Here is a 72089-nt window from a genome sequence, read left to right as displayed (position 1 = left end):
GGCATTTAAAAGAAGATATATATCATCTGATGATGAATCTATTGCATTGCCAGCAAGAGTGTATAACGCTGCACTAACACCATTGAAGCCTACAGTAAGGGATAAAGCTAGGGATCTGCTAGCTGGGAAGTTTTGAATACAGAGGACAAAACATACAGTGTTGAACCAGCAGATGCTACATCCAGCCAGCAAACAAAGGAGAAACACCTGCCATGTTTTTCAGAATAACATGTATGTATTTATGGTCAAGGCCGCAAAAGAAATTAAAATTTAGGAAAATATAAACATTTTTGCATAATATTGCTTTTAAAATTTTATCCTATATCTATCCAGAACATGTTATTTATAGATAGACAGTAATTGGTGTAGCCTAAACATATACATAATGTTCACATTTTAGTATTAACAGATTTGCATAAATTTTTATCTCATCATTCAGGGCACGCTTGGTTTAGAAGTTTTTGTTAGCAATTGGCGGTTGAAGAGTGAAAAATATATAGCTACAAATTCCAGCCTTCAATGTTTTAATTATAATTTTGAATCATTAACTGTTGCATTTTAAAACACTGCTCTAATCACCATGCTTGGCAAACCCCCCAGACCAACTGTTGGGAGCGTGAATGCCAAAAGCTCATCTAAGCAGTCACTTAAATCGAAAGTGGAGATGCTTTCAATTGTACTTGTTAGTGAAATCGTTTCTATTTGTGCTTATTATGGTACAGATTCATATTAAATTTATAGTGCTGCTTTCTAGGGTATATCCATTATCCTCTGTGAAATTGGCAAGAAAAGGTTTCAAATTTATCAACAGAAGTCATTTTAAACAAGTAGAATAAAATATTAATTTTGATAAAACAAAATCATCATTTTCTGGGAATGCAGCTTTATTAACTAAATTAATTTTGATTTTTAGAGAAAGAAGATGACTTCAACTTGAAAGAAAAAGAGCAGAAAGAATCAAGAAACACATAGAAGCTAACTCATCTCTCACATGAAGCTACTAAATGTTGATTTATTAGGCAAGCTACCCTTAGACAACTGGAAAAACAAAGGGCCTAAAATATATAAATGCAGCAAAATTGTCTGCATTTATTGCTAATCCATGGAAAAAAGTTGAAAATCATCATTGCAGAAAGATCTTGAATTGATGGCCTTCAGTTCATGATCTAGGAATCCCAACTAGCATTCACATCATGACCCACCATAATAATAAAATCTCATCGATGTATTGATGGTCTTGTATAGAATTTTTAGATTACATATGTCCTCAAAATCAGGGTTATTGATATTTTGGCTTAAACAAAGATCAAAGTCAATAAAATTTAGAATTGAAAAAGAAAAATAAATGGTGTTAAGGTAGTATGCCAACTTTTTAACCCCTGAACTCTCATAGTATAATACAAATAAACCAGGGAACTAGTAGCCAAATCGCTATTCTGTACGCTTGAAATTATTGATGTATCACGGAATGAAGTAAGAGAATCAGAGAAAAGATGACAGAAACAAATTAGAAGGATTTGAAAGAGGAAGGTGCTTTGCACATCACAAGTTTGGAAATATGTGAATGTGGTCACCATATTTGTAATGGGCTATCAGCAGTATGTGGTAGAAAAATTATGGCACGTTAGGACACCAAGTGAGTGCAGGGAAGTTTCTCTTCCCAGGTTGGAAGAAACTTTTTGATGATAATATGTATAAATTATAATTTGTCCATATTTGCCACTTGGGAGTTCATTGATTTGTCCATTCTAACTTTCTAAGGAACAGACTTTAACCAAGTACGAGATGTTGGTGGGAGAGAATCACTCAACAATCAACAGCAGCTATTGAAAAAAAAAAGGTTAATAAATTAAATTAAAGTAAAAATTAAAAATCAAAATAAAGACAAAATAACAACTAAGTCTTAATCTCAAACCAGTTGAGATTGACCATAAAAATTCTTTTTCACCATTCAACTTTATTTGAAATTAATTCCGCATCAATATTCAAAAATAAAAATAAAGAAAGAAAGAAATTTGTGTATTTATAATTTTGCAGCCATTGGTTTTTATATCAAAGGATAAAGCATGCATTTTCACTTGGTTTTCATAATAGTTTTTTTGTTCGCAAATCATATCATCAGTTGTATAAATAATTTAATTATATAAAATATTTATTTATACATTTATACAGAAAAAAAAATATATCAACTATACTAACTAATAATTCAATAATATAAAATAAAAAAATTATTTGATAAAAAAGAAGTTACTTATAATAAATAAGTCATCTATCAATGAGTTTAATTAAGTGATATTAAAAAACTTCTAAATTTGTGAAGTCTTAAGTTAAAAAATGGAAATCAAATGAATAAGTAAATAAACCATCTTACTAAAATCAAAGAATTTTTCTTTTTAAGTAATAACCATTCAATTAAATATTTACAACTAAAATCATGCACGCTTTATACATACTTTAATTAATTTTATATATATTTTAATATAAATATTTAATTTAATAATTATTAAACTCATTATCATGTGAATTCAAATTTATATTAAATATATATTATTTTTATTTAGATTGAGATATTTTCAAGTTAAATTTTGTCTTTGAGATTAAATTCTCTTTCCATCGCATCAATTTAATATATTTAAAATAAATAATAATTTTACTCAAATTAAAGGAAAGCCCATTGGATGCACCGACAACAAGCATGGAGGGAGGGGAAAAAAATAAATAAAAAAGACAAAGAAATTAAGAGGATAATGAAACATGGAAGTCACGAATTTTGTCTTACCATATGAGTCTCATTTTCTGTCATTTTCTTTCCTCCCAAACAAAGCTTTAAAACACAATTTTTTTTAACAAAAAAAAAAAAAAAAAAAAAAAACACATTTTGTTACCAAATTTGAGTAAATCTGGAAACTCGTTCAGGATAAGAAGGCCAAAAATGGCAGCTGCTTTGCAGATATAAATTGAAGGCTAATTGGATAAAAAATACTAAACATTTTCATCAATTTACAATTTTATCCTAACTTTTCAATTTTAGTTTTAGTATACTAACATTTGACATCAGGTGCAATTGTATTCAATTTTTAAAATTAAATTTATAATTGAACATAAAAGGCAAATATTTGTAATAATTTACAATTATATCCAAACGTTCCAATTTTAGATCATAAATTTAAACATATGAGATTATAGTCAAAGCCTAAAATTGATTCATAAAAATTTAAATTTTATCTACCAAACTTATAATTATGATAACCAAATGCTTTAAACTATAAATTTTATTACCCAAATCTATGGGAATCCATTTATATATATTTTAAATGAGTTTATTTTATTCTTTTGATTGATGTGGTCATAATTTTTGAAGTAATCAATCAGTTTAATTATCAAAATGTAAAATCTTTTTATAGTATTTTGTTACTATAAGTGAAAGTTTAGGGCTTTTTATTATCATAATTATAAATTTGGTGAATAAAATTTAAATTTCTCTAATTCAATTTTAGATTTTGACTGTAATTGTACTTATCTTAGAGGTTGGGATTAATTTTATTCAAAATTGAAAGATTTAGCTATAATTATAAATTATTGTAAATATTTGACTTTTACATCTAATTAAAATTTGATTTTAAAAATTGAATATAATTACACCCATATCAAATATTAGGACAAAAAATTAAAATTAAAATATTAAAATAAAATTATAAATTGACGAAAATGTTTAGTGCTTTTTATTCAATTACCCTGTATTAAAAATTTATGGTGTGGCTGTATAGAGCGTACTGCTCACTCGACTGGTAGCAAGTGGTTATAGAATTTTCAGAATCATTAGATTGGACCCACAAAGAGTCCCAAGTCATAAAAAATTATTTTTGATGACCAAAGATTTAACGAGAACCTTCAACTCAAAACGAGACTCTCAACCACCAATTTTGTATTTCAATAAAAAAAAAATTAAAAAATTGAAGAGATTCATACTCAAGTCTCACTCTTTAATTCCTTTATAAGGAAATAATTAATTTTTTATTTAATTTAAAACTTGTTTAATTCAATAATTATAATTAATTATTTACAATTAATATTAACATTAAATGTTAATGACTAATTATTAAAAAGCCTAATCTGTAATCACTAAACTCAGATGATATCTTTCCCCAAAGATATGCTTTTGATGGAAGGAAGTAAAAGAAAGAGCATACCAGGATATAAGGCAAAGCGATGACGTTTGTAATGACAAGCCACTGAAAACCATAGCCAATGAATCCCATAAAAGCAGCCATGAAAAGAACTATCCATAATGGAAAATGCATCAAAGCCAATCCTGAAGACCATCCAAACACCTTCCCAAGATCAGAAGCAACTGCCAAGTAATTCAATTGCACCTGAGATATCCCCAGCACCGATTTCAACTCTGATGAGTACGCAGAGAAATCGAAATTCGTCCCTGTAAATGCTTGAATCCATATAGTCGCCACCAGAATCATCCATTTCCTCGACTGCCCAGCCATTTTTTAGTATTGACAGATTTCAGAAACTGCTGATGCAGTTGCTGCTTCCTTCGTCAGAGTCGGAGGCTCTGCTTCTGCGTTTTCGAATTTGCTTCGTTCTCTGTCTCTACGTGTCTTCATTTATATCGCCAATTTTTGCTTTATATATATATATATATATATTAATTTTATGATTTTTTTTGCTGTCATTTTCTTATTATTTTAGCTTCTGGCTTTTCAATGGGCTCTGTTCTCTGTTTTTTCTCATTTTCTTTTTTTAATAAATTTTCATATTTATATCCAAATGAATTATAGAAAAATACTATTAAAAAAAAAAGAAGAATCACATATTTAATTTTTTGATATAAATTTTTAAATTTTTCAAAAAGTTCTTAAATTTCAGAATAAGATTTTGCAACTAAGCAAATCCAATAGTTTATTAATGTTATCAATTAATTAAAGGAATTTATTCTCTGGATCTCCAAGGACACCATACATGTGATTCTCAAATTATTAGATTCCTTAATTTATGAGACAATTACTCCCCTTTTATTTCTTTATTTGGTTAATTTTGCTTTTAACTTTATTGTCAATTATATTTACAAACGTGACTTACACGTGCTTTGATTTATTATTATATATTTAAAATATTCGGAGATTAATAGCTATAATTTTATAAATTTAAGAATTAAATAATTTTATTTTTATAAACTTAAGATGTATGACAAAATGCAATAAAAAATAAGGTAACAAATAATTTTTTAAGTAAATATTAGAGGTCAACTATGCATTCACTTAATTTAATCTTATTATTGAAATTACAATTAAAAATATTTATTAAAGATATTAATGAGATGATATATTAAAAATGATTTTGAAGTTAAATTTAATATATTTTAATAATAAAATCTTAAAATAATTAAAAAAAATTTTAAACTATTTTTTCAATAATATTTAAAATTGTACTTTTCAAAAATATTTTATTGAGCTCTAATCTTAACCTAAATAGGATTTTTATATTATTTTAATGATTAATTACAAATCTTTGAGATTTTTCTCAAAATAAACTTTTTTTGTCATTATTATATTTTAAAATGTTAATCTTTAATTATATGCCATTGATAATAAAAAAAAAAAAGTAGTTGTAAAATTTTGAAAGATTAAAGTGTTTTATATATATGTTCCAAATTAAAAGATTAAAATTATTTATTAACGAGTGTTTAATATTAGTGATTTAGTATTTTTATCCTTTAAGTGACATTGAGTCTTTGATTCTCGTTGATGAAGAAAATACCTGTAGAATATTAAAAAATATTAAAATTATCCAATTACTTTTTATACTTTTATAAAAAGAATAAAAGTTTATAATTTTATAATTATAATAAAGTGTAAGTGTTCATAATTATAATCACTAATTTTGAAAAGAGCATATATAATAGAAAATTTCAGGATATTTTTGTAATTATAAATATCTTAGAAAATAGAATAAAAAATATACAATAATAATATTGAAAAGATAAAATATTAATTCTTACAAAGAATTTGATTTTGAATTATTGATTATGGATTTTATTTTTTTTATTACCTCATTTGTATATATATATATATATATATATATTTGGTTATATTTTCTTTTTTACTTTATATGGTTTTTACAATCATATTTTAAATTAATTTACTATTATTGTTGAATAATAATTAAAAAAAAAGCTAAATGATTAAAAAAATCTAAAACCTTTATAAGTATTTCCAATTTTAGCAAATTCTTTTAATTTATCAATTTATTCCCAAACTTTCATATTAGTTTTAATTTTCATAATTAACTTAATTAGATGATTTAATTGATAAAAATAATTTAAATATTTTTTAATATTATTAATATTAGTCAATCATTTTAATTTTTTTATCATTTTAGTAATTATTCTCAAATAAATTAAATAAAAGTATTATTTAATGAAATACTTATTTTATTGGATGTTACAATTAGATTTGTTTTTGTTATATTATTTATTAATATTTTATGTTTAAATAATTGAATTTTTTTCATTTGTTATAATTTGTTAAAATTAAAAAAAATATTAAAATTATTGAACAAATTAATAAAATTAAATAGATTAGCTAAAACAGGCAATTTATAAATGAAAAAATTTGAATAATTTGGCAATTGATGGGTTTAATTGCTTCTAATTAATCTATTGTTAAAATTGAAAACAATAAGAAAAGTTTGTGATTAAATTGATAAAATTAAAATATTTAGTTAAAATTGATAATTGACATAAAGGTTTTGATTTTTTTATCATTTAGTCTTGAAAAATATCTCATTAAATAGATGAGTAGAATAATATAAAAATTAATTTAAGACTAAATTTAATAATTTTTAATCATAAAAATTTTAAATTAAACAATTAACTTTTTAAATTATTTTTCTACAATATTTAAAATTATATTTTTCAAAAAATAATATTTAAAATACTTTTTTCAATAATTTATTATGGAATAATAACTATAAATATCTTATTAAATATATTAACAGAATAATATAAAAATCTAAATTTAATATATTTTAATCATAAAAATTTTAAATTAAACAATTAACTCTGTAAATTATTTTTCCATAACATTTCAAATTATATTTTTATTAAAATTAATATTCAAAATAGTTATTGTAACAATAATATAATTTTTTTAAAAATATTTTTTCAACAATTTTTAATTAAAATTTAAATGTAAAATTTCATAATCTATATATAACTATCATAAATTTTAGCAACTTTCAGATATTTAATATGAAATTCATGTCAATGTTTTTATCATTTTAATTATATATTTTTAACTAATTTAATTTAAATTTTACAATAAAAATTTAATATGAATTTTATTAAATTTATTTTGATATGAAAACACATTTATATTATATTCAATCAACTTATGGAAACAACTTCCTCAACATTGTTTTAAAAAATGCTCCAAACTCAAATTGCCACGCGGCAGTTGATTCAACAAAACGTGAAATAAACTGCCGTTTTACAACTAATTTTTAAAAAATAATTACAATTAAATTATTATGAAAATTTTATTATATTGTTTTTTTAATATTAATTACTAAACTTTTATTAAATTATAATTAATTATATAATTGAATATATCAAAGTGGCCAAATAATTCACACTTAAAAATTAAAGCGTATGATACTCATTGCCTATAAAAAGTGTAAACATATCTTCCTCCTTTATTTTTCTTATTCTCTAAAAACTTATTGCCCTTTCCTTTTTCTTCTTTTTCTCTTTTTTTTTTTTTTTTTTTTTTACTTCTTCTCTTTTAATTTTTTTTAATTGCCACCATTGAGAGATCTTACTGGTAGGGGACGAATTTTCTTGTGGAGATTTTTTTTTTTTATTTTAATTTATTATTATATGATATAAATTTATTTATTAAAAAATAAATTATATTATTTCTGTCCCGCATATTATCAGAGTCGATATAGGTTAAATTGAATTTGGAAACAGTTACCATTAGGGCTGAGCAGAATTCGGTTCAAATTAAAAAATCGAATCGAATCGAATTAATTTAGTTCAATGATTCGATTTTAAAATTCAATCGGTTCGGTTCGATTTTACATTATAAAAATTTCGGTTATTTCGGTTCCGTTCGGTTTTGAAGAGAAAAAAATCAGTTAAACCGAACCGAACTGAATAGTAATTTATATAGTCAAATCAAACTTAATCGAACCGAATCGATTTTTGAATTGATTTATTTTTATGGAAAATTTATGAATTATATTTAATTTTATATATATTAATTGTTTAATTTCATTGATTAATGGTTATTAGGTTCAAACCAAAGTTAAAATTAGACCAAATAACTTGAAAATCAAGTCTAAATTAAAAAATTAATAAAAAATCAAACCGATCGGTTTAAACCTAACCAAACCGAAATAGAGCGGTTTGGTTCGATTCGATTTTTCACCAATTTTGATTCGGTTCAGTTTCTAAAATTTACGATTCAATTTTTATAATTTAATTCGATTCAGTTCTATTTGATTCGGTTTGAACCGAATGTTCACCCCTAGTTACCATCTTATTTTAGGACTTACTCATTAATATGGAAGACAAGTGTATAAATTAAATAGAATTAATATTATTTGTAATAAATAATAAAAAAATTTATTACAATTCATGAACAATTATAAAATGTAACTCATAAATATCTTATTAGCTACTTTAATTTTATATATATAATACAAAGTTTTAAAATAATTAAACAAATTTTCTATTTATTTTTTTAAAATATTTAAAATTATATTTTTCAAAAAGTATTTTATTGACCTCTAACCTTAACCTAATTAAATAGGATCTTTATATTATTTTAATGATTTTGTTTCAAATCCTCGAGATTTTTATCAAAATAGACTTTGTCATTGTTATATTTTAAAATGTTAATATTTAATTATATGTCATTGATAAAAAAAAAACAAATAGTTGTAAAATTATGAAAGGTTGAAGTGTTTTATATGTTACAAATTAAAATATTAAAGTCCATTTGCGTTTCATACTTTTATAAACATAATAAAAGTTCAGAATTTTATAATAAAGTGCAAGGATAATTACTATTTAATACTTATATTTTAATAAAATTAATTATTTAATTCATATATTTTAAAAAATATACTATTTAATTTTTATAATCTAATATTATATTTCATTTTTCTATATTTTCTTAATAATTTTAGTTATAAATACATTAAATTACTTTATAATTTTTAATTATAAGTGTACTATTATATTATATATGCTTAATTTATATTTTATAGTTAAATATTATATAATTAATAAATAGTTAAAATGTATAGTATATAATATATTTATACTATTATATTATATAATATACTTAATTTTAAATTCTATATGTATCTTATAGTTAAAGATTATATAATTTAAAAATAATTAAAAATTATATTATATAATATATTATATATTAATAATATACTTTAAAATTTAAATGCTAATTAAGTATGAAATTTTATGAAAATAATTATATGAAATTATTTTAAGAACTGAAAACTGAACCATACTAAATTGAAAAATTATACCGAAATAAAATATATAAAAAAAATTAAACTAAAACTATATCGAAATTTTGATTACATTTTCATTTTTAAGCAAACTATATCATCTCAAAGCTTAAATGATAATTAACTTTTTATAAAAATAATTGTATGAAATTATTTTAATAACTGAGAATCGAACAACATTAAATTGAAAAATCATACCAAACTAAAATTTTAACAACGAAATCAAAATTTTGATTCTTAAATAGACTTAAACCAAAACTGTATACCTTCGTTGCAATAATAATAATAATAATAACAATAATAATAATAATAATAAGAGAAAGCGTAACCTTGGCTGTCAATCCGGAGTGTAGGGTTTTTTTTTTTTTTTTTTTTTTTTTTTTGTCATCAAATGTTGCATCTCAACCGTTAACTAATCATCCCTTGGACTCCCACAATAACCTAAAAGTCAGGGAAACTAGATAGCGAACTATAAAACTCCAAGTCAAACAGTGAGCTCGAATATGAAATTTTTTTCAAATCTACGTCGTCATTAAACACAAAGTTAGTGAATCATTTGCCAATCAGGAGTGTAGTTGAACATGGAAAATTTTGGGTTCGGACCTTTCGTGGTCAATGTTCCATTCTAAATCTGAATTTAATAAACTCCTTATTTTTCAAAATAATTTTTATTAACATTTAAATTTTTATTTTTATATAAAACAATTTTATAGTAGATTCACTCAACTTATTTATGATTGGTAGGAGTAGAAACAGCTTGGGTCAAGCCTACAAACTAGAAAATGCCCCAAACTAATAGGAGAATAATTATTAAAAAAAAAAAGACTTCCATGTTGAATTATTTTGAACTTACGAAATAATTTAGCATTAAAGTGGAATTTTAATTGATTACAAAAATATGGTATTATTGAAAATTTTTATGATAAAAAAATAAATTTATAATTTTAAAATCGAGCAGATTTATAATTATTAATATATAGTATTAAATAATAAAATAATTAATTATTTTAAAAAACGAACTGTAATTTTAGATAAAAAAAATGAGAATATTTTTATGAAAGCAAGATGGTATGATCTATTAAAATAGTGTTAGTTTATATATATATATATATATAATTTGTTCTGACTGATATTAAACTCTAAATTTTATAATTTTAGAGATAATTTTAATACTTATGTTAAAATAAAATAGAAAGATAACTAAAATGCTTTTTAACTATTCTAAATATATAAATGATTTAGAATATATATTTTTAAATAAAATATTAATTTATAAAGAATTACTCGTTACAGTAATTAAAAACACAATTTATTAAACTTGATAATTTGTATTTGTTAATTATGTATGGAACAAAGAGATAATTTTATTAATTATGTATGGGCAATTTTAGAATAAAAATAAGTGAAATTATGCTTACCCCACTAATTAGTGTGGCTTAAAAAATGTAGCAAATCTCATGGTTTTTAAACCATAAAAAAAATCATAGAATACCATGACCATAACTTGGCATTCTTCCCAAACACAACTGAGAGCTATACTTTGTATTAATAAACCATGGCTTATTATGATCCAAACAGGAGATAAATAGAAATATATTAAAAAAATAATAAATTAACTAGTAATTGTAAAATAAAGTAAACTATAATTAAAAATAAATGAAAGGAAATGTGAACATATCTTATGGGAATAACTAATATCATTAACTAAAAATTCATCAACACAAATTTGAATGTGGACTTTCAAAATTGCCATGCGGTCAAATGCCTTTTTCTGGTGTAGTTTATTCAACATCATGTGAAATTAAAATTGTCATTTTACAACTATTTATTTTTATAATTTTGTCTAATATTATTTAAATTTGAGAACTCACAGCTTTTGAAATTATTCTAATATCACTTTAAAAATATAAAAAAAATGAAAATCTTATTATATTGTATTTTGAATATCAATTATTAAATTCAATAATTTAATATACCAAGTAGCCAAATATCTCACATTGCTCAGATTCCTCGATTATGAACATGCTGTGATTGGTACCTGTATAACCACTCTCCATGTTGGAAGTATGGTTTTTACTTTCTTCTCCAACTACAGCATGTCTTTTCATTAGAGCCTGTTGAAGTTGCCATCAGCAGGCTTGTGATATCTTCCAAATCTTCTTAAGAATTAAACTCTTTGAATTGTCTACTTACATGACCACAAATTTATCGCTTTCCGTAGAGTTCTTCAAGTAAAATAACACCCAAGGGTATGTGGAGCAAATATCTCACATCGCTTGAATACCTGACGCCAACCTAGTTTATATATTAACTGAGCACTTCTAACTCATAAGTCGGCTTTTGGGTTAGGCCCAAAGGTTTAAGAGTTCTTATTTAGAAGAAATTCTGACTATGACTAAAACAGAAAATTATGAGGAATGGAGCATCTGGATGGAACTGAGTCTGGTTCTATTTATGTTATTCGAGGACATTGGATGGATTTTGAAAATGGAACAGATGGTTTTTGGCAAATCCAACTATCTAGCATATCACTCATAAAGCACTGTTGATCACACATTTTTTCAAGAGTGGCTAGCGTCATTTGATGAATTTCTCCCAAGGTTATTTAGGTCATGTCTTTGTGATGTTGTAATAGTTCCAGCTCTTCTCCTATATAAAGAGAGCTTTGGTTTCATTTATAGCAATAATAACCAAGTAATGACATTCTAGATTCCTCTAACGAATGAGACAGATTCCTCATCAGGAACTGATTCTGAATAGGATGTGGCAGATATTACAAACCTGCTGATGACAACTTCAATAGGTTCTAATGATATTTTATCTGTGAAAAAAAATGACATTTCTCCAAAGAATGCCCTCCGAAGCCCAAACAAGCGAAGTGTAAACCCATCTTGCTTTTTTCTTTTTTTTTTTAATTATTATTTAATCCTTATAAAACTAATTATTTGATTTTTCTATTTAAAAAATATATTATTTAGTTATCTATTTTTAGTATATCAGTTTTTTTTTTCACTTGTCAATGAATTTTAGTCCACTGAAACTATTATTTAATCTCTCTATTTTAGTGAAACTAATTAATTTATTTTTATATTTTAGAAAATATATTTCTATATGAAAAATATAAATTTTGTTGTGTCGAAACTAAATCTGAATTTATATTTTTTTAAATTGTTTAAGTATTTTCATTTAATTCTTTCAGCACAATTTTTATATGTTATTGATCAAGTATTACTTTATTTAAATATCTAACTAATCAATGCAATAATTAAAAAAAATTGATTCCCAATAAAAAAACACAAAAAATAATACTCAGGGAATTGAATGAAAATATACATGAAAAATTAAAAAAAATTTTAGATTTATTATTCATGCAACAAAATTTCTATTTTTCAAATAGAAATATATTTTTCAAAATATATAGGCTAACTAATTAATTTAACTAAAAAGATAATTAAATAATAGTATTTTTTAAAATATAGATGCCAACTAATTAGTTTTATTAAAATATAACTAAATAATAAGTTGACTAGTATTGACTAAATGATATTTTTTTTCAAATAAGTGAATTAAATAATTAATTTCATTAAAATATAAAAACTAATACTCCATTTATTTCACAAAAAATAACTTATATATAGAAAATATTTTTCATGAAAAATATTTTTCATTATTTGATTATAATATTAAATTAATGGTATGTATTTATTTTACATATATAAATATTATTCACATTTTAATAAAATTATCAAAATTTAAAAAATAAAAAATAACTTTATTTTTTAAAATAAAAAATTATTTTTCTTAAAAATAATTTATATTTTTTATCTAAAAATATTTTTCACTAATTAATTTTTTTAATACCTCAAATACTAAAAAATATAAAAAAAATATTTTTTATAAAATAAATAGAGCCTAAATAATAATATTTTTATCACAAATTAAAAATTTGTTAAAACTTTTACCGTATGAAACTAAAATTTAAAATTTTGTAATAATTTTTTAAATAAAAAATATATTAATAATTATAAAATACAATGGCCAACAGAAACACAGGAAATATTATCCGTATGCGACTGAACGAGTGGTGCGATTCCGTTAGGCTGCGCCGCTTTGAATAATAATAATAATGTAAACAAATAGATGTCAAGCTCATGCACTTCCAAAGAAACAAATTTGTCTAAAAAAGCACTCACAATAATTGACTGTCGCCGCCTTCACACGTAAAAGAATTGATTAATATAATTTTAGGCTTTGCTTGTTTTAAAAAAATTGCTGCCATGAAAAATATTGTCTCTTTTGCTCTAACTAACCTGGCTTAAACTTTCAATTAGTAGGAAAGTTAGGGTCTTAAAAAGGGAAAATTATATAATGAAGTTGATTTAGGTATAATAGTTTTATTATAATAATTAATTATAATGAAATTTATTATAATTAATTATTATAATTAAATTATTATATATATATAATAATTACGCTAAATAAATTTTTTTTGAAGAGATATATTATATTTATGAAAGAAATTAAACATCACATTTTTAGCATGTAAGGTAGTAATAAATATTCATATTTTAGGAATCTGATATCTTAATTTACTCTTGATGATGTTTCTCCATTAAAAATGAAGGGAGCGAATGGTAGAATTTTATGTTTAACTTGATCTCTAAATAACTAAACCAAATATAGATTTACCGAGTGTCATAAAAGAATTTTCCCAAAGTAGTGCCATTGGGTTGGTTCAGGATATTAAAAAAATAATCAATAAAAAATATTTTTAATTTTAATAATTTTATTAAAATATAAATATATTTATACATATATTATATAAATATATATAATTAATTTAATATTATAATTAAATAATTAAAAAAAACTTGATAAAAAATATTATTTTAAAAAAATAATTCCACATATAAATTATTTTTTACGAACCTTAATTATATAATAATCATCATTTCCCAACTGCAATTTGTTTGCAGTAGGCTTGATTTATATCACCATAATTTGGGTTCCATTCTTATCTGCCCAATTAATCACATAAAACCTTGGGCCTATAATCAAATGGAAGACACAGTTTATATATATATATATATATATATTATTTGATTTGATTGATTTAAATTTAAATTAAAAATTATATAATTTTTAAAATAATTGTAATATTTATTAATGATTAATTGATGTAGTAATCCTCAGTTAGTACAACATTTTATTATTATATTTAGATGGCCTAAAGATATCTGCCCATTGAAATCCTTGGTCTGGCCCATGGGAGCAACCTAAAATAGTTTTTGGATGGAAGCTAATTGCATGTGGATTTCTTGAATTTGGATTTGGATAATTATGAAATTTAGGTTTGTCTAAATGTCTAATCAAGCTGAATCCAATTATTTAATTTATTTTCATAAGAAAAAATAAAATTATTTAAAATGATAGTCTTGTAAAGTTTCTGTAGTTATTTTTTTTTCTTTTATTATTTTCAATATATATATATTTGTTTTCAATAACAGATTTTTTTTTTTGAGTTGATTTGTTGTATGACTCTCTTCTTCCTATTTATGAGTTTTATTTTCATATTCTTTATGTGAGATGTTTGTTGGTTTCTAATTGATTTTATTGAACAAATGTGATCTCTAAAAAAATTATAATAATTATGATGAAGAGTTATATTTAAAAAATGCTAAGACATCAAAATAGTTAAGAGTCTTGCAGAAGAGATTTTATGTAAAATTTTCAGACTTATCTAATGTTCATGGTTATAATAATAATAATAATAATAATAATAATAATAATAATAAAATGAATATTTTTCTTCAAAATTTATTCGCTTTCACTTGTGAATAAAATAAATTTTGATGGATGAGAAGTGATATAATACCAACTACATACTTAGCTTTCAAAAAATATCACTGTGATCCCATCAAAGTTCGTGAAGAAGTTGGGCTTTATGTGTTCTAATTTTGGACCCATATTCATTGATATGGATATATATTTCTCTAATTGTTTTAACGAGATTCTGGCGGTATGAAATGAATGGCAACACATACCCTACCACCTTAAAATGAATAACATCCACTATTTAACATATGGAGAAAAAAAATTATTTTATCTAGCTTGTTATAGACTCAAAATATAAATATACAGTTTTATCAGTTTACATATGTGTCATAGATTTATATATTATAATGGTTTCTGAGTTGATACATTCGCTCTCACTCTAGTAACATGAAAAAGTATTTTATGTGATATATTAAAAGAGTATTTGTCTTAACTTATAAGTTAGTTAAATCAGCTTATAAGTTTTAAAAATAAGTTGATTTGTTTATTTATAACAATTTTTTAAACTTATAAGTTAAGCTTATAAGCTAAAAAAAAAAATTAGAGCATTCAGCTTTTTATTTTGGTGTTTATAAACTAGTTTAACAAAGTATTTTACTATATTATTCTCATTTAATTTTTAAAAGTTTATCATAAATCTTATTTAATATCCTTTTTAAGTCATTTTAATAATAAATGTGCTTATATATTTTTTTTTATCAAACATATTAATTACTTATCAGTCACCTATAAGCACTTTAATCAATGGTTATAAGTTCAAATTAGCTTATAAGTACTAGACTGATTTTCATAAGTTAAGCTAAACACACTCTATGTTGATTTTGTAAATTGAATTTAAAAATTAAAAAAAACATTTTTTTAATTATCATTTTAAATATAGTTAAAAAAAATTAGAAAAAATAACTTTTTTAAAAAATTGTTTTTGATGTTGCCATTAATTTTCTGGATGTTGGCTTTTGCTAAATCGATGGTCACCTGAAAGTCAAAGAATAAGTGAAAGTCGATAGTAGTTAACAACCACTCCGATGCTTAAGTTAGTAATCGAATTATGAACTGAACATTCAATGTGATCGAAGTGAGTGTTTTTTATTTGCGTACCTGTTTCTGAAACTTTATCTTATTTAAATAGTGATTGGGATGGTAACTATATGAAATCTTGGCTAGATCTTCGCTAATTCTCCATTTAAGTTGTAATGGTAATCCTAAAATTATGCTGGAGATTGAGCGTGATCTTTATTTGGTCCGAACTCAATAAGAGTGCCAATCTCTCTAATCTATTCGATCTTGCAATATAGGTTGAAACACTTTTAGAGATCACCTCCGAGCTCTGATCCTTTAGGTGTTCGGATCTGAGCTCGGATGGGTGAACTGTATCCAGATCAATTGATGAGAATCTAGCTACATCCACGCCAAATGATTTCATCCAGGGTCCAATTACTAGAGCTAGAGCTAAATCACTTCAGAATTTAATTTGTGAAGTCTTAAGGAGCAAGGATTACAAGCTGGAATGGTATGAAGAAAATTATAAAGGATTAAATTTGGTGAAAATTAAGCTTGAAAGTGATAAGGTGTCATGTGGAGTATTAGGTTGCATGGAATAATCTGTGGACATGCATGCACCAAATCCAACCCATGTACATGCATCTGTTCCATGGCACTTTTTTTGAAGGAATATTCCTTGCTGTTATAACTACCTCTCTTTTGGACTTAAATGCCCTTATTGCTGCTGTATTAAGTTTGCTTTTTTTGTTGGGAGTTTTTAGTCTTTTGGTAGATTAATTTTTGTTTGAACTTAAAGCTCCTTGCAGCTGTTACTAAAGTAAGGATATTTTTGTATTTAGCTTTGAGGCCAAGAGGCTATAAATACAAGTACAATGAGAGAGGTGGAAGACACACTTTGAATATTAATGAAAGATTATTTCTGCTCCATTAGTGAGTAAATTGGCTGTTGCCTTTGTTCTTGTGAAGCTCATTAACTTGCTGAGATTTCTATCTTGCATGGTTTAATGTGCATAATATTCTTGGTTTATTCATCCTCTATATGAATTAGGTCAATAATCTCATTTCTGATATTTTATTTGAATTATACAGCAATCTGATTGTGCTGGTTCAAAGAATTAAATTCATACATCTTGATTTGGTGCTTTCCATATTGTTCTTTTAATTCTTGAATGTGGGTTTTCAAGTTACCAATTACTTGAGGGTTCACATCAGTTTTTGGTATCAGAGCAAAGGAACGTCCAAACAAGATAAATTCTCTGTTTGCTTATTCTTCTTCGTGCTTACTTTGTGTTTGTTACCTTTTCCATATTTGTTGTTTGGCTCTAGTTCCATATTTGCTTCTTCTTCTTCTTCATCTTGCACCTAGTTCTTTCTTGCTAAACCTTGTTTTGCTTCTTATTGTGTTTCTATTATTCATATTTTATTCATTGTATGCTTGACCGAAATTGGCTCTTGGGGTTTAGTATGATCTGTTTGTTTAAAAATTTGTTTTGTTGAGTTTTTCTTAGGGTTTTGGGTTAATCAAGCTAAAGCCATTATTCTAGCTATCTATTTTGCTTCCTTCATTTTGTTATCAAGCATGAGAGGTTATTTAGGTCATTGAGTTCGACTTACCCACTTGGCTTGAAACTCTACCAGCATTATTTGGGTGTATTTAAGAGGTTGTTTGATATTGTTTCCCTGCTGAACTGAAATTTTATGGTAGACCTGATCAAATTAAGTTCACATAGCAAATAGATCCAGAAATTCCTGAAAATTTATAGAATGTTTATACCCCATTTCAGTAGTTCCTGAACTAAATTGCAACTTAAAATTCAACCTTTTTTGTGGGGAACTAAAATTTTGCTATAGACCAGATCAAATTAAGTTCACATAGCAAATAGACCCAAAAATTTTTGAAAATTTACAGGGTGTTTATACCCCATTTCAGTAGTTCCTAAATTAAATTTCAGCTTAAAATTCAACTGTTTGTATGGGGAACCAAAATTTTGCAGTAGACACAATCAAATTAAGTTCACATAGCAAATCAGCCCAGAAATTCCTGAAAATTTACAGGTTGTTTGTGTCACATTTGAGCTATTCTTAAATTAAATCTCAGCTCAAAATTTAACCGTTTGTGTGGGAAACCAAAATTTTGCGATAGACCCGATTAAATTTAGTTTACATAGTAAACCTGCCAAGAAAAGCCTGAAATTCTAACAACAATTAGTCAGTATTGGGTTGCATTTTCCTACTCAATTTCAGATCAAAATACACTCGTTTGCTTGGTGATCCTAAATTGATGCAATTCTTGGTGTATTGTGTGAACTACTGATAGTTGTGATAAGTTGGTGGTAAACTTGGATATTTAAGCTTGATATCACTTCTTTAGGTTGTCTCTTTTCTAGCTTACTACTCTTTTATTTTGGAGTCTTCTTTCTTGATTCCTTATTGCATTACATTTCCATAGTTGAGCTTTTCTTTTCTTGACTTCTTGAGTCACATTATTGCTTTATTGATTACTCGTTTTGATCCATCACGTGCAAGAATTTTATTGTGTGTTAAATTTTTGTGAGTTGTTGTCTTGGTTTGAGTTACTTGAATTTGATAAGAACTTGTGGACATAGCCAAGAGAGGTAAAAGGCACAGAGTGGTGAGTTCATAAGAGGGGAAAAACCTTGTTGAGTTAAACCCGAGTAGAGTGTCCCTTATTGAGTGTAAACACGTAAGGGAGTGAGTGAGGTGTTTTCTTTACACTAACCATTTTCTTGCAGGTTTGAAAACATGTCTAGAAGGGGTGATGGTAGCGAGGAGGAAGGTGAAAATCTATTTTATATGCAGGCTGTCAGACAACAATTTGAAAGAATGAATGTTGTGTGCAATGGAATCATATATAGGTTGGAAAGATTGGAGCAAAGAGATAGGCAAAATGAGAGAAGGCCAAATAGGAGGGATCTTGTACCTCCAATAGTTGAATCTGATGAAGATGAGGTTGATAACTATGATTTTGAGGTTGAAAAACCTAGGAGGGGTAGGTATGAGAGAAGAGCTGAAGATAGGAGGAATGGGGATAGAAAGATAAGAAGAGAGAAAAGAGAGAGGAATAGGGTAGATGACAATATTAAAAGTATTAAAATGAGCATCCCTCCTTTCCAAGGGAAAAATGATCCGGATGTGTATCTAGAATGGGAAAGGAAGGTAGAAGCTGTCTTTGATTGTCATCACTATTCAGAGGAGAAAAAAGTAAAGTTAGCAGTAGTAGAATTTACTGATTATGCCTTGGTATGGTGGGATCAAGTGTTGATTAGTAGAAGGAGAAATTATGAGCAATCAATTACAACCTAGGGTGAGATGAAAACTATAATGAGGAAGAGATTTGTTCCTAGTCATTACTATAGAGAGCTACATCAAAGGTTACAAAGATTGACTCAAAGTTCTAAAAGTGTTGAAGATTATCATAAAGAAATGGAAATTGCTATGATTAGAGCAAATGTGGAGGAGGATAGAGAAGCCACCATGGCTAGATTCTTGAATGGGCTAAACAAGGAGATTTCTCATATTGTTGAGTTACAGCACTATGTTGAGTTGGAGGATATGGTCCACATGGCTATGAAGGTAGAAAGGCAACTTAAAAGCAAGTCAAAATTTGGAGAAAATGCAGGTACTTCTTCATCTTGGAAGTCTAACTGGAAGAAGGAGGATAGGGAAAAGGCTGTTAGCAAATATAAGAAAAATGAGGAAAAGGAAAAGAAAGTGGAGAAGAAATTTGTAGAAAGTAAAGGAAAGGAGGTTGCTACTACTACCTGAAATAGAGATGTGAAGTATTTTAGGTGTTTGGGCAGTGGACACATAGCTTCTCAATGCCCTAACAAGAGAGTTATGGTCATGAGAGAAAATGGTGAGATAGAAACGGAGGAGGAAATTGTGAGTGATTCCACATCTTCAGGGGAGGAGGATGCAGAGGTAGAATATGCTGTTGAAGGAAGTGCTCTAGTGATTATGAGAGCATTAAATACTCAAGTAAAGGAGGATGTTGGTGATGAATTGCAAAGAGAAATAATTTTCCATACAAGGTGTCTTATCCAAGACAAAGCTTGTAATGTCATCATTGATGGGGGAAGTTGTGCCAATGTTGCTAGTACTATTTTGGTGCAGATATTAGGGTTGAGGACTTTGAAACACCCTAGACCCTATAAATTGCAGTGGTTGAATGAATGTGGTGAGGTGAAATTAACAAAATAAGTGCTGGTTTCCTTTGCAATAGGAAAGTATCAAGATGAGGTTATGTGTGATGTGGTTCCAATGCAAGCTGGCCATTTGTTACTTGGCCGACCATGGCAATTTGATAGAAAGGTGATCCACGATGGGTACAAAATAGATATTCTTTTGAAATGAATGGAAGGAAAATCATTTTGGCACCTATGACACCAAAATAGATTTATAAAGACCAAACAAGGCTTAAACAAGCAATGGGTGAGGTAAAATCAAGAGTGGTCGAAAAGAGAGCAGAGAAGAAAAGAAGGAGTGAAAAGAAATTGAGTGAAAATATTGTGAGTGAGCAAGATAAAGGTAGTTGTGAGGAAAGAAAAGAGAGTAAAGAAAACATTCCAAGAGTGTTCGAAAAAGGTGAATCTTCGACGCAAAAGGAGAGCTGTGCGAAAAGAGGGGAGAGAAAATTAAGCTTGTATGCTAAAGGAAGATATGTGAGGAATGCCATATTTGCCAAAAAGTAAATGTTATTAATTGTGTTTAAGGACTCTTATTTATCCACATCTGACCTTGACCCCAATTTGCCTAGTGTTGTTGTCTCCCTTTTGCAAGAATATGAGGATGTGCTACCCGAGGAGATGTCGCCTGAACTACCACTTATTCGAGGGATTAAGCACCAGATTGATTTTGTACCTGGAGTAGTTATTTCCAACCGTCTACCGTATAGAACTAACCCTGAAGAAACCAAAGAATTACAAAGGCAAGTTGAGGAATTGCTAGCTAAGGGTTATGTAAGAGAAAGTATGAGCCATTGTACTGTACCCATCCTTTTGGTACCAAAGAAAGACGGCACATGGTGCATGTGTGTGGATTGTAGAGCGATCAACAAAATCAGTGTAAAATATCGCCACCCTCTACCTAGATTGGATGAAATGTTGGATGAACTTTGTGGTGCTTGTGTTTTTACCAAAATTGACTTGAAAAGCAGATATCATCAAATTCGCATGAAAGTAGGTGATGAATGGAAGACTGCATTTAAAATAAAGTATGAACTATATGAGTGGTTTGTGATGCCCTTTGGGCTAACTAATGCTCCTAACACTTTTATGAGATTGATGAATCATGTGTTGCGTGCTTTTATTGGAAAATTTATTGTTGTTTATTTTGATGATATATTAGTTTACAGTAGAGACATGAATGAACATATGCATCATTTAAGAGCTATATTCAATGTGTTAAGAAAGGAAAAATTGTATGCTAACTTTAAGAAACGTTCATTTTGCATGGAAAATGTTATCTTTTTAGGATTTGTCATTAGTGCTAATGGTGTTGAAGTTGATAATGAAAAAATTAGAGCTATTAGAGACTGGCCCATTCCAAAGTTTGCATTTGAAGTACGTAGTTTCCATGGACTAACTAATTTCTATAGAAGATTTATTAAGAATCTCAGTACCATTGCAGCACCATTGAATGATCTTGTCAAAAAGAATGTTAATTTTGTTTGGGAACAGAAACAAGATGATGTTTTTCACAAAATTAAAGACATGTTATGTTCCGCTCCCGTGTTGGCTTTACATGATTTTTCTAAGACTTTTGAGATTGAGTGTGATGCATCAGGAATAGGTATTGGAGCTGTTTTAATACAGGATAAGAGACCAATAACATACTTTAGTGAGAAGCTTAATGGAGCAACTTTGAACTATTCTACATATGACAAAGAGTTGTATGCATTGGTATGTGCCTTGGAAACGTGGCAACATTACCTTTGGCCAAAGCAATTTTTCATCCATACAGATCATGAGTCATTGAAGCATATTAAAGGGCAGAAGAAGTTGAGTAGGCATCATGCAAAATGGGTTGAGTTCCTTGAGACCTTCCCATATGTGATTCAATACAAACATGGGAAAGAAAATGTGGTTGTTGTTGCCTTATCTCGAAGGTATAACCTTCTTGCCCTTCTTGATGCAAAGTTATTGGGATTCAAATATGTGAAAGAATTATATACTGAAGATGATGACTTTGCTAGAGTGTATGCTGCTTGTGAAAAGAATGCTTTTGAGAAGTTTTATAGGCATGATGGATATTTGTTTAGAGAAAATAGATTGTGTGTACCTAAGAGTTCCATGCGTGAATTACTTGTGAATGAGTCTCATGCTGGTGGATTAATGGGTCATTTTGGTGTTGCCAAAACTTTAGATGTGTTAAAGGAACATTTTTATTGGCCGAATATGAAAAGAGATATTGAAAGAGTATGTGTTAGGTGCGTTGTGTGTGCTAAGGCTAAATCTAGAGTTTTGCCACAAGGTTTGTATACACCTTTACCTACCCCCAGTGATCCTTGGGTTCATTTATCTATGAATTTTGTGTTAGGATTACCTAGGTCTAAACAAGGCCGTGATTCAATTTTTGTTGTTGTTCACAGGTTTTTAAAAATGGCACATTTTATTCCATGCCATAAAACTGATGATGCTACAAATGTTACAAATTTATTCTTTAGAGATATTGTTAGGTTGTATGGCATACCTAAGAGTTTAGTTAGTGATAGGGATGTTAAATTTCTTAGTCATTTTTAGAAGGTTTTGTGGGAAAAATTGGGCACTAAATTGTTATTTTCCACCACTAGTCACCCACAAACCGATGGTCAAACTAAAGTAGTAAATAGGTCACTAAATACTCTTTTGCGTGCTGTGGTTAAGCAAAATTTGAAGTCATGGGAAGATTGTATTCCACTTGTTGAATTTGCATACAACAAAAATGTGCATTCTTCTACTGGCTATTCTCCATTTGAAATTGTGTATGATTTCAATCCTTTAACTCCTTTGGATCTTTTACCTTTGCCTGTGAACGAGCTTGCTAGTTTAGATGGAAAAGGAAAAGCAGAATTGGTGAAGAAAATCCATGAACAAGTCAAGCTTCAAATTGAAAAGAAAAATGAAAAATATGCTAGTCAAGCCAACAAAGGAAGGAAGAAAGTTACATTTCAACCTGGAGATTGGGTATGGGTTCACTTACGCAAAGAGAGGTTTCCCTCTCGAAGGAAATCAAAGTTACAACTAAGATGTGATGGACCTTTCCAAGTGCTGACCAAAATTAATGATAATGCCTACAAAATAAACTTGCCTCTTGAGTATAATGTCAGTGCCACCTTTAATGTTGTTGATTTATCTCCTTGTGTTGATGCAGGAACACATTCGAGGACAAATCCTTTTGAAAAGGAGGGGAATGATGAGAATCAAGCTACATCCATGCCAAAGGATTTCATCCAAGGTCCAATTACTAGACTAGAGCTAAATCACTTCAGAATTTAATTTGTGAAGTCTTAAGGAGCAAGGATTATAAGCTGGAATGGTATGAAGAAAATTATAAAGGATTAAATTTGGTGAAAATTAAGCTTGGAAGTGACTAGGTATCATGTGGAGCATTAGGTTGCATGGAATAACCTGTGGACATGCATGCATCAGATCTAACCCATGTATATCCATCTGTTCCATGCACATGAAGAGTGAAATATGCTGCTGGCACATTTTTTGAAGGAATATTCTATGTTGTTATAACCACCTCTCTTTTGGACTTAAATGCCCTTATTGCTGCTGTATTAAGTTTGCTTTTTTTGTTAGGAGTTTTTAATCTTTTGGTAGATTAATTTTTGTTTGGACTTAAAGCTCCTTGCAGCTGATACTAAAGTAGGGATATTTTTGTATTTAGCTTTGGGGCCAAGAGGCTATAAATACAAGTGTAATGAGAGAGGTGGAGGACACACTTTGAATATTAATGAAAGATTGTTTCTGCTCCATTAGTGAGTAAATTAGCTGTTGCCTTTATTCTTGTGAAGCTAATTAACTTGCTGAGATTTCTATCTTGCAAGGTTTAATGTGTATAATATTCTTGGTTTATTCATTCTCCATATGAATTAGGTCAATAATCCCATTTCTAATATTTTCTTTGAATTACACAACAATCTGATTGTGCTGGTTCAAAGAATCAAATTCATACATCTTGATTTGGTGCTTTCCATATTGTTCCCTTAATTCTTGAATGTGGATTTTCAAGTTACCAATTACTTGAGGGTTCACATCATCAATTTAATGGTCTTTCATATCATTAGTCCTCCCACCAAGTCCGAATCTTTAGTTTCGAAAGAATAATGACTTTTCAAAACTCGATGCACATTAATGGCGTTCCTCTCGAAAGCTGCAAGAGATAAATGGTCATTTTTAGGGTTCAAGGCAAAAATTTTAATGGCGTTTTGAATTTTACATCATTTAATGCTTTCAATCATATATAGGTGTGTCTTCTGTGCGAGGTTTGCTTTATCCTCTTTCTTTGAATTCTCTCAATTTCCTCCGACCAGTGACTTTTGCAATCTCAGTTTAAACTCCAGTAAAGTTTCTTCTTCTAGTAAAAGGTAGTGTTCTTATTTCTAGTGTTCTCTTTTTCTTTGTTACTTTTCTTTTCTTCAATTGAGGATGAGTGATACCAATAGCCAAAGAATGGCGAGTCCTCAGTCCGTTCAATTTTCATGGAGTTCTAATGAGGATGTGGGAAATAGTGGGAGGGTTGATGTAGGTAAAGTCTAAAATGAGCCAAACCCGCTTAATTCTGTCGGTCCCAGCAAAAAGAAATCTCAGAAGCCAAGAAAAGAGTCATTTCCAGTAGATGAGGTTTCGTCAATTTTGCTATCCTTCGATCTTCTCCAAATAATTGAAGAATTCAATCTCTAAGGGGATTTGTTTGAGCTGATCAAGTGTCATGGTGACTTTTGTGCTGATCACTGATTTGAAGAAGGAGATCGGATCATAGTTTATAAAGAGCAGTTAAAGGCTAATTTACGATTTCCCTTGGAGCAATTTTATAAGGATGTGCTAAATTATCATCACATATGTGTGGCTCAACTTCATCCGAACTCCTGGCGGACTCTAGTGGCTTTTTGACGTTTGTGCCGAGCTAAAAATTTGATTCCTACTGCAAAGACCTTTGTTGCTTTACATCACCTTGGGAGGCGAAAAAATGAAGAGTACTAGTTTTTCCAGGAGAAGCCAAATTGTGGGCTCTTCACTGAACTCCCCTCCTCTTTAAAAATTGGAAAGACAAATTCTTTACACTGCGAAGCAAAATCCATGTGGCTTTGAGTATTCTAAGGAGTTGGAACTATCTGGCTAAGAGACCTCGAGGAGAGATTATACTAAATCGGGATGAGGATGCGATGTTATTGGAATTGAAGAGTTAGGCCAATACCTACTGATATTTAAATGCCAATGTTGTGAGTGTCGAACTGAAGTGGTGGTTGGCCAATGTGGTGGTTGGGGAGTGCATCCCCTTATAATTTGCTGATCTTGGACTTGGAAAGTGTAAAGACCCTAGTTCTTGCTCTCTCAACTCAGTATGAACTCATTAACTTCTTTTTATATGCAGACACGACTGGGATCAAAGATGAGAGAGCTACAAAGAAAAGGAAGAGGGAGTTAGCCAAATGAGTTCTTTAGATGAAAGAGGCAGCCACTCAGGCTGCTGTGGAGGCTGGTGAACAACTATCACAAAAAAGGGTCCAAGCTAGAGAGACAAGCTCACTAGCTTGTGCTCAGAATGAACCTACTAATCTTGGATCTCCTTCGACTCGGATCGGCCTTCAACCAATCGCTAATTTTTACCACCTCAGGGAGTGGTTCATCTGGGCAACTAATCTCTAGGGGTTAAGTGCTTTCCCAGTTTCTGGAGAGGAACTAGTCTATAAAGGGTAAAATTGATTTGGCTAGGGTTATTGCCGTGACCATATGCCTCCCTGAAGATCACGCTCGGATGGGACCATAAATTATCGATGATCTCCTTAATCATTCCATGAGCTTGAGCCTGAAGGCTATTGCCACTCAACAAATGATGAAAAAGAAAGTGAACTTCTTTAGGCAGGAGATGTCTAAGGCTGTCAATAAGGCTATAGCCATGAAGAATAATTTGACCGTTGCTAGTGCCAAGGTGCATGAGTTGGAAGAAGAAGTATGATCTTTTGAGGAGTATGTAGCTCGGTTGCAGAAAGAGCTGGAAGATGCCAAAGTGAATGAGGTCACTGATCCTGCTAAATTTTTAAAAGACCTTAAGGTGAAAGAATACGAGATTATTGAAAATGAGGCCAATGCCTATGTGCAGGCTCATAGTAATCTTCTTGTCGAGCTACTGAAATGCTATCTGAATGAGGGCTTCGCCTAACTTGAGAAGCTCACCCCTGGTGCTAGAATAGAGAGTGAGAGAGAGGATGAGGTGGCCGGGGGCTCTGTTAGTGTAAATGATGATGTACAGGCAGGTGGGGATCCACCTGCCGAATGACTTGTACTACTTTTCCCACCTGCCGAATGACTTGTACTACTTTTTTATTTAATGAAATGACTCTTCTGTTCACATCTTCTTTTTGATTGATTCTTAGTTTATGCTAACCTGTTGGTGTTTAACTAGAGATCTCTCTTATTGTTGTTGTAATCCTTCTTAAGTTAGAGGTCTTTAAAAGTCTGCATCTTGGGTAAGATAGTTTAATACTTTTTTAGGGATTTTTTTGGTGTCGAGAGCTTGGTATGTTGAATGAGATTTTGGTGACTAAAAAAAAAAAATTTTGGTTTCTTGGATGAGGTTTGTGTCTCGGAAAAGATTTATGCCTCAGATGAGGTCTTGGTGCCTTGGACGAGGCATTTATGCCTCAGATGAGGTCATGGTGCCTCAGATGAGGTCTTGGTGCCTTAGACAAGGTTTTTTTTGCCTCAAATGAGGTTTTTGTGCGTCGGATGAGGTTTTGGCACCTCAGACGAGGTTTTTGCACCTTGGACGAGGTCTTTGTGCCTCGAATGAGGTCTTTACGCCTTGAATGAGGTCTTTGTGCCTTAGATCCTTAGAGATCAATGATGATGAGTGAAGATTGGATGTTTCTTTAGAGATCAGATAATGTTTCTTGAAGATTGAATTTGAACTCATCTCATTATTAATAATATTTTTTCAAGTTGCAAACATTCCATATCCATGGGAGTTTGCTCCCACTCGAGTAGGTGATCTTATAAGCTCCAGGACAGATTACTTTCGCAATTACATATGGACCTTCCCAATTGCTTCCTAGTTTTCTTGCTCTTGCTATACCTCCCGAAATATCTAGTCTTTTCATAACTAGATCGCCAACGGAAAAGGATATATTTTCACCTTCTGGTTATACATGCTTGTCATTCTCTAATAATATTTGCCATTCTAATGAAAGCTCAGTCTCTTATTGTTTCTACTTGATCAAGATTGAATCTGAGGTCTTCATTGTTCATCGCTGCTTCTGGATTCTCTGTTCAGGAGCTTAAGATGCTGATCTCTGCGGGGATTACTGCCTCTGAGTCATATGTTAGGGAAAAGGGGGTTTCACCAGTTGCTAATCTGGGAGTTGTTCGGAATGCCCATAGTACAAATGGGAGCTCTTTTGGCCATCATCCTTTTACTTTATCTAGTCTTCTTTTTAGCCCACTTAGGATGGTTCGGTTGGTGACCTCTATCATGCCGTTGGACTACGAATGATATGTTGAAGCAAATCTGATATCGATTCCTCATTTTGCTCAAAATACTCTAAATTTGTGTTCTTCGAACTGAGTTTCATTGTTCGTGTTGATGACTTTAGGGATGCCACTGTGGCAAAAGATATTTTTTTGATAAAAGATATAGCCTTGTCGACAGTGATGAGTTGCGTTGCTTCTGCTTCGGGCCATTTAGTGAAGTGGTCTATGGCAATGATTACATACTGCCTAGATCTAAAAACTTTTAGGAATGGTCTGAGTACATTGATTCCCCATTGGTAGAATGGCCAAGGACTTCTGATTGCTATCAGATTTTCTATGGGGGTTCGAGGGAAGAAACCATGCTCGTAGCATTTTCTGCATTACTAAACTAAATTTTTAGCATCGTCTATTGCTGTAGGCTAGAAGTATCCTTGTCGGAATGCTTTTTTAGCGATTGTTCGAGCTCTTTCATGAATTTCACACAGTCCCTCATGAATGTCTATTAGGACCTCTACTCCTTCTTCGAGCGAGATGTATTTTAACCATGGCTGTGTGAAAGACTTCTTGTAGAGCTGTTCATTGAGAACACTATAACTTGATGACTATTGTACCACTTTCTTTGCCTTTAAAGGCTTGTCGGGTAATGTTCCATACTCAAGATAATTGAAAATTAGGGACATCCATGTTGAACTGATGTCGATTGGGAGGATCTCTTTTTGGTTAATTTTTGGTTGACTTATTTCCTCGAGGTGGATTGGCTGAGATAGGTGTTGCTCCCCTGCTGTAGCTATTTGGCTAGGGCATCAACGTCACAGTTTTTGCCTTTGGGTTTTTACACGATTGTGACATCTTCAAGGTTAGATTGGATTTGAGTTATTAACTATTGTATTTTGGCTTCGTATTTCCCCAGGTTCGGATCTCCCACTTGGAAGTTACCCCAACACTGATTTACTACCAACTGAGAGTCAGAATATATAGTAACATTAGGGGTTTTTAGCTCCTTGATGATACGTAGGGGGATCAATAGAGCCTCATACTCGGCCATGTTGTTTGTAGTTTAGAAGCTCAGCCATGTGGCATACTTTGGTCTTATGCCTTGAGGGCCCTCCAAAATGATCCCAATTCCTGATCTGTTGGTACCTACTACTTCATCGACCCAAAAGCTCCATGTCGCTTTATATTCTGTCTCTACTTTCGACAGTGGTGTGAGTTTAGCAATAAAATTGGCAAGGACCTATGCCTTTAGGGCTGTTCGAGGAACATACCTGATATCATAGGCACCCAATATTATTGACCAAATGGATAAGTGACCTGACATGTTTAGCCTCTATAAGATCTTCCTTAAGGGGTAGTTTGTGTGCACTTTAATGGTGTGGGAATCAAAGTATGGTCTTAACTTTGTGGTTGTTGAAAAAATGGCAAATGCTAATTTATCCAAGGTCGGATAGTTGAGTTTGGCTCCTTTCAAGACTTGGCTTGTATAGTAAATTGGCCTTTGCTGTTCGTCTTCCTCTCTCACTAGAACTGAGCTTTACAACCTCCTTTGTTACTGCATGATAAAGATACAAGATCTCGCCTTTGTAGACACCATATTTTAGCCGATCTTCAAAGTCATAGCTCGTGTAATTAAGAATTGCAATTCAGTCGATCTCCCTTGTAGGTGTTTATCTGATCTCAACCAGTTACCTGACCCCAGGTCATTTTCTCTGAATCGGTAACCTCCCAAATAAATAATAAATTCCTAATTTATTTGATTCATGTACGCTTAAACCAAGTGTTTTCCAATCTCTTCGTCTATCCGACCTGTCTGGGTTAATCTTCAAACCATCTGATTTTATATTTTCATTTTTTGATCTCTTGATGTTCAAGATTCCAATTCTGGGGCGTTTGGTGATTAGGTGTCTCACTCGAATTGTTCAAGTATTTAACCAAGTTAATGTTTTAACCGAACTCCAAATAAGTGATCCCGAACTTAACAAATTCAGGCTAGGACCTTATCTCAAATCATTTTTATGTGTTTCCAAGTTTTAATCGATTTTCAGTCACAAGGCTTTTTGTTCTCGCACTCGCGATTTATATTATCCGATCCCTTTAAGCGGTTATGTTTCATGATTAATAACCAATCTTAGGTTCTGTGTTCGAGCTTAGCTGATCAAGTGGGAGTTGATTCAATACTCATATTTTCCGATCTCATTAAGAATTGATCATAAAAAAAAACTCTAAAATTCATTTCAAGAAATAAATATACAAGTCATTCAGCAGAAAGGTCTTCCTTAGCCTACTCTTTAGTTACATTTTCAATGTTCTCCTCCTCCTCTCTCTCTTGCTCCTCTTCACTCTTGGCCTTAACTCCCGGGGCGAGCTTCTCCAGCTAGGTGTAGTCTTCTTCAGGGTAACACTTCACCAGCTCGGCTAAGAGATCGCTGTGGGCATTCACATAAGTGCCGATCTCTTTCACCAGAGTCTCTTCCTCCTTGGCCTTGATCTCGTTGGAAAATTGAGCCAGATCGGCAGCTCGGCAGGCCTGAGAGTCTTCAAGTTCCCGCTTCAGTTGAGCTACCCTTTCCTTATAAGACCTCACCTGGCCTTTTAAGTCAGTGATCTGATCATTGGCCACCAAGAGCTGAGTCTTTGCAGCTGCTGCATCCTGGACCGCTTTAATGATCTCCCTCCTTAAGAGATGGGCTTTCTCTCTGATCACTTACTGGTTTGCAACCGCCTCCAGGCCCAAACTCATTATCTGAGTCAGGAGATTATCGATGCTATCTTGGGCCATCCGAGTCCAATCTTCTTGGAAGCAGATTGAAGCGCCTAAGACCTTAGCCAGATCAGGATTTCCCTGAACTCAGCAGTTCCTCTCCAACGATTGAAGTAGGACCTGAGTGACCCAGGAAAGCAGTCGAGCGGGCCAAGATGACTGGCCCAGAATGACCACCCTCTGCATTTGAAGAGACCAGAGGTGGAGGAGGAGGTGCAGTGGGGTGAATAGGAGGCTCCAATGTGATGACCTCTACCTCTGAAGTTGGCCATTCTTGAGGTCGAAATGGAGAGCTCTGCACTTCCACCACGGCCTATCTCTGAGTAGTAGTAGCGGCCTTTTTCATCTCCAACACTTTTCGAGCGAGCTTCCTTTTCTGCTTGCGACTCTCCTTAGTGGATTCGCCCCCATCTATACCTGCACGTAAAATAAGTTAGTGAGTTCGCTAAGACTTGAAGACCTAAGGTTCATGTTTTACCAGGGCCAAGGTCAAAGAGTTGTAGTTGGTAGTCTTTGCGGGCAATCACTCGCATCATCCACCATTTTAGTTCAGCCATAATTACTTCTGAACATGAATATTTATGAGTGATCGCCTAGTTCTTCAGTTCCTTCACCATGGTATCCTCGTCATTATTCAGAGTGATCTTCTTTGGTGCTTTGGGGACCAAATAATTCTAGTTACGTGAGATGCCCTCGAAGCCATTAGGATCTTTACTCCTTAGTATGAAAAATCGATCTTTCCAGTTCTTTAGCGAGGAAGGGAGATCGGTGAAAAGCCTGCAGTTCGGCTTGGCTTGGAAAAACCAATATTCATCATCTTTTCGCCAAGCAAGCCTGTGTAGTTCATCAAAAACCTTCACTGTGGGCTCAAGTCCCTTAACCTGGCAAAGACCTCTGAAGGCCACCATAGTCCGCCAAGAATTTGGGTGCACTTGAGCTACACTGACTCGGTGGAAATTCAGAACATCTTTATAAAATTCATCCAAGGGAAACCGAAGCCCGGCTTTTAATTGCTTTTTATACACCATGATCCGATCGGTTTCGTCAAAGAAGTAATGGGCTCGAAGACCCTCATGGCATCTAATTAGCTTGAAGGAGTCAATCCAGAGGTTATATTCTTGGCTAATGGATTGGAGTTTGGCTTCCTCGAGTACCGACGACAGTTCATCCACAAGTAGATTTTCTTTCCTCGTGGTCGAAGCTTGTGCTTGTTTCGACCCGGCTAGTTGACTAGAGATCGAGATGATGTCCATTAAGGGTTCAGATCAACCATTTGGCCCAGTCACATCGTCTTCTTTCGAGGTCCATGAAAAGTGAACGGAAGAGGGGCTCGCAACTCTTTAACCTTCGATGCCACTCATTTTCGAACAATAATGACAAATTTGATCGGAAAAAGATCAAGACCCTTACTAAAGTATAAATCGGAGCTGAAAAATGTAGAAACTGAGAGAGAGCGTCGGATTAATTGGAAAAATAGAAAATAGCATAAGTGTGCAAATGGCTACGCCCCCCCTTCCTATTTATATTAGTCCGAGCATTAAATGCTCGCGAGGCCCTAGGTGACTCATCGATTAGCGAAAAATCCAGTCATTTCAGTTTCACGTCAAAGCAAAATTCCAAAAGCATAGGGAGGAGTTCGCATAGGTAAGGTCGGTTGCGAAAATTGACCGTAAAGCTTGTAGCAACGAGATTCGGATGGAAGAGATCGGTGGAATTTGGGCTCGATTAGGGATTAGATCAGACACAGTTATTAAAGATCGAAAAAATAATCAATGCAATGATAAAATAAAAGTAGAATAAATGAAGTCAATTTTAATAAGTAAAAGTACATTTCATTTTCCTAAAGATCAGGTTACATCATTTGGGTGATCTCTCAAGATCAATGATTACAAATATTCCTTACTCTACCCTATATTCTACCTATCTCGCTCCCACAGTTCGAGCTTCTCCTGATCTCAAGATGCCATTCAAGAGATACATGGAGATCAGGAGGGTAGCTCTTATCAACTATGGTAAAGACTACAGGAAGCTTAGTGTCATCGTCGATGTCATCGACCATAACCGAGCTACCCTCGGGACCCCTGAGTTGGTTAGGTGCTAAATGAACTTCAAGAGGCAGTCACCGACATTAAGATTGAAATTAACAGTCCCTTTGCCTGAGATCAGTCTGTGGCTCAGACCGGCAAGTCGATTAAAAGCTAGACCGATAGTCATTTTGGATCCTGATCAGTCAATTAGTCCGGTTCCCTCGCCATCATCAGATGACGCTCTCGTAGTTCTCCGGTTGCCGGCATTGTCCATTTTAAGGCGATGGGCAAAAAAGGCTATCGAAAAAAGATCAAGGCGATTGTCATGATGAGAATTCTCACCGAAAAAGTAAGGATCAGAAAATGAGCACATCGAAAACTCACCGAAGAAGGAAGAGTGTGGGTGTGAGAATGACAGAATTCCCTCTCACATATATATAGGGCCTTAGCATTTAATGCATGCAAAACTCAAAGCGGCTCATCATTAATTAAAGAATTTAATGCTTCCTTATTAAGAGTTCGACAACACAGGTCGCATACAAAGAAGAGATGAAAAGAGATCGGGAAGCAAGAAGAGATCTAACGTGGAAAAAGTTGGATTAAGAGATCGAAATAAGAGGTCTCAGAACCAACGGCCATGATGAAAGATCGGGTGGACCAAGGAATGACCAATAGAGATCGGAAGGCTTAGAGAATCGAATCACTTTCAATCATGACCCTTATTCCATAAGACTAATTCCCCTACAGTCAGATCCGAAGTTGGTTAAAGCATTTGGGGTAAAATCTAATCCCCACCATCCATCCCATTTGTAAGGACAAACTCCTCACCATCAGATCTTAAACGGTTAAAGCATCCCAGTACATCTCAATTTACACCATTGATCACACTTGTAAGGATGAGTTTAGGACCTTTGGATTAAAAGAGAATAACCAATTCAGCACTTTTCATTTCTGGCCCTTGGATCTATTTTGTAAGGTAAGACCCCTGACCATTGGATTAGAGAATGAAGGATAGAAATTCTGAAATAAATCCCACCCTTAGATTTTGATTCTTTTTTATTCCAAGACATCAGATTATGTCCTTTTGAATCCAGACTCTCCACCTCATCTTACTGAAATCCTGAACCTTCATTTGAATCCCTTGTTTCCTATAAATACCTGTATGCAATACTGTAGAAGGGGGAGGGATTGTGGTACTGAGAGAAAACTCTGAATTTAAACATTGCTGTAGCCTTGTTGCTTTCATTTGGAAGCTCTTAAGTTTTCTGGAGACTTTAGAAATAAGTTTTCTAAAGGATCTTATTACCAAAAGCTACTAATATAGCAATTCCATATATTCAGTACTCGCGCGCTATCTCGAAGGCCCAATCTCAGTTCACTATCAAGACCTTATTTTCACCATCTTCAATAACTCAAGTCATTTTGTCACCTCAGTTTTGGCAGTTCTAGCTTTGCAGTATATCAATATTGGCTTTCCCATAACTTCAGTTCTCCACAGGTAAGCGTTTCAACCTATCCTTCTCTAGATATAGCTAACTTGTGTTCATGATGTAAGAACTTTTAGGACACCATGTCATACCAAACTTTCAGCATAGGATAGCATCAGTTTAACTTATCTCACAAATATCACCATCGGCTTTCTATTGTGGCATCTGCGTCACCCCAAAGAATTTTATTTTTATCTTTATCCTTATTTTCATCTTCTTTTTTTAATACGAGAATAAAAGTTTGGGTGATATAAAAGTTACAGGGATTTTGTAAGTACTGTATAGAGTATGGATGGAAGTGATGACATTGAGAGTTCCGATCTGGTTAAAGGGGAAAATAATCGGGGTAAATAGATGTAGTTCGGGTAGATGTAAAAGGGCTTGGGTTATTAATGGGAGACCAAAAATCAAAACAAGCTCATGCAAATAAATTATGAGATCAGAAATCGAGACAGGCTTATGCAAATAAGTTATGAAATTAGAAACCGAGGCGAGCTCAAACCATAAGTTATGAGATCGGAAATCAAGAGAGTTTGGATAATAAAGAGATCGAGAAATTAAGATCACGATACACTACTCCGACTCTCTAGAAAGGGATCGATAAAGAGTTCGGCTCAACATCCACAACTTTTTAACTTACTTTTTAAAATAGAGGGATCAGAAGAGAGTCCTTTCCTGAGATTCCGGTAGTCTTCAAAAACTATTCGATGTAAAATCGAGGGATCGGGAGAGAGTCCTTTTCTGAAATTCTCGTAGCTCCTAAAATTCTCCAGTATTAAATTAGAAAGATCGGAAGAGAGTCCTTTCCCAGAATTCCAGTAGTTAATATTTTATAGAAATTATCCGATGTTAAAATAAACGGATCGGGAGAGAGTCCTTTCTTGGATTCTCATAGTTATACATCTTATAAAAATCGTTTTGTAAAAAATAAGGGAGATCGAGGGAGAGTCCTTTTCTGATATTCCCACGGGTTTTAAAAGTCTCCAGTATTAAAATAAAGAGATCGTGAGAGAGTCCTTTCTTGGATTCCCATAGTTATACATCTAATAAACCTATTTTGTATAAAATTGGGGAGATCAGGAGAGGGTCATTTCCTTGATAATCCCGATATTTTTTTTATAAAATTTATCTCATGTTCTGATAATTGGTTTGCGGGAGAGTCCTTCCAAGAACCCCAAATCTTATATTGAGACCTGATGGAGAGTCCGTCTCAAGGTCCTCATATTACTAAGGGAGAGTCCTCCCTTCAGTTCGGCTTAGCTAAATAAAATGTCATATTAAACAGTTTAATAGGAAACGATATAGGTAAAGATCTTATGGATAATTATGCCGATGATGAGACCTCCCTTTATTAACTGAGAGTCCTCATTAACGAAGGGAATTCTCTAGGTTTTAATTAATACATCCCTTTTGAATTAGAGTCCTAATTAAAAAGAATGAAAATCTATACCCATGTGGGTTCTTGTATATCCGTTACACACACTGCATCCTCAGTTATTTGAATACCAATGATGAGTTACATAATGTGTGAGCCGAGAGTCCTCCTCACTCGTTATGAATCTTTAGGGACCAAATAACACCTCTTCGGAATTAGAGTCCTAATTTGAGGGGGGAGGAACTTAACAAATACATAACAAATTAAACAAACACAATATCAATTCACTGTAGGGTCATCTCATATACTCATGTTCTTGGGTAACCCAAAATGGTGAAATATCAAATGTTTCTTGTATCAAATAACAGGGACCAACATCATAATTCTAACCCCAAAATTATCAATCTTAAATTATAAAGAGCGCATCGTTAAACCTACTTGCCCTCATTGAGGGACGAGGCAGGGTGCCTAACACCTTTCCCACCCGTGCATGGACCTCGAACCTAGAATCTCTGTCTTAGAAGTGGTTTCTATAAACTTCACTTTTACAAATGATTTTTTTTTTAATTTTCCTTAAAATTAAAGTGGCGACTCCTCACTTTTTCCACTTCGGTGAGAATTGTCTGGCGATCGCAAAACCCTTGTGACAGTCTTGTCTAGGCAAGTCCAGTAAAGGAGGGTTCATTAAAAAATTTTGTAGTTCATCGAATGCTACCTGACATTCCTCTCCCCATTTGAAGTTTTTTCTTGCTTTGAGTGCTTTGTAGAATGGTAGACATTTCGTTGCTGAGTTTGACATAAAATGTCCAAGAGCTGTTATTCTCCCATTCAATCTTTGAATTTCTTTGATGATTCTTGGTGGTTTTATCTCCATAATGGCTCTAATTCTTTTTAGGGTTGGCTTCTATTCCTTTTTCTGAGATTAAAAACCTAAGAACTTTCTTGCTTTGACTCTGAACATGCATTTTTCTGGGTTCAATTTCATTCCAACTTTATCAAATATGTTGAATGCCTTTGCAATGTTTTTTGGGCGATCTTCCAAATTTTTGCTCTTTATGATCATGTCGTCCACGTACACCTCTATCGTTTTGCCAGTTAGCTTTTCAAAGATTTTGCTCACTAACCTTTGATAAGTTTCACCTGCATTTTTTAAACCAAAAGGAATTAGCTTATAATAAAAAACTCCCATATCTGTAATTAATGTTATCTTTTCCTTATCTTCTGGATCCATTTTTATTTGATGGTACCTAGATATGGCATCTACTAGGGAGCATACTGAATTTCTAGCTGTGGAGTCGACTAGCTTGTCAATTATTAGTAGAGCATAATGGTATTTTGTGCACGTTCTATTGAGGTTGGTGAAATTGACGCACATCTTCCATTTGCCATTCTACTTTTTGACTATGACCATATTCGCTAGCCATGTTAGGTATTTGACCTTCTTTATGAGACCTGCTTTTAATAATTTTTAGACTTCTTCTGTAATGATCTGTTATTTATCTGCCACAAATTTTCTTGTCTTTTGTTATACTGGCTTGGTGTTTGGATCAACGTTGAGGCTATGAACCATGAATGTAGGGTCTATTCCTGGCACTTTTTTAGAACTCCAAGTAAAGGTGGACAATCTCTCAACTAGTGTTTTGATGAGCTCGTCCCTGTTTGGACCTTATAGTGCGGTGCTAATCTCGATCTTCTTTCCTATATAGAGCTCGACCTCTTTGATATGATCTACTGGTTCTGGAAAGGTGCCACTTTTTGGCTTTTCTATGAGATCGATTGGCAGTGTGACCTTGTCCACTACTTTTATAGATCAATTGTGTCACACCTTATCCCTGGTAAAGCATGACATGTTCCCGTAGCATACCTAAGGAATTACCGAACTCCACCTACCGATAACCCATTAGTTATGCTACAAAGGATTTTAAAAAAAATCATAGCTTTTTATCTTATCAATTCTTTTGCTGAAAACTGCATGAGAATAGTTAAAATTACATGTAAATATTCATTGGAAATAATGATAGACTAAATATTGCAAAAGTTACATTTTCATAAGTCTCAAAGTAAAATACAAAATAGTTACAAACTTAAAATGTGATAGTAATGCAATGCTTTTAAATACAAACTGCTCAATGTCCGTACATCCATACATATAGGTGCAAAATACATCAAAAAGAAATTACAGGAGTATACCTACAATATATACCCATAAACAATACTAAAATGCTGCTTTCAAGTCTCTCACTAGGCAGCCTTCTCCTTTCCCTTACCTGCGACAGCATAAAGAAGCTATCGCTGAGTATATCACTCAGTGGTGCACAACTAATAACTTTAAAACTTAAGGTAAAACACAATTTATCAAAGCATAATAAATCATATTTTTCTTAAGCATGAAAACTTCACAATAGTTCTAAGTCCATAAGAGCCATTTATTAGAATAACATTGCAAATGAGAAATCACACTTCATAAATCACAATTCACAAAGCATTAGTGTTGCCAATATCAACACACAGTTTAGGCCATGACACAAAATTTCATGATCAGTGCCGTGTTGTACACCACGACAAAGCAATCTCAACCTCACTAACCGTTATTAATGAGGGAAGGGCTAGCTAGCTAATGAGTACTCATGTAGTCTTACCCCACTAACCTTTATTAATGGGAGACATAATCAATATCAATTATCAACCCCAAGTAACCGTTACTACTGGGGAGTTCCGAAAGGGACTGTCATGCTAACTGTGGTTTCAAAACAGTTTCTAAAATTTTCCCACTCAACAATCACATTTATAAACCAATAAACACATTTAAATTCATCATAATATCCATATAAAGGTGGCAACACCCAAATTTCTTAAATGCAAAAGAAAAACCATATTTCAATTAAAGTAAACTTGTTCAAAGCAAACTCATTCAATTTAACACATTCCAAGCAATTTACAAGTTTAAAAAAGAAGAAAAGGTTAGTTGTGCACAAACCTTCAATGCTCTCCTTTCTTTTTACTCACTATTCCTTGTCCGTTCCAACTTCTCTTTCTACTGAAAATACAAAAATAGAATACCTTAATACCAATCTCAATTGCTGCCAAAAACTCATTACATGCATGTTTAATGCATCCCAAGTTAGCTTTGCAAATTTTAGAAAATTTTGGTTTTGGACAGCTTGGTGTCCCAATCTTTGAACCTAATTTTTACCTAGTTTCGATCATAATTTGGTGAGGTGTTCTTCATGAAAATTGTTCATCTAGGTCTTAACTTTATTTTCCTTTTTGAATCGCCTAATTCAGAGTTGTGTAGCTTAAGTTATACCCAAAACAAGATTACTGTTCATGTTACTGTTCATGCTGCAGATTTAGTTCTGGCAGATTTATCAATCCAACTTCGTTAAGCAATTTGATCAAGTTAAGTCCATAATTTGCTCTAATATTCTTCATATGAAATGTTCTACTATGTCTTAGGTTTCTATCGGTTCAAGAATCGCCTAAATCAGAGTTTTCTAGAGAGAGTTATGGCCATGTAAATTTTACTGTTCATATGATAAATCTGCAATTCTGCAGATTCGGTGATTCAACTTTGCTAAGTAATTTGATTGGGTTAAGTCCATAATTTGGCCTCAAGTTCTTCATATGAAATGTTCTACTATGTCTTAGGTTTCCATTGGTTCAAGAATCGCCTAAATCGGAGTTTTCTATAGAGAGTTATGGCTATGCAAAATTTACTGTTCATATGGTCAAATTCTGCAGGTTTCAGAATTGTGTCTCTAAGTTCAAGCCAAGGTTTAGGCAATTTCTGGGCAGTTTCTGGGGGGGGTCTCTCCATGAAAATTCTAGCCCTATGTCTTAAGTTTCATTTCCAATTGGTTTCATACCAATTGGAGTTGTGTAGCTCAATTTATGGGGTGTCAAACACACTGAACTCAGTGTGCAAATTCTGCCCTAGGTTTAAAATTTTCATTTCTTCAATTATTCCCTCTAACTAACCTCAATTCACATTTAATTCACCCAAAATGACTATAATTTAGCATTGACACATCAATGGCACTTCCTAGCACAAAATCCACAATTTTCAAACACCAAAGTTTGCAATTTTCCCTAATCCTGCCATTTTGTTACTTCCATTCATCAACCCAATGTCAATTCAAACTAAATAAACCTCAAATAATCATAATTTAATACTACACACACCAATTTCACTCTCTAGCATCAAAACCCAATTTTCCCATGAACCCTAATCTCTCATAATTAAATTTATACACATTTCATGCAATTTCTTTGCTCTAATCATGCATACTACTTCAACTAAGCTTGATTTTATCATCATTTTCATTGAAATATATCAAACCCTAATTTTTCTCTAATTTGGCCAAAACCCTAGTTTAGGTTCCATGCATTTTTCTTTTCATTTTCTTATGAAATTTCATCATAATCTAACTTAATTTAAGGTTTGTATAACAAAATGAGCATTAAAGAACTTACCTCTTGATGACTTCCTTCCAACTCCCAAATCTTCAATTTTCTTCTAATCTCTTGTTTCCCCTTGCTTTTAATCTTTAAATCAAATATTAATTTGATGCTCTCTACCAATTAGATGCAAAACACATAGAGGAAAAGCAAGGAATTGAGTTTTGAGAATGGGTGTCAATGGAGAAAGAAGGAAGAAGAAGAAAGAAAGAAAGAGAGAAGGAAAGAGAGTAGGTGGTAACTAAATGGGAAAGAAAGGGAGGGTTTTGTCTTCTTTTATACTTATTTATTCATTTTTAATTCATTTAATGAGTTGTCCAAAGCCCATTGGTCCCTTAAATTTTAATTAGGTCAAAAAATGGAATTTAAATTCTAGATTTTTGCCTCTTTTATTTTCTTTTCACTTTTACTCTAATTTTTTTCTCAATATTTCTTCATAATTCAATATTTTATTTTTATTTAATTTAATTTACATTTTGGTCAAAAGTCAACTCTTGAAGTGAATTGACCAAAATGCCCCTCATCGGGTCATAATCCTTCTTTTTTTTTTTTTTGATACTCATTAAATCCTTAGGTCTTTGATTCACTTGAATTTTTATTGTGTCTATCTCAATTAATTTTCTATTTATTTTTGGTCCTCAAGGTGTCTTTGAATAGTACTAGTCACGGACCAAAAATGATACTATTCATAACTCGGAGGTTCAGGATGTTACAGGTTGTAGCATTCTTGAGCTAATTTTTGGCTCCCTTTTACCATGGCTGTTCCACTTAGGGCTGAAAGTTTCAAACATAAACAATCCATGTTAATCAAAATGTTATTACCGTTTAAACTTGGTCATCCCAATATTGCATTACAGGAAAGTGCAATATCCACTACTACAAACTCTGCATATATGGAATGCTTATGGTCTTCGTCTCCCAAAATTATTATTAGGTTTGTGATTCCAGCTACTGTCATGGTCTTGTCTCCTAGTCCGACCAAAGGGAACATTACTTTGGTGATATTTGCTCTCTTTAACCCTAGGCTTTCATAAACTTCCAGTGTGATCAGGTTGACTGAATTGCTTGTATCAACGAGAACTCTTTACACCATGCACCTGTTCAACAAAATATTAATTACCAGAGGGTTAGAATGAGGCTTTTTAATGTTTTCATAGTCTTTTGGTCTAAAGGTGATTGGATCTTTGGAGAAGGATTCCGAGTCAACAGAAAATACATTCTCTGAGTTGACTGCTCCAGCTTTCCTTTTACCATTATCTTTATGACCTTCCGATCCTCCTGTTATAACATTAATGACTCTAATGGGCTCTTCTTTATTGTGTTTTTCTAGATTCCTGTCTTTTAATTTATCTTGCGTCCTTTCTATTTTAGCAAACCTTCTGACGTTTCCTTGCCGAATGAGCCTTTTAATTTCGTCTTTCAACTATTGACATTTATCTGTGGTATGTACGTGATTATCATGAAAACAATAGTATTTCTTTCTGTCTATTTGGTTTGCAGTTTCTGGCTTCATTTTTTATGGCCATTTTTTTGTATCCACATCAATACTTGGGCTCTGGATTCTGTCAGTGGTGTGTAAGAGCTGTACCGATTTCATCGAAAGGTTACAGAGCCTGATCCATAGGTTCATCGGTCACTGCATCTTTTTTCATAACTCCTTTTTGAACTTTGGGCTGCGCGCCTTTCCTCTTTTAAGGTTGTTTTTTTATCATCTAACTTAATGTACTTTTTTGCTTGTTCCATTAATTGCTCATAATCCGCTATCGGGTTCTTTATTAGGAAATCCACAAATTTGTTATTTCTGGACCTCTTTTTTATCACCTCATAAGTATATAGCTTCTGCATTGAATATGGATACGTACTCCCCAAGAGACTCCTTCTGCTTGTCGAATCTTTCTCAGATCAGATGATAATTTCCTGGGTGGGATGCAGCTTGCAAACTTTTGTTTGAATGAGCTTGCCAGTTGCTCAAAGTTTTCTATAGAACCACTTGGCAGACTTTGGTACCACATTTGGGCAAGTCCTATTAGCATCGTTGGAAAAACCCTGCACAAAATAAAATTATTAACATTTTGTAAAAGTATTGTTGTGCAAAAATTTGCCAAATGGCTTCTAGGTCAGAGGTCCAATCATATTTTTCTAGGACTAATAATTTGCTTTTTGATGAAAAAACTTCTGACAATATTTCTTCACTCAAAGGTGAACTGTCTCCCATTCGATAGTCATCGTCGTGAGAACTCTTTTGAAATTTTTTGATTGCCTAAGCGATTTTCTAACTAAGAGCGCTTTGTTCAAAGTCCGATTCTTTATCATTTGAATGTTCTCTCTTGGTCTTGCTTTTACTATTTCCATATTTCACTTCTCTAACTGGCTTTTCGGATGGTATCATAGTTACAGAGGGTGGAGGTGGTGGTATAATCACTAGTGTATTTGGGGTGCTACCCTTAATGTTTTGCTCGTATTTTCTTTTTAAGGATTCTAGCATAGCTTCCATTTCCTTGATCTTTTTGATCATTGAATCAAGATAAGCAAGGCCTACTGGTTGGGTTTTATGGGCTGGTGTATCCGGTTGTGGATCTATTGCCATTGGCAAAGTACCTATGTTACCTTAAATTTCTGAAGGTGTTTTTCCGAAATTTAAACATGCATCAACAATTAAACTATTATGAATGAGAACAAAAAATTTTCACAAAAAACCACGAACAAAGTTTTGATAAGAAATGTGGGGGAAAAAACAGCCGGTGGTCTTTTATATCAGTTTTATTATTTTTTTTTACTGTTTTTATGATTTAAACTGGTTAACTTCATTTTTTAAAAATAATACAAAATTTAATTTTTAATACTTTTTAACAAATATATTTAGGAAAATAATTTTTCATTAATAACTCTAATAATAATATCAAATATACACTATATCATGAATGAAAATTAGTGGATTTGCGTTAGATTTAGATATAATCAATATAACTTATCATAATTCAGAGTTTCATACATCAATATAATTCTGTGTAATTTTGGAATTGTAGAATTATATATAATAATCATTAATAATAATCTAAAATACATATAATCAATACCTGTAAAGCAGAAAATGATAGGATAATCCAAAAATTGTAAGGGAAGGTATTCACTTGAAAAGATAGGTAAATTGGTGAAGATTTGTCTTCGTGAGAGTTGTATCATAAACTTGACCCATATGAAGGAAGCCTGGTATTATTACATTGAAGATTTTGATTGTGATAAATTATTTGGTGTTATCGGTGCATGTATATTTGCACATACAAATATAGAGGTGCAACATAATATAATGAAATATAGTTAATTATATAATGGAATCAAAATTATAATATAATTTAATGTATTAAGCAATACATTACTTTATTTGGAAGAACAAAAATATAATGTAATTATTATTATAATATCATATTTGTTTATATATATATATATATATATATATATATATATATATATATATATATATATATATATATTTGTAGGTAGAATGTAATCAAATTAGTAATAATAATTTATTTGAATGAAATTATTAATATTTTCACTATTATCACTATCACCACTATCACCATTACCAAGTGGTGATGGCGGTAGCGGTGGCTACGGTGGCTAAGTAGAGGTGATAATATTGGTGGTGGCGATATAGTATTTAAGTGATAGTAGTGATTGTAGTAACAGAATAAGAATGATGGTAGTGACAGTAATAATAGTAGTGGTAGCGACGTAATAGTAAATGTGATTACGTGGTAGGGGTGATTTATTATAGTATCGACAATAAAAAAATATTAAAATAAATAATTATAATTACATTCATTTTTATATGTAATGACAAACTTAAAGTGTAATTAATTACGTATATAATTATCATTTTATTACATTAAAATTTTTTTGTTATAATTAAATATGTAATCTAATTATGATTATATTACACCTTTAATTATATTATACTTTTAATTATTTAAGATGTAATTATTTTTGTAAGTGTTCATGTATTATCTTTGTGTGTAACAAGGGTATGATAAAATTTATGGATGGCCTAACTAGGACTTATAGGTGGACCTCACAAATTAGCATGACCTAACTATGAATTGCATGCTAAAGAGCCAACAAGGCTTTGGGACGTGATGGATCATATAACGGTAAATCAGTAGCATATTGTTGTTATCTCTACATCAGATATTCCATGGAGAGCCTAAAGGAATGTTAAATCAATTATAAATAAAAGAGCATTTATTGGTAGGTTTAAAAAAATTATAACTATTAATTTTTTTTTAATTGATAACCATAATTATATATATGTCAATGAATGTAAATCCGTTTCTAATAACAACGGATTTAAAAATAAAATATTGTTTTTATTGCTAAAGTATTGCTTTATATAATTTTATTTCAAAATTACAATGAAATCAAAATTTGATTATAAAATCTGTTGCTATTAGTAATAAATTATAGTCCGTTATAAAAATCCATTACTAATTCACATTTTTCTTGTAGTTCCAGAGACCATAAATGCTAGAGTCCTATGCCACTGAAGCTGTAATGACAGTCCTCAGCTACAACACCACAAAAAACCTAACCTAAGGAAAACGAATTTCACATGGAGAAATTGCTTCCCATAGTCAGAGATAAGGAGCTCAATGTTCAACCTGAGAATCTCTCGTTTTCTTGCTAGTGAGATTACCAACTTCACCAATAACTCTGATTGGTTCCATTGAGACAAAGCTGGAAGTGATGCTTTGTTACATGGACTTCTATAAATGCGGCAAATACAAGATGGTGGTTGCTTGGTGATAACAATTGTGACTCCATGATTGTACTTACAGAGAGAGAGAGAGAGAGGGAGAGAGAGAGAGAGAGAGCAGAAAGAATGTACTTTTGGTAGCTAGAGTGAGCTTTTGCGGCGGAGAGAGAACCCTTTTTTGTGGCTTTCAACTGTCAAGTTGGATCTATCCTTTTCGAGGGAGAATAAAATCTTAAGTAAACAAATAAGATTTTAGGGTTTAATTAATTTATACATTAAAGTGGATTTTAGAGCGTGCTATAAGGTTTCTCTGATACCTTAATGATCTATGTTTGCATTCAATCACTTTTTTTATATGCATAAATAAATAAATAATTAATTATAAATAATTTTTTATAATATTTTAAATAAATACAGTTTAAATATTTTATAAAATTATTAAGTTTTACAATATAAATTATTAATAAAAATATTTTTATATAAATTATTAATTAAAATATAAAATTAAATAAATTCATAAAATATTTAAATAATAATTATATTTGAGATGAGAAAAAATAGTTTATAATAAATTTTAATTAAATAAAAAATTAATTAATTTTTAATTTTAACAAACTCCTTACTCATTTAGAGTGGATTCTAATTCAATCACGCGAGTATTTCAGTCTAGATCTATCGGAATCTTGTATGGGAAAGAGAGATAAATCTCCCCTAGAGTGTCCAGGTGTCCAAGCGTCCATTCAATATTTGAGTGGGTCGCCGTGCGACGAGCACCCTCTGAGCAATCACCCTTTGAGCAAGCTCGGTGGGACGAGCAGCATCAAATATTTAGCAGATCCAAATTCGTGTCCCGTTATCCCAATCCTCTACCGGGAAAAAAGAAAAAGCAATTCTTCAATAGGCTAAACCAAATGGGTCTTTATACCTTTAAACAGATTTAGGCCCAACCAGTAAGTGAGAATGCATCACCAAATTCTGGGCCCAACATCTATTGCTTCTCTGCGCGTCCCTTAACCCTCGTTTTTCAGTTTTCAGCCTTTTGCTCTCTGGCGGCATAAGCCAATCATCCATGGCAGCCTAACGGAACTCTTGGTGAAAACTGAAACAAGCTTCCACTCTCCTCTTCACAAACGTTCTCCTCTTCACAAACAGTTTTCACCCTTTTGCTCTCTGGCGTCTTTCTTCTTCTCTCAACGAATCAACGAGTGTTGATGGCATCTTCTCTTGCACTTTGAACCTCTTCTATACGCTAAAGTTCCCATAAATAAGCCACTTCGCTTTTTCCTCTGTGTATTCGATCTTTAATGGATTTGAGAAGGCTTTCTGTCATCAAACCCACCTTTGTTTTTCATCCCATAACTCGTCCCTTGACTTTTGTGACGTCCTCAATCGAACAACCACCTCAAACGCATCCTCAAGAACCTCCATTGCATTCCCAGACCCAACAACAAGCTTCAAATCAGAGTTTAGTTAAGTGGGTATTTTCTATTCTCTCTAATTCGTCTTTTGATTCTTCTAAATGTAGACAAATCCTGCCTCATTTGTGTCCTCACGAGTTCGATCTTTGTTTCCTTGCCATTGGATCGAATGTGAATCCCAGAACTGCTTTACACTTCTTTCACTTTGCATCTGATACTTGTAAGTTTCGTTTCACCGTACGTTCTTATTGCCTTTTGATTCGATTGCTGGTTTCTTCCAATCTTTTATCACCTGCGAGATTACTTCTCATTCGTTTGATTGATGGGAAACTGCCAGTTTTGTATGCCGACGATTTTCAGAAGAGACATACTGAGATCGCTATGACAATTGCTGAACTGAATTCGCGGTTTGAGCTGGCCATTTCAGTTAGAGTAGTTGATTTATTGATTCATGTTTATAGTACGCAATTTAAAAATCTGGGTTTTGGTGTTGCTGTTGATGTGTTTAGTATAATGGCGGGTAAGGGTTTGTTTCCATCTTTGAAGACTTGCAATTTTTTGTTGAGTTCTTTAGTGAAAGCTAATGAGTTGAAGAAGAGCTATGAGGTGTTTGATATGATGTGTCGTGGTGGTGTCACTCTGGATGTTTACTTGTTGAGTACCATGATTAATTCCTTTTTCATGGGAGGCAGGGTGGAGGATGCCATTGGGTTGTTCCTTAAAATGGAAAAAATAGGTGTTGCTCCGAATGTTGTTGCCTATAATAATATTATACATGGTTTGTGCAAGAACGGAAGATTAGATGAGGCATTTCAGTTTAAAGAAAAGATGGTAAGGGAGGGAGTGAACTTGAGTCTTATAACTTATAGCATTCTCATTAATGGTTTGGTTAAGTTGGAGAGATTTGATGAAGCTAACTGTATTTTGAAGGAAATGACTGACAGAGGTTTTATGCCAAATATAGTTTTGTATAACACATTGATTGATGGATATTGTAGGATGGGTCATATGGCTGAGGCACTACTAATAAGAGATGATATGCTATCCAAGGGAATAAGTCCCAATTCAGTTACTTTCAATTCAATTATACAAGGCTTTTGCAAGAGTAATCAAATGGAAAAAGCTGAGCATGTTTTGGAGGAAATGCTGTCAAGAGGTTTAGTAATAAACCAGGGTGTATTTACTTCAGTTATTCATGGGTTATGTTTGAAGTCTAGGTTTGATTCTGCTCTAAGGTTTACTAGGGAGATGCTATTAAGAAATATAAAGCCTAATGATGGTTTGCTGACCACGTTGGTTTCCAGACTATGCAAGAATGGTAAGCAATCAGATGCCATTGAACTTTGGTTTAGGCTGTTGGAAAAAGGTTTTGCAGCCAATGTAGTGACCTCAAATGCTCTTTTATATGGGCTTTGTGAATCAGGTAACATGCAAGAAGCTGCCAAGCTTCTTAAGGAGATGCTAGAGAGGGGTATGATATTGGATAAAATTTCATATAATACCCTCATATTGGGGTGTTGCAAGGAAGGCAAACTCGAGGAAGGTTTTAAACTTAAGGAAGAGATGGTAAAACAAGGAATGCAGCCGGACCTATATACTTACAATCTGCTACTACATGGGCTTTGTAATAAGGGCAAAATAGAAGAAGCTGGTATGCTTTGGGCTGAATGCCAAAGAAATGGTCATGTTCCTAATGTTTACACATATGGGGTCATGATAGATGGATACTGCAAAGCCAACAAAATTGAAGAGGGTGAAAAACTGTTCAGAGAGATGGTTACTATGAAAATAGCATTAAATTCTGTTGTTTATAATACTTTAATCAGAGCATATTGTAAATGTGGGAATATGGTTGAAGCATTCAGACTTCGTCATGACATGAGAAGTAGAGGCATCCCCTTAACTTCTGCCACATATTCTTCCCTTGTACATGGACTCTGCAATATCGGCCTTGTTGATAATGCAAATGACCTTCTTGATGAGATGAGGAAGGAGGGTTTATCGCCAAATATTTTCTGCTATACTGCACTTATTGGTGGTTATTGTAGGCTAGGGCAGATGGATAAAGTTGATAGTATCGTGCAGGAAATGTCTTTACATAACATACATCCTAATAAAATTACCTATACCATCATGATAGATGGGCATTGCAAATTGGGAAATATGAAAGAAGCTTCTAAGCTTTTGGGAGAGATGACTGAAAAGGGAATTGTCCCAGATGCCGTCACCTACAATACCCTTACAAATGGGTTTTCTAAGGTAGGGAGGGTAGAGGAAGCTTTTGAAGTATGTGATCAAATGTCCTCCAGAGGAGTGTCTTTAGATGAAATTACATATACTACATTGATTGATGGGTGGCACAAGCCATCTGCAGTCACAAATCAAGAATGATTAGAATCTCTCAAAAAGTTGGATGCTTTTTCTACATGCTATTTTCTATCTCTGAAATGAGTACAGATTTCAGCAGCTTATTTAAATAAAATGTGAGTACACACAATTTTTGGACTGTTCATGTTTTTGAAAGTTTCGACTTTGATATGCTTGATTTACATGTTTTGTTTAAAACTTTTTCTTAGGAAAGCTGATCGTTTATTATGGAGAGTAGTCGCCCATCTTGTCTTTTAAATTCAAGTACTACCATTGAGTTTCAGAGGTTTGCACCTAATTTATTTATGACCTTTTATTATCCTTTCATTTTTCATGTCTTCTTTTACTTGTATTTTTGTGTTTTATGTTTTTAGGATTGGACTTTAACTTGATTTAATAATGTAGGAGTACTTCCTATAGGGCAGCATTGGTTCACTGCATCTGCAAGCTTAAGGTACTTTCCAAAAAATTATTGTTCCTACACATGCCCCAATTTTATCTCATAACTTGTTACATGTGCCTTTATTCAGGTTGAGATTGCACTATCGGGCAGTGCAAGTTACTTATTCTTGTAATGAATACACGGTTCTTAAAAGCAGCCTGTTGATAGCTTTTCATTTACCATGTTAAGCCTTTTTTAGTATTCTAAATTTCCCTCTTGATTTAAAATTTGATGCCCTTTACAAATTTCTTTCTATAAATTAATCATGGAATGGAGTTGTTGCACATCTGTGGATTATTTTGAAAAAATTTGCATTTTCTCTACCTGTATTAATATAAATAGGTTCTATTTATGATTGTATCCTTGTTCCAGCTTTCATCCCTGACGTTCTTCAAATGTGTCTCTGTGTCAATATGGATGTGGGTTTCGTTCTTCCTCTATAAAAGCTTATTTCATTGTTTATTTTCATTTGTTGTAGATAATCCCAGGATATCTTCTTTATGCTATTCTTTAATAAAACATGAATGGTGGCAGATGCTAATTAATAGTTCAATAGAGTTAGCAGCAGCAGCATGGGTGGTGGGAAACAATAATGACAGTAATATTGGTGGCCATTCTTTTATCACATATAAGAAGAATGGCAAAATGCGGAAAGAAAAAATATATTAGAAACTATTACAAATTTAAAATCCTTGTAAACTTGGGAGCTGCTACTTTGTGAAGTTTAGGGCTGCACCTAGAGCATTCCTAGCATTCTGCTTTAATGGTCCAAATAATATGATTTCCTTTCATTAGTTTTTTTTTTTTAATTTTTTTATTTTTTTTAAGAGAAGAAGATTGTAAGAATTTACATGGTAGACAAATATATAGGATCAAGGCATTGACATTCATTGATGATATCCTCTGAAGTGTTCAAGTACTATGCTATAAGTGCCAGATGAGGGGTGATCTGCATCACGTTTAAGGTGAAATTTAATAAATGAATTCTTCATTCCATTGTTTCCTTGAAATTGTTTAGATATTTGCTGATTCTTGGATATGTTGCTTAATGCAAATTGTCTTAATTTTTTTACTTGGGTTTATGGTATGAAACCCAGAAAAAGTGAATGGTCGTGTTTCAAGTGCATTCTCTTTTAGTGACAGATTTTATCTGTATCTTGAAACAAATAGGTGCTTTGATATGTTAATGGAGCTGAGTTAGTCACACCCTTAAACTTATATATAATTTATGTAAGAAAATATGAATGTCAAAGCCAATTATTTGTCTATATTTTAGTTTTTTTTTAAGGGTCACCAATATAAAAATATACTATTTTCAGTTTGTAATTAATTTATATATTTTCAATGGGATCAGTTGCATATTGGTGGGGCAATAGGTTTGTGACCTGTATAAGGTCTCAACTCCCTCATGTTTCTGATTAGGCTCTCACAGTCTCACCTGGCTATCTTGCTTCTTTCCCATCTCAGTCTCTTGCCCATCCTTCTGTTGGTGTTTATTCCTGAGGAAATTATGAACAAACCAAGTTAAGTGATATGCAAAGGTATAACAATTTGAGATTAGGTTGGTATTCATTATCTTTTGTTGATGATTAGAGTTGTGTGTTTGTTTAATAGCTTATTTTGGAGTTCGATGGATTTTTTTTTTTAAATTTTGGTTTAAATTGATTGTAATATTGGTTTCAAGAACTGCAATTTTGGGTATTAAATCATGTGATTTTGCAATTATGGTATATTGAATTACTGTTATTGTTCATGCATTGAATTTTGGTTTGCAATTTTGCTTGTAGATTGGATTTTTTATGCTGTTTGCTAGTTTGCATATTGGATTGGAGTATTTTTTTTTTCTCCTCCTTAAGAATTCACTTTGAGTGAATTTGCATATTGGATCAGGTTGATATATTGCTGTTTGAACATATGTTTTTTAGTTTAATTCCACCTTTCATTTCCAATTATATTGATGTGGAAAAGGAAATGAAAATACATGCCTCTTTTTGTCCTTAATTCTAAATTTTTTTTTCTTTCCAATTCATTGAATTCAGTGTTTAAGAAATTGAATAATCCTGCCTTTGAATAAATGAAAAGAGGTAGCCCAAAACTGAAATACTGAATCAAATATTTCAGTTTGGTTTGGTTCCTTCACTGAAATCGGTTCGGTGTTTTTTATAATTATATTATTATTATTATTATTACTTTGGTTTTGATTTGGTTTGGTTACAAACTAAACCGACGAATGAACTCCCCCGTCTAATACCACCTGAGGTTGTATGTTATTTCTTTTTTTTTTTTTTTCTATTTTTTGGTTCATGTAGTATTGTGCTAATACTGTGTTTGAACTTTTTGGATTACAGCTGCATTCTTGGAATGAAATTAGACCCATGCATGCATCCTTGGTCTTTGCGGTGAAGGAAAAATTTCTCATTTATTGATCAGATGTCTTTCATGCTAAAACTGAAGAGGATGGTTTGCCTCTTGGTGGAGGCTCGTAAAAGGTTTTCAAATTCAAAGCTCTTGAGGTACTCTTTTTCTTTTTTTTGGATTTTGACCATTTTATTTCTCTTTTTTTTTTCTTGTTCATATTCTCTTTTCTTTTTTTTTTTTTTTTTGTCCTGTTTCCTTCTTTTTCTGTCTATGTGCTGCCTTTCATCCGATCTCAATTGGATTACACCAAGGATCAGCCATAAGCCCTTACCTTTTTACATTAGTTTTAGATGAATTGACAAAACATATACAAGAGAGTATTCCTTGGTGCATGATGTTTGCGGATGATATTGTTCTGATAGATGAGACACGAGAAGGAATCAATAGAAAGCTAGAGCTTTGGAGAAGTGCTCTAGAGTTAAAGGGTTTTAAGTTAAGTAGAACGAAGACAGAATACATGCATTGCAAGTTCAGTGAAGGCCAAACTGGTGATAGGGAAGGAGTTAGTTTGAATGGAGTGGTACTGTCTCAAAGTAATCATTTTAAATATCTAGGCTCAGTTCTTCAAGTAGATGGGGGATGTGAGGAGGATGTTAGTCATAGGATTAAAGCCGGATGGTTGAAGTGGAGACCTGCCACGGGAGTTTTATGTGATCGTAAGATTTCCAATAAGTTGAAAGGAAAATTTTACCGTACAGCCATACGACCGGCTATGTTATATGGTAGTGAGTGTTGGGCACTAAAAGAGTCGTATGCGTCTAAGATAAGAGTTGCAGAGATGAGAATGTTAAGGTGGATGAGTGGCCATACTAGACTAGATGAAGTCCGTAATGAGAGTATTAGAGAAAAGGTAGGGGTGTTGCCAATTGAAGATAAGTTGAGAGAAGGGAGATTGAGGTGGTTTGGTCATGTGAAGCGTAGACATACGGAGGCTCCAGTTAGACAAGTAGAGCACATTAGATTAGAGGATAGAAAGAAAAAAAGGGGTAGACCTAAATTGACTTGGAGGAGAGTAGTACAACATGACCTAGAAGCATTACACATTTCTGAGGATTTAACTCAAAATCGTTTAGAGTGGAGAAAGCGAATCCATATAGCCGACCCCAAATTTTTGGGATAAAAGCTTAGTTGAGTTGAGTTGAGTATAGTTATTAATAAAAATTATGTTTATATATTAATTATTAAAAAACCACTTAATTCTTTTACCATTTTTTAGGTAACCAAACTTAGTAGAAAGTAAAATTTCCTTTGGCTAAAATAACCAAAATTTATCTATCTAGTTAGATTTTTCCATTATAATGAAATAATGTACACCCTTATTTTAGAGGATATTGAACATATTTTGAAGAATTATTTAATACAAATAGCAACTCCAAATTCCCTAAGCCATCTCAAAATTTAGAAATAAGTGAGGTTGAGAATCCTTGTGCTTAGAATGCGTAACAAACCACCAATCAAGAGATTTATCGAGCTATCTTTCTTATATCAAATCATTAGTAATAACCTTCTGGAGAACTTTGGACCAAACCAAAGCCCTTACTCTAATTGGTACTTTAGCTGTTCGAATTCTAATTGTATTGTTGAAAAGAGTGAGACAAATAAAATGGAATAGTAAGACTTATAAGAAAGTTTTCCAAAAGAATCAAGAAACAAAATCCTTATACCCACCTTAGGAAGAAAATGATCAAAAGTTGATAAAATAAGCAATGAAGATAATTCAATGTTCTCCATGTCATTGATATTGTTATAGAAAATTAGAAATAACAAAACATTTCTAGAAGAAGGTATTATTATGATTCATAAAAAAATAGAATAAAGGTCAATTTGCCTTGAACTTTTAAGCAAAATCCAATTAGAACCAAGTTGAAGTTTTCAACCAAATAAGTCTACAACTTTTGATTTATGATCATTTTGACACAATTTTTGGCCAAAAAATAAAATATTATTTTAATAAAAAATATTTTTAATTTTAAAAGTACTTTTTTTTTAATGATTTTAAATACTTAAAAATTAAAAAAAAAAGAAAATCACTAACAAAAACTAGAGATTCAGAATCCCCTTTTTTAGATAATTCAATTATCATCAACTTAAAAAAAGGCAGATGATGATATTAGAAATCTATTTGAATTAAAATTCTATTGCTATTCCATCCATATGTATAATTTTAAAATAAATTCTTAAATGGATTCAACAATTACTTGTGTATCCCGAAATTACAACTAGTATATATAAAATATCTGAGCTAAATAGTTTTTCTATTTAATATCTCTTATTAAATATTGGCTAATGGAAGATAAAAATGTAGATGCTTTCAAAAATGACGAATATATAATATGATCTTACAGAAAGATGACTGAGTGTGTTAGCTAATGCTCAGAGATCTTTTGTAAATTTTCCCATGAGTGTGTCATAAAAAGCTAATATAATGAAAGTTTGTCTAATGCATTTTTCAGTTTTATTTACTCCTTTTGCCTCCTAGTGTGAGTTCTAATGTACAGAATATTGACCTAGATTGAATTATTTCTATTGAGGGATAGCATTTGGTCGGTTCGGTTCCAAATTGAACCAAAATCAAAAAACCAAATCACCTAAAAATTAGGACTGAACTGAACCAATAATAAAGGAATAAGTGAGCCAAGCCAAACCGATAAATATTGGTTCGATTTGGTTTGGTTTAAAGCAAATCGAACTTATCAAAAAATTCAACTTCAACATGTTGTGATACATAAAAATCAATCTCCATGATCACATATTTGAATCAAAATTCATTCAAATACATAAAAATTCATATAATAATAAAGTATTACGAATGAGGCCTAAATATTGCAGAATTACATCAATATAAAATCAAGCATTTTCAAAGCAAGCAAATTAGTAGTTCTTTCGTATTGGGGTTGTTAAGACTAATAGTCCCCATATTATCATTTCATAGCTTGAACGGGCACAATATACATTTCATTTTGTCTAATAGAATATGTATGAGCAAGAATTTAATGATTTTCATAAAATAATTTGTGGATCTTCTTGTTTGACTCCCAAAAAAAAAAAAAAAACAGTAGCATTTTCAAAAAAAAAAAAACCAAAATTACTACAGTATGAAATACAAACAAAACAAGCAGTATAAATTTAACATTTTCTCAGCTGCACACCCAAGCAATACATACATGCAACATGAATTTTTGATTCTCCGAAAACATCAGTTGCACACCCAAGAGTCCAAGACCCAACCAAGCAACGCAACCAACAAATCAATAGACCCAACCAAGCAAAGCACCCAACAAATCAATCTTAGTCCCTTCAGTGTGACCATTGAAGCACAGTGAAGGGAAACAAATCCACATGCAAAGTGAATCAAATAGGCGAATCCATCCAATGCTTTCGATTTGGGGTGAGATTAAACTGAATTGAAGAAGAAAATGCGGGCTTTGAAGAAGAAGAAAATGATGAAACCATGTGAAAATTGGATTAGGTGTTGTATGTATTAGTTTAAAAAAGAGGAAATCAAAGAAGATGAAGAAGAAGAAAAACCACAGAAGGAGGAGGAAGGAGTGAAAGAGATGTGGCGGCAGAGTGTAGGTTAGGAGGAAAACATCTCCGAGGAAAATGAAAATAGGGTTAGGAAGGAAATTATAATATATATAGTTGCATAAAACTACATAGTTTTGTTACTTTGGTCAGTTCTTTTTTTTTTTTTTCCCTGGTTCCTGATAAAAAACCAAACTGAACTGAAAACCGAAACTATTAAAACTAAATAACTGAACCACACCTATCAGACCAAAAAACTGAACTGATTGAACTGAATTGGCTCGGTTCGGTTCGGTTCCATTTGTTTTGGTTTTCAGCTTAGACCGAATACTGCTTAGGCCTACTTTCCATATTGCAAAAAAATACCCTATTAAAGTTTTTCTTCAAAAAAAAAAAAAGAAAAAAAATTCAACGTTAAATTCCAATTCATTCCAACAAAGCTTTAATTCCCAAAGTGCCCCTAACTACTGAAATCATAAAACAGTTGGCTTGCAGCTGAGGATGTAGGACAGAGTTGTGCATCAAAAAATGAGAGAAAGAAAGGAAGAAAATTGTGTAAGTGGAGGAAAAGAAAGAAAGTAATAGAAGAATGAGGGCATCTTCTAGACTCAAGAGAGAAAAAGAGAGGAGGTAATCAGATCTGGAGTCTAGATTCTTGATTTGGCTTGAACGGGGTAATCACATATTTTCACACATTCGTTAAAACCAAACACTCATGATTCCAGTGGCAAAAGTCTAGGTTGAAAATTAAGTTCGAAGATATGACTGATTTTTCATTTTTTAATGAGGAACAGCTTTGTTATTTTTCTGTCTGATTTGAACAGAAACCGTGGATCATTGTTACATCTAGACATCATTTAGAATTTTGCTCTTTTCTTATTTTAATATTGTGCATATCTTTCCTGTACCTTGCCTTCTCATGGAATTTTTTGTTAGCTGTTTCAGATGCCAACACTACCAGCTGGTAACTTGGGAGGCTATAGGTGCTTTTCAACACCAGGTTCTATGATTTTGGATGCTACCTCAGATATAGTGCAATGTGAAGAGTGAGGAACCGCATCCTGGAAGCTGCTGCTTGTAGTCCCTAGTTAGTTTGCTTTTATGATATTTTACTGTAAGCAATGAAGAATGAAATCCATTTGTTTTGCCATGATGTTTATGTTGGGAAGTAATCTTTTTGCTTATGGCAACTGAGGTGACAGCTTCAATGAGTGTAGTGCAAGTGTGTAACAAATTGTTGAAGTTATTTAGTGATGAAGTGACGAGCTTAATTGAGCTGCATATCCTTGTGTTCTTGGCTGAAGGACTCTAATGTTAAGCATGTTGATATTCGGAAGACTTCTCCCCTCCCTCAAAGCAGAAGTTGATATCTTCCATGTAATAAATAGTCCTTTGTTAATGAAATAATAACATGTGGTGTGGATGATAATAAAAGTGGAGATGGTTATACTTTTTTACTGAATTTTTCATTGATATGAACGACTTTCTAAGCCGCATTAATGCATGGTACTAAATGCGGAGAGGTTTGTTTAACTTCCAGGCATGTACATTCAAGACAGAAATCTAACATGTTCATCTTCTGAACTACTTCTGGAGTAAAGCCCTATGCCCAAGATCCCAGTGTGCTAGTTTAATGGACTACAAAAGATATCAAGACTTGACCAAAATCAAGGTAAGATCTATTAGCTATCTGCTTCATCATTATATATCTGCCTTATGATGTGGGTCTTTTTGGGAGTTGCCAGTTGGAAGTTTGTTATTTGGATAGATTGGTCACATGCTTTCAGTAGATATGAACCATATAATGAGAGTGTTATATTGTATGATCTAGGCTCTAACTGAATTGAAATCCTCTTTTCCTATTCTTTTTTGTTTTCTCTATTCTTAATTCTCTCAATTTCCATCTTTCTTTCACTCTCACCGAGACTCTGCATCACAGTCAGATTGACTTGTTCATTCTCTGTAATTAATGTTGGACAGTGACTAGCACTCTACCTTCAAACAATAGTTCTTTTTCATGATTTTGTTTTAAATTGTGGCATGAATGATTTTTTGAGCTGATTGAATTTGAAATTGGACTGAATTGAAGAGGCTATGTTGGTAGAGGTGTTGGCCTAAGAGGGTATGTATGTGAAATGTTAAGACTGAGCAAGTGGAAAATAGGTTAACTGAGTTTGCATTGGTGCTGTTATGGAAGAAAAACTTATTCCTTGTTCAAACTTAGCTACAGAATGCATAATTCAGCATTTACTAGATGCTGTTCGGTACATATTATACATGGAACTGCTTGTTGGCCCCCACTGTTTAATACTGTCTTTCTAATTAGGCCAGTGGAAACAAGTTGAGATATATGCATTTAATACGTTATAGTTGAAGATGACTTTCTGACATAGGTTCAAAAATGTTGTCCGACTCCAGGGCAGAAGCTAGTTCTGGCCATATGATGGCAGACACGGTCCATGATCCATCACCAAGGGCACTGGGTCTTTGATTCATGTAGGCGACTCCAATTTTTTCTATGGTGGAGCAGACTGTACCTAGCACAGGACTTCCAAATCCAAAGTTCAGTTCACTGACAGGAAACCTCCTTCCTGATGACACAACTAGGGCTGGACCCCCATGGCCTAACACTATATTTGCAAGCATCAAACCAGGCCTATGGCACTCAATCCAATCAATCAAGTCCAAGAAATGCTCCTCATTAGTAACCTTTAATATCGCATCATGAACATTGGTTGCAATATCTGATATAGACCCTTGCTTGAGTTCTGCAACCGTTGCCTCTCCAACAGCCAATGACAATACATTTCCTATGTAATTTGACATTGAACTGTGAGTTCCACACATTCGACCACGTCCATCAACTAACCATCCCATCTTGCATCTTGGGTGCTTTTTGTCAATAGTTGTAGCCATAATCTTCCATATGTAGGCTGAGAAAGCCTCAATTTTTGTTCTCTTGTTGCCATTTGTGCTGGCAATATGTTGCAGCCTACTGATGCTGGAAACATCAACATGATAAAGACGCTTAATCTTGATGTTGGTTGTTGACATGTTTAGTATATCTTCTATGGTGCACTTGACAAAAATTCGATCCAATGAAGGGTGATAAGTTGGAGGGCAACGCGGACGAAGGTTTCTCTGGTGGTCAGGTATGCAAGATAATGGCTTGTTTTGAGCAATTTCAGACCATGAGAGCAGGAATTTACCGAAGGCACTTGCGTCTCCAAGTGCATGGTCGAACGTGAATGTTAGCGAGATTCCACCACAAGTGTAAGTCGTAACTTGAACCTGCAATGGAAAATCAGGGTTGACTGAGACTAGCTTCCCTTTCAAAGATTGATCAAGATTGTAGAAGTTTAGTTTCATTAAAGAAATATTGGCATGGCCTTCAACAACCAGAGCACCACTATTATCACATATGATCTCAGGCTCACTATTGAGTGGATTTTCAACAATTCGACCAGCGAAGGGATAGAAGTAACTGAGTGTTTCGGAAAGGGACTTCTTTAGAGACTCAATGATGGAGGGAAAGCTAAGAGCTTGAGGATTCCGATAGAAATAGAAGTATGTGACCGGAAAACGGCCGGAGAGTAGGTCAAGGTTTGATAGAGCTAGTATTTGAGGCCTTGGCAAGTGATTTACAGCTTTAACAATGCTCTTTTCAGTAAGGTACACTTCAAATTTTCCATGCCCTATAGGCTCTACCTCCATTTCAAGTAGAAACTCAAGGCCTGCTTAAGAAAAAGGGAGGTTTGAGGTTTGCTTTCACAATTATGACTTGAGTTTATACATACAGATGCTTATATATATTATAGAAAAGACTATGAAATTGTACAGGTCTATAAACAATTTTTGTTTGATTTATTTTAATAATCAATAATAAAGTATAAATATAATTTTTTTTTATGAAGTGACTGATTTTATATTAAATAAAATAACTGTAGAAGTCACCAACATTTGGTGGGCAATCTGGTCAACTCTCAAGATTTGCTGTTGAGGTATATGGTGTCTCACTTTGATGATAAACTGAGCAGAATGGTGAAGATTGGCAGGCAGCATCATTGTGGGATGGAATGGAATAATATTTGCCTCATCACTTCAATTTCAAACACTTGAAAGTGGTGAAGTTTTTTCTTTTTAGCTTGTAATCGATTATGGAGGCTTAGGGATCGAATCAAACTGAATAATCATATTAAATAGTATTATTATTTTTATTAGTGTTTTGATGTTAGAAATTTATAATTACTTTTACTCTTTTCAAAGGAAAACAAGAACGCTTTATTTTTTTATGCAAGAATAATATGAAATTGAAATTAAAATTCAAGGTTAAACTAAAATTATTTAAAATAAAATTGAGATTTTGATTTTGATTTTGATTTTAACTCCGTTTATTTTATATAAAATATTTACTTTAAAAATATATAATTTTTTAATCAAAAGGAAAATTAAGTCATTTCTTTACAAAAAAGAAAATAATTTTTTATTTTTTAAATTTTAATAATTTTATTAAAATATAAAAATACTTATATATATATATATATATAAAAATATATGTAATTAATTTAATAATATAACTAAATAACAAAAAATATATTCACGAAAATTTTTTTTATGAAAAATATTTTTAAGATATAAATTATTTCTTATAAAATAAATAAAATCTAAAAATTTTTAATTTTTAATTTTAAATAAAATTTGAATTGGAATCAAATTGCACACCCTAATCGAAGCTATTGTCCCATTATGTCACATCACTTATGAGAGAGAATGAAAGGATTCCTTTTAAGGAAAGTAAGTAGAGGAAATCCAAGGCATCTTATCCTGTCAAAGTCGTTATCTCCATTTCCCCATTTTCCTCTCTTTATTCTTCTCCTTTAAATATAGTTTTTAAGGCTAAACCCAATTAAGAGCAGAGCACCCACAATTTGGTTAATTAAATTATTGAGCATTTTCTTGAATACAACCATTAAGACTAATTATTAATTCACTTAATTATTAATTATTTGACTTTTCCCAGCTTAATTTAATTAATTTTTAATTTAAAGTATTTAATTTAGGCAATATCTATTTTAACAGCTTTATATGCTTAAAGCTATAATCTATTAAATGTGGAAATACAACGACCAAAATACCTTATAAGAATTGAAGAATTATTTCTTTTTCCTTAAAGAAAAGGGACTCGATAACCTACGATTAACATTCATAATTAAATCCAATTTTATAAAAAAAATTTATCATTAAATTTGAGATAAATTTTAATATGTCTAAATAAAGACAATTCACAGACCAACAATATTTCATACTAGCTAATTTTGTAAGAATTATTTCATTAAATAAAATAATATATTATATATTCTCTCTCTTGCTTTCCATTTTGATAAATTCATTAATTTCTGTTATCAAAGGTAAAAGATTTTTTTTTTTTTTTAAGATTCTTAAATTTATGGGAAATTTTGAATTTTTTAATATGTAATTATATTATTTTCAAATGATAATTTATAGGATATTGCAATAACATGAATAATTTGAATACCCATCAATATTTTAAAATATAGAAAATTATAATAGATATATATTTATATAAATAAGAAATATTTTTTCTCAAATGATAAACATTTTCATTTTTAAGTTTTTACTATTATTAACATTTTTCTTTATTGATCAAAATTTAGTCCTTTGATTGATAGTTAAATTGATAAAAATAGAAAGAGTGATCAAATAGTTAATGAAATTAAATGTAATGGATTAAATCATGTATGTATTTATAAAATTATGATGAACAAGTAATTAATTTTAACATAATTAAGTGGTTAAATAATAATTTATTATTTTTTAATTAATTATTAATAATTTTTTTATTAATTTATCGAATAACTCCCACCAAAATAACGATTAAAAATGAACCAAAACGATAGTTTAGATGCTTATGTGACAATATATATATATATATATATATATATATATATATGAAGGGGAAGGGGAGACATTGGATTTGTCAAAAATACTTTTCATTTTTTAAATTAATTATAATTATATTTTATAATTTAATTAATTTTGAAAACTATATAAATTTAAAATTTTTAATTTTAGATCCATATAAATTTAAAATTTTTAATTCTATTACAATTAATTTTAATTAAATATAAAATTTTATAAGAAGTAATTAATTAAAATAAAAAATTGATAATTGAAAAATAAAAATATTATTAATCTATAATTTATAATAAAGTAGTGACGAAAATCCATTTGTTATTATGTTTGATGACAATATATCCGTCGCTAATATTCAATTGTGAGACAAAATCATCACTAATACTTTTTAGCAACGTTTTATTTGTCGCTAACGTTTTAAGTGAACAGAAACAATTTTGTACAAATTCATCGCAAATAAATTTTAGCGACAAATTATTCATTATTGATACTTTTAATAATGAGTTATTCAATACAAATTCATCGCTAATAATTATTAGCGACAACTTATCTATGATTAATCTATAAATAATTTTAATTTCTAATATTATTATAATTAATATAACTAAAAATTTTAATACTATTTTAATATTAATTATATTTGTACTAAAAATCCTATTATAACTCTGTTCTTAATTCTATAAGTTTTATTAATTTATTAAAAATATTTAATTTATAACAATCAAATTAATAAACAATATTAAATAGTGAATCTTACTTATACTAATTTTTTTAATTATTTTACATATTTACAAGCTTATAATATTGAATTATAAAATTATTATTACAAAAATTAGTTAATTAACATAATTATAAAGTTATTATTAAAAATTAACTATTTATTTAAATACAAAAATTTATATTTATATCTAAAGATATAAAATTTTAATAGACAAATATTTTATTTGTTATAAAGTTATAACTTTTTTTTTTAATATTAGTAACAAATAGTTTTTACATTTATACACTCTGTAATAAAACTCAATTTTAATTAACTTTAATTTATGATGTGATTTTTTTTTCTTTCTTATTATATTTTTGTGTATTTTTTTTCTTTAACGAGTGATATATATATTAAAATTAGAAAAAAAAAATCCTAAACTATATAAATATATAAATAGTAGAGTTAAAAGGGATGATTTAAAAAAAAAATACATAAATTAAATGTTTAAAAAATTTGAAAAATACAAATCAATTTTAATTAGTAGTAAACTCTATGTTATTAATTCTATAAGTTTTATTAATTTATTAAAAATATTTAATTTATAACAATCAAATTAATAAACAATATTAAATATTGAATCTTACTTATACTAATTTTTTTAATTATTTTAAATATTTACAAGCTTATAATATTGAATTATAAAATTATTATTACAAAAATTAGTTAATTAACATAATTATAAAGTTATTATTAAAAATTAACTATTTATTTAATACAAAAATTTATATTTATATCTAAAGATATAAAATTTTAATACTATTTAATGACAAATATTTTATTTATTACAAAGTTATAGCTTTTTTTTTAATATTAGTAACAAAAAATTTTTACATTTACACACTCTGTAATAAAACTCAAGTTTAATTAATTTTAACTTATGATGTGATTTTTTTTTCTTTCTTATTATATTTTTGTGTTTTTTTTTTCTTTGACGAGTGATGTATATATTAAAATTAGAAAAAAAAAATCCTAAACTATATAAATAGTAGAGTTAAAAAAGATGATTTAAAAAAAAAATACATAAATTAAAAGTTTAAAAAATTTGAAAAATACAAATCAATTTTAATTAGTAGTAAAATATAGTCATAGTCATTTAGGGGCGGAGCATGATTAAAAGTGAAGAGGAGCCAAAATTTCATAGTCATCATCCACCATGGCTATCTTCAATTAAAAAAAGGAAAATCATGTCTATATTGCAAAATGATTTTCTTTAGTCTCATGATTTTAATTTTTAACATATTAACTACTCTCTTTCTATCGGGTCATTTAAATTTATTTTCAAGAACATGGAAAAACAGTGAAATCTAGCATGCAATTGAGAGTCAATTAATTAGTTTAGGCATTATATGATTCAAATTATTAAATATACATGAATGCAATCAACTTGGGATTTAATGTGAGTGTTTACCTTATTTAGTATTCTTTGCTCATTCTTTTTCCTCTTATCAAATATTATTGAAATATTAGATTTTAGTTAGAGTTCATGCTAAAAGTTCTTTCTTCTCTTAACTATGTTGTATGGGTCTATCATGCAGAAAAATAATTTAGCAAATGAGATAAAGAATTCTTTGAACTATTTTAAATTGACTTTCCTTTGCCTTTCCTATGTGTTTCGAAACTTTCAGTTGATATATATTTTGTGGATGTGTATAACTTTTCATAGCTTTAAGATTTCAGTGTCTCCTTTGTAAAAGAATTTATATCTAATAATTTTTCTTATAGGCAAAATAAAATTTACTAAGAAAATAAAACCAAGGCAAGAATATACATATAATAATTTATCAGTGGCACTATTGAAATATCAGTGTTGTCTCTTGTAGCAATCAAAGAGGGGTTGAATTGGGTACTAATTAAAAATTTTAAAAGCTAATAGAAAAACAAACATAAAGGGTGAAAGAACAATGATGGACACAAGGATTTATAGAAGTTCGGCTATCCCAAGCCTACGTTCTCTTCTCGAGGCCTTTCTTGAGGGTTAACTCCACTAAATATCTTCTTTGGGTGAAGATCAAACCCCTTACAAAATCACAAGAACAAATCTTTGCTCTTTTACAATTCCTTTTTCACACAAGAGCAACTTAATGCTCTAAAATGCTCTTAATACAATAAATACTCTCAATAAACTTAATCGTACTCTTAGAACACAATAATTACAGCCCAACAACAAGCTCTCAAGAAATTAATTGAAAAAAGTCAAGTTCTAGAGAGAGAAAGTGAAAACAAGTTTTAAAACAAAATAAATTCTCAAATAGAAGGTTGTTGTAACTCTTCTCCAGTAAAAAATGGTCCCTATTTATAGTTTTAGTAAGAAAATGACCGTTGGGGTATATTAAATGCAAAAATAGTCATTCAACTACTTAAAACCCTTTTATTTCAAGTTTCACAAACCCAGGTTTGGCTGCCGAAGTCCCTTATTTCAATTGCTAAAAGTTAGACACCAAAATATCAAGTTTGAAAACTTAACTTTGGCTGCCGAAGTTCCCTACTTTGGCTCCCAAAGTCTATTCTGGACTAAAACTCAAAAAGGCTTAAAAAGAACGTAACTTTTGCTCATGAAGTTGGATTTTTTATCTGTTTGAAGCGTTGAAAAGATAATTCAATAAATTTTCCAACAAAACATTTTTAAAAACTAATTTTACATCACTCAAAAGTGAAAAATTAATTTAACTTCCCCTTGGTCAAGAAATAGGTAAAACCAAGATACTAAGAAACTTTTAGGAATACCTAGACTTGAGCCATCACAAATAATTCAATGAGATTCACATAGTATAAAAATAAATAAACATTATATTGTAGAATCCCAAGATACTTTGCTTCATTTCCTTGTTCTCTCTCAACCTTGATTTGAAGCAATTTCACAATTTCGAATTTTGGACTTTCAATCTCAACACAAACACTTCCAATCTAGATTAGTAGCACACTAATTATTTATTATCATCAAAATATGGATTAAGAACCCTAAGTCCAATAATCTCTCCCTTTTTGATGATGACAAATAATTAGTGGATGAAATAAATTAAGCACAAGTGAAGTATGTGATTTTAAAAAATTCTCCCCCTTAGTGTACTTCGCTTTTCAAAAACAATTAATGCCTTAATAAACTAAATAACGAGAGCACATAAGAAAGGTTTTGACTCAATGGATGCAATGACATGATGTTATGAGTCCTAAATGTATGATAGTGTAAGAAGCATTGCTAGATCAAAAACAATATAATAAGAGACAATATATGAACCAATCGAATCAAAATATCATAAAATAGCCAAAAAAGATATCAATAACCAAAAGGCTATCAACTATCATCATCGTGTCAAGATGCTAAAACTAAATACATTAACTAGCTAAAAACACCCAAAAGCTACTATCTCCCCTTTTTGGCATCATCAAAATACTAAACCAAAGAGGAAGATGAACAAAGAAAATTCATCTAAGCAATAAACAAAAAAAGACAATAAGGAATCTAAAGGAGGTGGAGTTGTTGGATCTGATGGAGGAACCCCGAAGGACATGTTCTAGAGGGGAGAGAATATTTGAACCATTTGCTCTTCCATATGCTGCTAGTGCTCTAATATTTGAATCTGTCTATCCTTCATCTGTAGCAGTCTTTCCTCCATCTATACAAATTTAAGCTCCAGGAAAGCAAAGGCATCATAGATGTGACTGGGAAGTTTGAGATGACTCGCCCTGGTCTATTGCACTACTGGGTCTAGCTACTACTGCAGTTGCACCACCCTGATTAGTTGATGCTCTGGTTGCTGTGCTTTGTGTTTGGGGTCTCTGTGAAGATGTAGGTCGCTCCCTCCTAGCATGCTCATACATGTCCTAATAGACAGTGAGCCTTGTGTGTGGTAGAGTATCCATGATTTAAAAATCATAGTCTTTCAGAATGGTCATGGTGGCCTCAATGCCCAGGTCTACTCTAAGGGCTCTAAAAAGTCTAGTGATTAAATGACCGTAGGGGAGACACATGATTGAGTATCTAAGAGCTATAGACATAGTATGAATTATCAAGACTAGTAGGTTCAGGGGATGCCTCTCTAGAAGACAAGTCATAATAAACATATCAGAATAAGTGAGATTGGACCTAGGACCAGCTCTAGGGATAATCTCATGGGTGACAATGTGGTGAACAACCTTGGGTATTGCCCCAAGGTAAGCAGCAGGGAGGTGAATAGGGTCTCCAATAGGTTACCCTAAGACACAATCCTAACTTGATCTGCTGGGGTAAAAGGCTAAGTGATCCACTGATAAGTGTTAGAAACAAGCTCACTAAGTTCTTAGATAGAATGGTAGGTGTGATGACAACCTTCTCTGGTTAGCATAACTAGCAAGAGTTAGAGGGTTTGATTGATAGAGAGTCTGTAAGTTGGCAAAGAAGTCTGTCACAAGGTTCTCCCAAGTAGGACCGACAGTGGTAATAAGAAAATCCCACCCTTAGGCTACAAAGGGCTCTAAGAACCTATGAGTGTTGAAATGAATGACAGACCATGGGTTAATGGGTCTACCAAGATGGACAAAACATCTAGCAAAAGGTGTAAACTGCTCAGAGTTCCTAATGACTGTAGGCTACTCAAAGGTTGGAGGGGTTTGGGTTGACTGAGGACCTATGTTAGCCTCCCCCCTAGGTCATTTACCATTCGCTCTCTTCTGACCCATATAGAAGAGAAAAGAATGTAGAGCCAGAAGCAACAAACACTACACACAAAGCAAAAACTATTTCTAAGATAAGACATGATAAAGATAGCTTAAGACAAAAGAAGTATCAATAATATCTTAGCTTATGGTAGTAATACACACAACAGTATCATAAATGACATACCAATGTTAACAAAAGCACCAAGAAGATGGCTATTTTAAGGTATATAAACATAGAAAAAAGAGCCAAACATAGGAAGCTTATCAGAAACCTAAAGCGTAATGGAAGATAATGTTCAAGATAAATATACCAAAAGCCAATGTAGGACAAAGACAACATAAAGATATACTAAGGTCAAGGGTAGTAGATACAAGCATCTAAAGGCAAGTCAAAATAGAGAATTATGTCCCAAAGCCAAGTATAATTATAAAGACTAAGTCAAATTCAAGCAATGTAAAACTAAACAGCATCATAAGCATAATTGTAGCAGCAAATCTTAAGTGTTTGAGAAGTTAACATATTGAGGATTATAACTAGTAGCAATAAGTTATAAAAGATTGCACTTGATCATGAAAAAGGGATATTTTAGATAATCACAAAGAAATTTTAATTAAAAACTCAAAACAAAATCATGTAATAGCAAAATAAGAACTCATATCAAGTTAAAAAAAAAATCATTTAAAGACTTAAAGGAGTTATAAAAACAAATGGGAGTTACCATTTAAGGGAATTACTTAAAACATTTTAAGGCAATTTGTTCATAGTTTTGCAAACTTGTCTCATAAAAACTTACTTTTGTTTTTGCTTGAATTATAGAGAAGCAAACACTGAAAAAGAATACAAGCTTAAACAATATGCAAAAAGCAGCATCGTAACTAAGAAAAGTGCCAAAGCAATGTATAGCTCATGTGCAAAGAGCTTAAAAGAAACAATTTCAATAACAAACTATTAGACACATATTTATACTTGAAGCATAGTAAGGCAGAACATATATTGAATTCATGGGAAAAAGTTCAACTTCCATAAAGTGTAGCATGATACTAAATTTTACAAACACACATATAGCTCAATCTATTAGCTATAAACAACAAGTTATAAAATAGTCAATTTGTCAAGACAAGCATAATAACTTTACACTTAAGGATAAGGGACTTAATCATAAGAAACGTGCTTATAATTTGAGCATATCAAATAATAGAATTTTGCAACAATGATATAGTAGAAACGAAAAAATAAACTAGCAACAACCAATTTTAGTTTCACAAAACAAGTTTCAGTTTCACTTACCTGAAAGAAGGAGAAAAAAGTGAAAGTGGGACAAATGCCTAAGGCCCACAATCAAGAAAATTCTAACAAAAATAGCATAAGAAAACGTAAGTAGAAGCATACATTAATTAAAAAAAAAATTGAGAGAGAGAGAGAGAGAGAGAGAGAGAATACCTAAAATGGAAGAGAGAAGAAAACCCTCAAAAAATAATGCAACTCTGGGAAAATAGAGATTGAAGAGGTGAAGGAAGTTTAAGGAGGAGTTTTATTTTTGTGAAAAAGAAAGAAAGGAGTTTGAGAGGTTTTGGAAGAGAGTCAGAGAGTCACATGAGAAAGAGAGAGAGAGAGAGAGAGTGTGTGTGTGTTATGCCAAATGTTGAAGAAAAAGGAAATTTGGGGTCTTTAAAACTTAGCTTTGGTTATAGGAACATGAGGTTTTGGTTGTCACTGTGCTTACTGCCCAAAAGAGAAAATTTAAGCAAAACTTTCTACAGCTACCTTGGGTTTCTGCTACCGCTCTCACCACCGCCTGAATTTTCAAAATCAATCTTCCAAGGCCAAAAAATTTGTTTTAAAACCTATTTTTCTCTCCCTTTTAATGAGAACAAATTAAATATAAAGATTTGAGAGAAAACAAAGCAACAAAAATAAAAACAAAAACAAGAAGAAAATATCTATCTCATTTTAAAATGTTAAAAAAAAAAATCAATACTTTCAATCATGTATATTCAAAAAAAAACACATAAAGATTAAGGCCTTTTATCATATATGGCATTGAAACACTATCAATCAAATGACAATTAAACAATAATAAAACATTGAATCATATAACTATGTATCAAACCCATCAAGCATTCCCAACTCTCTCTTAATGAAATTAAACCTATCCTCACACAAAGGTTTAGTAAAGACATCAACTAATTGATTATGTATATCAACAAAATCAAGAACAACATCACCATTTAGCACATGATCACAAATGAAATGATATCTTATGTCTATATGCTTGGTCCTTGAATGTTGAATGAGGTTCTTGGTCAAGTTGATTGCACTTGTGTAATCACATTTTATAGGAATGTGATCAAGAGACATCTTGAAGTCTCTCAATTATTGTTTAATCTAAAGAACTTGGCTACAATAAAGACTTGCCGCCACATATTTGACTTTGGCAGTTGATAGTGCAACTGAGTTTTATTTCTTACTACACTAAGAATTAAGGAGTGCCCTAAGAGTTGAAAAGCACCGGATGTACTCTTCCTTTCAAGGTTGCTTCCGGCAAAGTCAGCACCTGAGTAGGAACACAAATCAAATGATGCATTTCTAGGATACAATATACCTAAATGCAATGTGCTACTCAAGTATTTAAGAATGTGTTTTATGACATGCAAATGAGACTTTTTAGGACATGATTAAAAATGTGCACATAAGCATACAGAAAACATAATATTTGATCTACTAGTCGTGAGGTATAAAAGTCTACTGATCATATTCTATAAAGCTTTTCATCAACCAATTTTCCTTTTTCATTCTTGTTAAGCTTGGTATTTGTGCTCATTGAAGTTCTACTTGGCTTGCTATTCTCCATCCCAAAACCCTTAATAAACTCTTTGGTGTACTTAGCTTTGTTGATGAAGATGCCATCCTTAGTTTGCTTGATTTGAAGCCTAAGGAAGAATTTGAGTTCTCCCATCATGCTCATCTCAAACTCACTTTTCATGGTATTAGAAAACTCTTTGCACAAACACTTATTAGTAGCACCAAACATAACATCAACATATATTTGTACTACAAAGATGTCATTTTCATGATTTTAACAAAAAGAGTTATATCAACCTTTCCTTTTAAAAAACCATTTTGTAAAAGAAAATTACTAACTTTTCATACCAAGCTCTAGGAACTTATTTCAAACCATATAAGGCTTTAATTAATTTAAAAATATGATTTGGAAATTCATGATTTTCAAAATTAGGAGGTTGCTCAACATATACCTCCTCATTAATAAAACCATTTAAAAAGGCACTTTTCACATCCATTTGAAAGACTTTAAAATTCATATATGAAGCATATGCAACCAAGATTCTAATGGCCTCTAATTGAGCTATGAGGTCAAAGGTCTCATCATAATCAATGCCCTCCTCTTGGTTATAGCCTTTATCTACCAATCTAGCTTTATTTCTAGTTATGTTGCCATCTTCATCTAGTTTATTTCTAAACACCTATTTGGTGCCTATGGATGGATGGTTCTTAGGCATAGGAACTAAGGTCCAAACCTTATTTCTTTCAAATTGATTGAGTTCTTCTTGCATAACAAGTATCCAACCTTCATAATTAATGGCCTTATCTATGGACTTAGGTTCTATTTGTGAAATGCATGTAAGATTGTACAAATATTTCTAAAGGACGATCTAGCTAGGGGTGAGCATTCGGTTAAAATCGAATCGAACCAACCCAAATCGAATCGAATTAAATCATGAAAATAAAATTACATATTTTAAAAATCAAATAGAACTGAACTAAATCGAAATGAATGAAAAATTGAATCAAACCGAATCGCTCTATTTCGATTCGGTTCAAATCGATCGGTTTTGATTTTTGATTGATTTTTTAATTTAGACTTAATTTTCAAGTTATTTGATTTAATTTTGACCTTGCTTGGAACCTAATAACCATTAATCAATGAAATTAAACAATTTATATATATATATATAATTACATATAATTCATAAATTTTTCATAAAAATAAATCAATTCAAAAATAATAAAACTATTCGGTTCGATTTGGTTTAATCAATTTTTTTCTTTTCAAAATCGAACCGAACCAAATCTAAATAACCGAAATTTTTATAATATAAAACTGAACCGAACCGAATTATCTTAAAAACTAAATCGAATTATCAAATTAAGACGGTTTGGTTCAGTTTATTCGGTTTGAACCGAATAATACTCACCCCTAGATCTAGCTGTTACCCCATTTGAAGTTTCACCAATGATTTGGTCCTTGAGATGATCCTTCTTAAAGGTCTAATCCTTGGCAAGTCTTGTTGAACTCCTTAGTATAGAACTATTTGCCCTTATTGCTCATAGGGCTCAACTTCTTCTCTCAATGCCTTCAAGGGATCTTCCTTGGGTTGAGCTTAATCTCTACTAGATTTAGGATCTTCAAGAGTCAACTCATCAAGGTTGCCTATAAGATCATCATCACAAGAAACATTCTTTCTAGGACCAAGGTGTAATGGCCCGGCCACTAGTGATATTGTCCGCTCTAGGCCGAAGCCCTCACGGTTTTAAACGCCAACTTATAAATCCAAAGCATCTCTCCGATGTGGGATTTGCCTAGGTGTTACAATCCACCCCCTTATGGGACTCGGATCGAGGTTTGCCCCACCATCGCTCAAGGTTGCACGCGGAGCGGCTCTGATACCACAAATGTAATGGCCCGGCCCACTAGTGATATTGTCCGCTCTGGACCGAAGCCCTCACTGTTTTAAAATGCGTCACTAGGGGTTACGAACCGCCAACTTATAAACCCAGCATCTCTCCCGTGTTTTGCCGATGTGGGATTTGCCTAGGGTGTTACAATCCACCCCCCTTATGGGACTCAGCGTCCTCACTGAGGTTTGCCCCACCATCGCTCAAGCTTGCACGTGGAGCGGCTCTGATACCACAAATGTAATGGCCCGACCCACTAGTGATATTGTCCGCTTTAGGCCGAAGCCCTCACGGTTTTAAAACGCGTTACTAGGGTTTACGAACCGTCAACTTATAAACCCAGCATCTCTCCTGTGTTTTACCGATGTGGGATTTGCCTAGGGTGTTACACAAGGGGTTAGCTTCATCAAATACAACCTGCATTGACTCCTCAACAACTAAGGTTCTCTTATGTAGAGTACCCTAAGAAGATACCTTTATTGGTTTTAGAGCCAAACTTATCTAAGTTATCCTTTGTATTTAGTATGAAGCATTTACAACTAAAACCTCTAAAATAGCCTACTTTAGGTTTCTCATCATTCTAAAGCTCATAAGGGGTTTTTCTTTAGAAAATGTCTCATCAAAACTCTATTTGAAATGTAGCAAGCCGTATTAATGGCCTCCGTCCAAAAATAAGTAGGTAATTTATATTCATTTAACATAGTCATTCCCAAGTCTAAAAGAGTTTTATTTTTTCTTTCAACAACACTATTTTGTTGGGAAGTCCTAAGAGAAGAAAAATTGTGAGTGATCCATAGTGAGTCACAATATTTTTCAAATCTTTCATTATAAAATTCTTTACCATGATCACTCCTAACAGAAGAAATTAGAAAACCTTTTTCATTTTGAACCTTTTTTGAAAATATTTCAAAAGTATCAAAATATTCATCCTTATGAGCAAGGAATGCAATC

General features: G+C 31.7%; 4 protein-coding genes across 21 annotated transcripts in view; 2 read left to right on the top strand and 2 right to left on the bottom strand.

The window, feature by feature from the left end:
- LOC110651941 (protein NUCLEAR FUSION DEFECTIVE 4) overlaps positions 1-4624 on the bottom strand; it is a 6075-nt gene extending 1451 nt beyond the window's left edge. The window contains exons 1-2 of the mRNA XM_021807418.2: positions 4191-4624; positions 1-207 (exon numbers count right to left, since the gene is read on the bottom strand). The exon at positions 1-207 is cut by the window's left edge and continues 707 nt beyond it. Coding sequence (XP_021663110.2) covers positions 1-207; positions 4191-4499 — 516 coding nt within the window. The 5' untranslated portion in view covers positions 4500-4624. The remainder of the gene's footprint in view (positions 208-4190) is intronic.
- Positions 4625-32722: 28098 nt separating this feature from the next.
- On the top strand, positions 32723-33196 carry LOC131176078 (probable 60S ribosomal protein L14). The gene is made up of 2 exons (XM_058141193.1): positions 32723-32925; positions 33007-33196. The coding sequence occupies exons 1-2, from the start codon at positions 32723-32725 to the stop codon at positions 33194-33196; spliced, it is 393 nt and encodes a 130-aa protein (XP_057997176.1).
- Positions 33197-45654: 12458 nt separating this feature from the next.
- On the top strand, positions 45655-56572 carry LOC110667218 (pentatricopeptide repeat-containing protein At4g19440, chloroplastic). 18 transcript variants are annotated; one of them, XM_021828006.2, is made up of 7 exons: positions 45656-48841; positions 48935-49011; positions 49131-49179; positions 50038-50132; positions 50635-50708; positions 51516-51680; positions 56056-56572. In XM_021828006.2, exon 1 carries the CDS (start codon positions 46245-46247, stop codon positions 48747-48749), a length of 2505 nt encoding a protein of 834 aa, XP_021683698.2. In that variant the 5' UTR covers positions 45656-46244; the 3' UTR covers positions 48750-48841; positions 48935-49011; positions 49131-49179; positions 50038-50132; positions 50635-50708; positions 51516-51680; positions 56056-56572. The 18 variants fall into 18 exon arrangements, with proteins under 18 accessions (XP_057997135.1, XP_057997134.1, XP_021683702.2 ...); XM_058141152.1 differs by having other exon boundaries at positions 45655-46578; positions 46696-48841; positions 49131-50728; XM_058141151.1 differs by lacking the exon at positions 50038-50132 and having other exon boundaries at positions 45655-48841; positions 48940-49011.
- A 726-nt stretch (positions 56573-57298) lies between these two features.
- On the bottom strand, positions 57299-58824 carry LOC110667220 (coniferyl alcohol acyltransferase). The gene has a single exon (XM_021828012.2). It carries the CDS (start codon positions 58822-58824, stop codon positions 57475-57477), a length of 1350 nt encoding a protein of 449 aa, XP_021683704.2. The 3' UTR covers positions 57299-57474.
- Positions 58825-72089: the final 13265 nt, after the last annotated feature.

This window comes from Hevea brasiliensis, chromosome 18 (genome assembly GCF_030052815.1).
Source record: "Hevea brasiliensis isolate MT/VB/25A 57/8 chromosome 18, ASM3005281v1, whole genome shotgun sequence".
NCBI classification, from domain to species: Eukaryota; Viridiplantae; Streptophyta; class Magnoliopsida; order Malpighiales; family Euphorbiaceae; genus Hevea; species Hevea brasiliensis.
This window is presented reverse-complemented; position numbering and strand designations above follow the sequence as displayed.

Bases quoted from the DNA above. Each gene is read 5' to 3' on its own strand.
- LOC110667220 (XM_021828012.2), bottom strand. From the start codon at position 58,824: ATGGAGGTAGAGCCTATAGGGCATGGAAAATTTGAAGTGTACCTTACT.
- LOC131176078 (XM_058141193.1), top strand. From the start codon at position 32,723: ATGATTACAAATATTCCTTACTCTACCCTATATTCTACCTATCTCGCT. The intron at 32,926-33,006 runs GTTGGTTAGGTG...GCCTGAGATCAG, and splicing joins GCTACCCTCGGGACCCCTGA to TCTGTGGCTCAGACCGGCAA.
- LOC110667218 (XM_021828010.2), top strand. From the start codon at position 46,245: ATGGATTTGAGAAGGCTTTCTGTCATCAAACCCACCTTTGTTTTTCAT.